A 72,089-nucleotide genomic window follows, 5' to 3' on the forward strand; every position below is an offset into this window, starting at 1 on the left:
GTGTATCAATTTTATTTTTTCAAAAAACCAGCTTTTCATTTCACTGATCTTTTAAAATTTTTTTTTTATTTTTAAGATGTACAATATGAGAGTTTATTTTAGAAAGCTTTATTTAATAAATACAAATTTCATAGGTACAGCTTTAGGAATATAAAAGTTATTCCCCCCATACCTGCCCTCCCACCCCCACTCCTGTCCCACCTCCTTCTCCCTCTCCCATCTCATTCTTCACTAAGGTTCATTTTTAATTTTCTTTTTATAAAGAAGGTCAACTCTATACTAAATAAAGATTTCAATAGTTTGCACCCACAGACACACAAAGTATAAAGTAGTGTTTGAAGACAAGTTTTACCATTATTTCTCATTGTACAACTTATTAAGGACAGAGGTCCTACATGAGAAGTAAGTGTATAGTGACTCCTATTGTTGATTTAACAATTGGCACTCTTATTTATGACATCAATGATGTCAATCTGAAGCCAGGAGCTGGGTGCTTACTCCTGATCTCCCATGCCCAAGCACTTGGGCCATCCTCCACTGCCTTCCTGGGGCCACAGCAGAGAGCTTGACTGGAAGAGGAACAAGCAGGACAGAATCCAGCGCCCCAACTGGGACTAGAACCCGGGGTGCCGGTGCCGCAGGCGGAGGACTAGCCAAGTGAGCTGTGGCACCAGTCTTCTTTGTAGTAATTTCTAATGATTTTTTTTTTTTGTGCTGTGGTGTCTGTTGTTACATTTCCTTTTTGTTGTCTAATTTTATTAATTTGGGTCTTTTATCTCCTTTTTTGGTTAGTTGGGCCAGTGGTGTGTCAATTTTGTTTATTTTTTCTAAAAACTAGCTCTTCATTTTGCTGATCTTTTGTAATTTTTTGATTCAATTTTGTTGATTTCTTCTCTAATTTTAATTATTTTTCTTCTACTAGTTTTGGGTTTGGTTTGCTATAGTTTTTCTAGATCCTAGAGATGCATTTATAGCTCATTTATTTGGTCCCTTTTTGATTTCTTGATGTAGGTACCAATTACTGTAAACTTTCCTCTTAACACTACTTTTGCTATATCCTGTAAGTTTAGACATGTATTGTCATCTTCATTTGTTTCCATAGGTTTTTTGATGTATCTTTTGATTTCTTCTTGACCTACTCTTCTTTCTGAAACATGATGTTCAGTCTCGATGTTTTAGAGGTTCCTGAGGTATTGATTTCCAGCTTCATTCAATTGTCGTCCGAGAAGGTGCATGGTATGATTTTAATTATTTTGAATTTGCTGAGACTTGCTTTATGGCCTAGCATGTGGTCAATGCTAGAGAAAGTTCCATACACTGGTGAGAAGAATATTTATTCTGCAACTGTAGGTTGGAAGGTTCTGTAGATATTTGTTAGGTTCATTTGGTCTATAGTGTCGAATAAGTGTTGTTTTATTGTTCATTTTCTGTCTGGCTGATCTGTCCATTGGTGAAAGTGAGATATTGAAGTGCCCCATTACTATTGTATCGGAGTCTATGTCTCCTTTTAGATCCATTAACATTTCTTTTAAATAGACAGGTGCTCTGTAAAGTCACATCTTTCTGTTGAATTAATCCTTTAATCATTACATAATGCCCTTTTTTGTTTCTTTTTTTATAATTTAAAAAAATTTTTTATTAGGCAGAGTTAGACAGTGAGAGAGAGAGAGACAGAAAAGTCTGCCTTCCGTTGGTTCACCCCCCAAATGGCCGCAATGGCCGGCGCTGTGCTGATCTGAAGCCAGGAGCCAGGTGCTTCTTCTAGGTCTCCCATGCGGGTGCAGGGGCCCAAGCACTTGGGCCATCCTCCCTGCCTTCCCCGGGCCACAGCAGAGAGCTGGACTGGAAGAGGAGCAACCGGGAGTAGAACCCGGCGCCCATATGGGATGCTGGCACCGCAGGCGGAGGATTAACCAAGTGAGCCACAGTGCTGGCCCCCTTTTTTGTTTCATTTAAGAATTTTTGGTTTAAAGTCTATTTTGTCTGATATTAGGATGGCTACAGAACTCTTTTTTTGGTTTCTGTTAGCATGGCATATCTTTTTATTTTTTATAGAAAACTTTTATTTGATAAATATAAATTTCTTAAGTATAACTTTTGGATTGTAGCAGTTCAAATATCTTTTTCCATCCTTTTACTTTCAGTCTGCATGTGTCTTCTTTGTTGTATGAGATGTGTTTCTTGTAGGCAGCAGATAGGTGTTGTTTTTTAATCCATTCAGCCAGTCTATATCTTTTAAGTGGAGAGTTGTAGCCAATTATATTCAGGGTAACTATTAATGAGTAATTACTTTGCCCTGCTATTTTCCCATAAATATTTCTATTGTTTATTTTGGATTTCCTTTGTACATATATTGGAGATTTTCTGCCTTCACCTTCTTTTGTAGTTATGACTGTATTTCTTTGTTTCTGTGTGGGGCATCTTTAAGCATATTTTGTAAAGCTGGATGGGTGGTGACAAATTTTTTCAATAACTGTTTGTTATGGGAGGTCTTTATTTCACCTTCATTCATAAATGAGAGCTTTGCAGGGTACAGTATTTTGAGTTGATAATTTTATTTTTCTTAAATCTTAGACTAGATCTTGTTAATTTCTGCTGGCCAGTAGGGTTTCTGATGAGAAGTCAGCTGTGAGTCTAATTGGCAATCCTCTGAAAGTAATTTAGTTATTTTCTCATGTACATTTTCAAATCTTTTTTGTTTGTTTGTTTTACTGTGGAGTTTGACTATAATGTGTCATGGTAAAGATCTTTTCTGATAATGTCTACTAGGAGTTCTTTTTTTTTTTTTTTTTGACAGGCAGAGTTAGACAGAAAGGTCTTCCTTTTTCTGTTGGTTCACCCCCCGAGTGGCCGCTATGAACAGTGCATTGCAGCTGGCGCACTGCGCAGATCTGAAGCCAGGAGCCAGGTGCTACCTGGTCTCCCATGCAGGTGCAGGACCCAAGCACTTGGGCCATCCTCCACTGCCTGCCCAGGCCACAGCAGAGAGCTGGACTGGAAGAGGAGCAACCAGGATAGAATCTGGCGTCCCAACCAGGACTAGAACCTGGGGTGCCAGCGCCACAGGTGGAAGATTAGCCTAGCGAGTTGCAGCGCCGGCCCTACTAGGAGTTCTATGTGCTTCCTGTACTTGGATGTCCCTTTCTTTCTTAAATTAGGGATCCTTCTGAAATTAGTTCACTAAATAGGACTTCTAATCCATTCTCTCTTTCCAGGCCTTCAGGAATTCCTAAGTTGGGTTGTTTAATGGTATCCCATAGATCCCCAACACTACTTTTTAGTTTTCTAATTTCTTATTTTTTATTGTCTGACTGTAAAATATCCAGCGATTTGTCTTCTAACTCAGCTATTCTTTCTTCTGCTTCACTGAGTCTGTTGTTAAGGCTTCTACCACATTTTATATTTGTTCTTCAGTTCCAAGATTTCATTTTGATTTCTCTTTGAGATCTCAATTTCATTGGAGAAATTTTCTTTCACGTCATCTACAGATTTCATTAGTTTGTTATTATTATTAGCTATTATTAGTTATTATTATTAGTTTGTGTCGCTCCCCCTCTTCGTGGAGGAACGACACTAAACCCTGCCTAGGCTTCATATCCGAGTCACGGCACCATTATGTCGCTCCCCCTCTTCGTGGAGGAACGACACAGGACCCTGCGCTGTTCTTTTGTCTGCTTGGCCCTTCCCGGGTTTGCTGCTGGTTCTTCCCGGGTTGGCTACCGTCCCTTCTACCTCCGTGGAAGGGCGGTTCCCCCTGCCACTTTCCCCACTTCCGCTGGGGAGCGGCACACCGCCGGCCGGCTCTCTCGGGGGCTGCACAGGTGTTCCTTCAGATAGATGTTCCTGGTGCATGTTGTCTCTCTCCTCCTTTATAGTCCTCTTCCACCAATCCCAACTCTGCTACCCACACGCCGAGTATGCTGCTCTCCTCCAATCAGGAGCAGGTCCTGCTGTTTATTGGTTGAACTGGAGGCAGCTGTGTAGAAGCTGTTTCCTCCTCTCCCAGCACCATATTGTGGGAGAGCAGATGCATAGAATAAGTCTTAATTCCAGTAACAGTATAGTCTGAGTTGCTCCCCACAGTTTGTATTTGCTTCTGATTACTTCTAAGTCTTCCTTCAATCAATTTTTTTGAATTCTATTTCTGGTATTTCTTCAACCTCTTTATCTTCACATTCTAGTATTGAAATGTGTTATTTTGGGGGAGTCATGTCATCCTTATTCTTATTTCTTGAATTGCTGCATTTATTATTCAGCATTTGTGGAGATGCTGTTGTTTTGTTTTTTCCCTATGGTGACTTATCTTTTTACTATGCCTCTATAGCTTAGTGGTGTGTATTCTTTTTCAGTGAATCCCAAGAGGCATGTGGTAAGTGTGGCGAAGCAGCTCTATTCAGTGCTCCAGGGTGAAGGGAGTGTCCAAGGTGACACCCAGGTTGGGCATGGCAAATCTTTTTATCTATCTATTTATTTATTTATCTATCTATTTATTTATTTATCAGAGGGGAGGGGAGGTCTGCTCCGCTCTGTTGGCATAGGCCCCCTACTTACCTCCTGTCCTCAAAGAGACCAATGCCTGGGTACTAACCCCAGTGGAAGGCTTGTGTGACAGGATTGTGAAAAATTATGGCTGTTTGGGAGCATGCAAGGTGTGATGGATTTGGGCAGTCACTGTGGGTGGCTCCACACTTGGGACTCCCTGATTCCCTGGTGAAGATCACTGCTGCAGGATCTATGCTTACACCAAGGCCTCCCACAGTCACAAGCACCCAACCTCCCATCAATTCTCCCAACCAGACTCAGACATCTCTGTCTGGCTGGTTGCTGGGCACAACAGCTGCTGAGCTGTTGCAGCTGTTAGGTGTGCCCAAAATGGTGCCTTCCCTCTTCAGCATGTTACAGAATGATGGTGCACAGTGGTCGGGGAGAGAAAAATGTACCCCTTTTTTCTCTTCTAGTTTGGCAGGGACTTGAACTTGTACCCATATGGGCGGCTGGCACTGCTGGCAGCAGCTTTACCTGCTATGCCACAGCACTGGCACCGAGGTCTTTGTCTTGAAGCTTGGCATATCTCCTTTAATATCACAACATTTTCAAGAACAATTTGTGGAAAAAAAAAACTCACTTTTTGACAACATGTTATTCTCACATCAACATTGGAAGAACAGCATTTTTTCTTCATAATGTTAATTATAGTTATTACCCACTACTAGAAAGGTGTAATACAATGTTTTTAAGCAATGTGAGAAAAAAAGTAGAATAAGTGAAATCTCTAAAACAATTATTTTTAGACTGTACTCATTTTTCACATCTGTTGGCAAAGTTAATAGAATTTATTCTCAGAAATGTTGGATTAAATGAGATAGTGTATGAGACATGCTTAACATAGAGCTTGACCCACAGAAATTATTTGACAAATTCTAATTATGATAAATATATTAAGTGGGCAATTTATTATTATATTATTGTTCTGTGATTGTTCTTGAAGTAACTATACCTAGGATCTTAACCAGCTATAACTTTGACATAGCCAGTTTGCCTTGTATCAAAAAAAAAAAATGCTGTTGAACAAAGATTTCAGGAAAACTAATGGTTGAAGCAGCTTCTCTTCGCTTTCTACCCTTGGCCCACCCTTTTGATGCTACTTTAAGCCATGAATGGCAGCAATACAGGGAAGAACCTGAACACATTGGGGACTTCCATATCTTTCTTCTCTGAATAATTTTCCAGGGTCCTTGTTTCCTTCCTACACTCCGAGGCCATCAGTGCATGTGAGAAACCATTGTGGCCATGGGGAGTCATGCTGGGACAGCTCAGTCTTCCTGGAAGCAAGGCATATGCAAACCAAGCTTGAACTGGGAGTCAGGAAAGTGGACCTAGGAGCCGCATTGTGGCATAATGTCATTGCCTGCTATGCCAGCATTGTATCTGGGCCCCAGTTTGAGTCCTGGCTGCTCTACTTCTGATCCAGCTCCCAGCCAATGTGCCTGGGAAAGCAGTGGAGGATGGGCCATGTGCTTGGGTCTCTGCACCCATGTGGGAGACCCAGAAGAAGGTCCTGGCTTTGGCCTGTCCAAGCCCTGACCATTGTGGCCACTTGGGGAGTGAACCAGTGGAGGGAAGATTCTTTCTCTCTCCCCACCACCTGTATCTCCCCACACCCCTCTCTGTAACTCAGACTTTCAAATAAATAAAACTTTAATAAAATAAGTAAATGATCTTATTCAGGCAAGCAGAGTAGTTGAAATGTTTTGCTTTGTTTTGTTTTCACTTCCTGTTTTTCTGATCTGTTGACTATAAGGATCACATGTGATCCGATTAAATGTAGAATACAGAAAAAGTTACTGTTTGAGGAGCCATATTTGTTGGTGATCAGAAGAATGTACAGCAAACCAGGCAGAGGGAAGGAGAAAGACAAGGTGCTTTTTTTTTTTACCCTATTACCTGATAGCAAAGTCAGAAATATTGCTTGCCTTTTTTTTTTTTTTTTTTTTTTTTGGACAGGCAGAGTTAGACAGTGAGAGAAACAGAGAGAAAGGTCTTCCTTTTTCTGTTGGTTCACCCCCCAAGTGGCCGCTATGGCCAGCACGCTGCACCGATCGGAAGCCAGGAGCCAGGTGCTTCCTCCTGGTCTTCCATGCGGGTGCAGGGCCCAAGCACTTGGGCCATCCTCCACTGCCTTCCTGGGCCACAGCAGAGAGCTGGACTGGAAGAGAAGCAACTGTGACAGAATCTGGCACCCCAACTGGGTCTAGAACCTGGGGTGCCGGTGCCACAGGCAGAGGATTAGCCTAGTGAGCCGAGGCCCCAGCCTCTTACTGTGTTATTTCTAACCTCTGACTGCTACTTTGACTTTGTTTACTTATCTTCAGGCTTCCAAATAAACCTTACTATTTTTATTTTAAAAAATTTATTTAGGGGCCGGGGCTGTGGCGTAGCGGGTGGAGCCACTGGCTGCGATGCTGGTTCAAGTCCTGGCTCCTCCACTTCCAATCCAGCTCTCTGCTGTGGCCTGGGAAAGCAGTGGAAGATGGCTCAAGTTCTTGGGCCCCTGCACCTGCATGGGAGACCCGGAAGAGGCTCCTGGCTTCGGATTGGCACAGCTCTGGCCATTGCAACCACTTGCGGAGTGACCAGCAGATGGAAGACCTCTTTCTATCTGCCTCTCTTCCTCTCTCTGTGTAACTTTTAAATAAATAAATAAGGGGCCGGTGCTATGGTGCAGTGGGTTAATGCCCTGGCCTGAAGCACCGGAATCCCATATGGGCACCAGTTTGAGACCCGGCCTGGGAAAGCAGTAGAAGATGGCCCAAGTGCTTGGGCCCCTGCACCTGCATGAGAGACCCAGAAGAGGCTCCTGGCTTCGGATCGGCACAGCTATGGCCATTGTGTCCAACTGAGGAGTGAACCAGCGGATGGAAGACCTCTCTCTCTCTCTGCCTCTCCTCTCTCTGTGTAACTCTAACTTTCAAATAAGTAAATCTTTGAAAAAACCAACCAAATAATAATAATAATAATAATAATAATAATAATAAAAAGGATAGCCAAGGGTAAGCCCCAGGAATGAGTATTTAAAAGAAAATTTGAAGGACAGAGAAATAGAGATCTACCATCCACTGGTTCATTTTCTTCATGTTGTTCAGAGGGTAACAGCAGCTAGTAAATTCTCTAAGCTCCTTTCTCCCAAGCCATTCCAAATTTGTTTAGGCTGACGCCACTGAAACAACAGAAACTGCCAGATTTGCGTGATTAGAGAAGTTGCATATGAAATGTTATCCCCTGCTCCACCAAGCCCCGGGATCATAATGAAGTCTAAATGAGGTAATATACGTGCATAGACTCTGCAGTCTGGAAAGTTCCACAAATGCAGTTACAACAATAACACAGCTTTCCCTATAAGAGTGACAATATTTGATGAAAATAATTTCAGGACTTAATCTGAAAGTCAACATGAAGAAAATGACACTGGTATTTCTTGGAAAACAAGATTTCATACCAAGAATTGTTGTGGAGTCCTGGAATTCCAAAGCAAGTATTTTCCTGTATTTTATCACCCATTTAGAGTCTAAAGGTTCAGAACTGGTTAATGAATCAGTCAAATCTGGGGCCCTTGTCCGTTTGTTCTGATCCAACCATCTCTACGAGGTAGGCTTTGATCCAATTCTACATAGAGCTACACAGCCCAGACAAGGGCTCTCCTTGGTAGCCCTCGAAGGGATGGGAAGCTGATATTCCATCTGCTGAGAGAGAAATTATTCTCTCTCCCTTGTCAGTTTTTACCCTTGTTTCTTAAATGCAAAATGACAAGTGTTTAAAAGACGTGAGAGCTCATAACTCCACTATTAGGACCAATATCCGCAGAGACTGGCTTCATAGGAATTATTCTACTTTGTTACTTAACCATCAGTTATGCTGAATCCAGTGCTAGTGTATCACACCCATTGGGCCAAACTCAGAATTTCTGTGGCTGCTTTGTTTATGACCTGGGCTTTGACTACGACCTGGGCTTTGGGGCCCTTTCATATAACACACTGGAGACTGTCAGCAGCTGGGATAATTACAACAGAATATGAGACACACCCCCACCTCATCCCCACCTCACCACCTCTGGCCAGATGCCTTCTGGAAATGCCCCATTTGCTCAACTTGGAAGGCTTCATTCCATTCTTTGAAGCGTGATAGGTAAGGACTTCCCCTGTGGGACTTTGGAGAAAGGAGGACAGTCACACGTGGCTAGGTGGTTCTGCTGTTACAGACAAGTCTTCCAAAAGCTATGGTCAAATAGTCTATAACAGTAAGTGAATTACGGATATTGTGATGTTCCACCCAAGAGCAACGAGTAAGATACTGTGGAAATAAAGAAGATGGGTGAATGGTTTCTCTGAGGGAATGGAGGGTGGTTTACTTCTGAGAGTGTATCTTGATTCTCTTGGACTTACCACAATGGTTTGCTCTAGGAGGGCAAGCGGCCATGTCTGTTTTGGTTGTCAATACACCTAGCGCCAGAATCCTTCCTATCTCAGGGTGAAACAATAAATATCTGGCCTGGAGCAGGAGCCAGGCATGATGCTATGTACTTTCCTCGCCTTAGGTTATTTAATATTCACAGGGGTCTTATGAGTGTTAGAGATGTTAAGACATTGACTATGGTTTCTAGTTAGAGGAAGGGGTGACACTGAACTTACCTCCCTCTAATTCCAGTCTTGTGTTCTCAGCCATTGGGCCAAACTCCCTGTTAGAGAAAAGCTCTGCTGTGATTATCCCTGTCACATATCACCTATCTTTTGGAGCCCTTTCATAACACACAGGAGACTGTCAACAGCTAGGGTGATACAACTGGTCATGAACACCCTTCCCCCACCCCCGGCCAGATGCCTTCTGGAAATATCTGTCTGTTCAACTCAGATTCATTCCACTCTTGAATTGTATGAGAATTTCCCACTCAACAGGTTACAGCCAATTGAGAACTAAGTAGACCTAGAGCCTAAGTGGGAGCTGAAAAGAGGGGGGCACTTCCTCCCATCACTCAGGACTCCGGATGCTGGCCAAAATGGCATCTCCAATGGTAAGACTAAATTCTAGTATCTGAAAATGTCAGTTGGGAATTGCCTGCTTGTTATAAATGCAGGTTCCTGGATCAAATTTCAGTTGGATGAGCTCTATCATCTGAGAATCCCTGTCTCTGGACGAAGTATTTCTCTCTAGGCTTATGATTTCCAAGTTGTGCTTCTCAGAAGACGTTTCCATTAGGTAAGGAATGCTTATGCAGGAGTGACTACACTGTGCACTAGGAGGCATCACCTAAAGCATGGGTAAGGATCCCCCCTGTGGTCCTTGGGAGAAATGAAGACTTATTCTTTTTTAAATTAACATATTTGACAGAGTTAGAGGGAGAGAGAGATTATCTTCTTCCCATTGGTTCACTCCCCAAATGGCTCCAATGGCAGGCGTTGGGCCAGGCTGAAGCCAGGAGTCCAAAACTCCATTTGCATCTCCCTAATGGGTGGCAGGAACCCAGAATACTTGGATCATCTTCCACTGCTTTTCCCAGGCCTTTAGCAGAGAGCTAGAAGGGAAGTGGAGCAGCCAGAACATGAAACGGGGCCCATATGGGATGCCAGCATTGCAGGTGGTGGCTCTACCTGCTGTGACACATCACCGACATCACCGGCTCTGAGACAATATCATTTTTTTTAAATAAGTGTATCTTTCTATTTATTTGAGAGGAGAGGTACAGAGAGAAAAGTCTTCCATTTGCTGATTTACTCCCCAAATGGCTGCAATGGCCAGTGCTGGGCAAATCCGAAGCCAGGAGCCAGGAGCTTCTTGCAGGTCTCCCACACAGGTACAGGAGTCCCAGCATTTGGGCCATCTTCCATTGCTTTCCCAGGCCATAAGCAGAGAGCCGGATTGGAAGAGCAGCATCCAGAACACAAATCGGCACCCATATGGAATGTCAGTGCCACAGGCAGAGGCTTAGCCTATTACAGCACAGTGCCGGCCCCAAGACACTGTATTCTTACATAGGAAGCAGCCAGCCTGTAGCATCTGAGGCAATGACTGAGACAAGAAGCCAGGCAGCCTTGCTGTGGTGGCACCATAGCACTGCTTTCCTTGCAGTCCTCACAGCTGACTTAATGGAGGCTGCAGACCTGAGTGAGGCTTAAGAGCTGGACCTGTCTGCAGATACATGAGCCTCATGGTGTTGAAAACAATCTGACTTGTATCTCACAATTAAAATTGGACTTCCATACACAAATCACTCAAGAATCTGGATCCCCTAGGGGGTCGGTGCTGGAGCACAGTGGATTATGCCATAGCCAGGGCTGGGCCAGACTGAAGCCAGGAGCCAGAAGCTTCATCCGGGTTTCCCATGTGGGTGCACCATTGCTTTCTCAGGCGCATTAGCAGGGAGCTGGACTCAAACCTGCTGCGCCACAGCGCTGGCCCCAGTTGGGGGAATTTCTCACCCCTTGCCCTTGCATCCAGTTCAGCACTGTCCCTCCCCCACCTTCCGTGCACCTGGCCACTTTCCTCATTTCCTTTGCCTGCCTGGCTCACTCCAGCACATGACTTGCAGCACTGCGAGGCGGCAGCAGGGAGAATATAGAATACAAAAGCAGGTGCTCTCAGGCACTTGTCCCTGTCCTCCCACCTGTTTGAACCAGTTGATTATAATGAAAAAATGCTTAAAGGAAACCAGGTGGAAGCTAGACTACAACAAAGGGAAAAAGAATCAAAAGTGGCTTCTGTCGCTCCCCCTCTTCGCGGAGGAACGGCACAGGACCCTGCGCTGTTCTTTTATCTGTTCGGCCCTTCCCGGGTTTCCTGCTGGTCCTTCCCGGGTTGGCTGCTGACCCCTCCACCTCCGTGGAAGGGCGGTTCCCCCTGCCACTTTCCCCACTTCCGCAGGGGAGCGGCACACCGCCAGCCGGCTCTCTCGGGGGCTGCTCAAGTGTTCCTTCAGATAGATGTTCCTGGTGCATGTTGTCTCTCTCCTCCTTTATAGTCCTCTTCCACCAATCCCAACTCTGCTATCCACACACCGAGTACGCTGCTCTCCTCCAATCAGGAGCAGGTCCTGCTGTTTATTGGTTGAACTGGAGGCAGCTGTGTAGAAGCTGTTTCCTCCTCTCCCAGCGCCATATTGTGGGAGAGCAGATGCATAGAATAAGTCTTAATTCCAGTAACAGTCTAGTCCGAGTTGCTCCCCACAGGCTTCCTGTTTTCACAACTGCTCAATCACTCAGTGACGCCTGGGCTCCATCTCCACTTGACATGGCTGCTTCCCTGCGTATGACCCTTGGCTTCTGGATTTAGAGGGGAGATTTTAAAACCAATTCTTCTTATAGGACATGTAAACACCATTTGCTTGTGTTGGTATTGGGACTTTAATGAAAAAAAGAGAAAATTTAGAGAGATGTAACTATTTCCTTATACTTGTTAAGTACCACTTGTTGGCCTGGGCTGGCTTGATTCCTACCGTTCTCACAGTATTTCAATCTTCACAAACCCCATGAGGCAGGTATTGTTACTCAGCTTTCTGGATGAGAAAACAGAGGTTCAGAGGCTTGCCCAGGACACCTAAGTGATATGGGACTGAGCTGTTTTAAATACAGATGTGCTAGGGGGCTGGCATTGTAGCATAGAGGATAAAGCCACCACCTGGACACTGCCATCCCATATGGGCTGATTTGAGATCTGGTTGCTCCACTTCCAATCCAGCTCTCTGCTAATGTGCTTGGGAAAACAACAGAAGATGACTCAAGAGCTTGGGTCCCTGCACCCACATGGGACCCCGGCCATTTGGAAAGTGAACCAAAAGGCTGATCTCTCTCCCTCTTCTGTAACTTTCAAATCAAATACATACGTCCATAACTACAGATATGCCTGACTGTGAAGTCAGATGTTTCTACCACAAGGTCTAACTTTATATCCTCTAGTTTTTGTACAATATGGTGTCAAAACACCTAATGTTCTAAGTAGAGACATGGATAATGCAGGTTAGACTACTTTAGAAATTTAACAGGTTGTTTTTGATAGTGTGGTTGTTCAACGTGCCTTTGGGCTACCATTTTCACAGGTGACTACTGAGGAATGCCTGTGAGTTGTAAGAACTTGTAGTCATTTTCCATTTATTTAATACTATAAGGTGTAGTCGTTCAAAACAGGATCTTTATTTTTTTAAGATTTTATTTATTTGACTGAGTTACAAACATTGAGACAGAGAGAAGGGTCTTCCTTCCGATGGTTCACTTCCTAAATGGCCGCAAGGGCCGGAGCTGCACTGATCCGAAGCCAGGAGCCAGACACTTCTGGGGCCTGATGAGGTGGAGACCAGTCCTATGTGGCTATTACACTTGAAATTTAGCTAGTCTGAATTGAGGTGAGTTGTAAAATACATACTAGATTTTGAAGAAAAGTAAAATATTTCATAAAGTTTCAAAAATGTTGATTTGGTAAAGTGAATTAAATGCATTATTGATTTGTCACTGTTTTTCTTAATGTGACATGAGAAAATTTAAAATTGCTTGTCACTCATAATGGAGAGGATTAAGCAGTAACTTTTAATATAGAATTTTTATTGCCATGAAACACGAGTTTTTTTATTCAAATCATTGATCTAATTTCAGGTACCCCCTCTTTGCAATAACATGAAAATACCCGGGGCTGGTGCTGTGGCTCACTTGGTTAATCCTCTGCTTGCAGCATCCCATATGGGCGCCAGTTCTAATCCTGGTTGCTCCTCTTCCAATCTAGCTCTCTGCTGTGGCCGGGAGGGCAGTGGAGGATGGCCCGAGCGCTTGGGCCCCTGCAACCGCATGGGAGACGAGGAAGAAGCACCTGGCTCCTGGCTTTAGATGGGCGCAGCGCCGGCCGTAGCGGCCATTTGGGGAGTGAACCAACGGAAGGAAGACCTTTCTCTCTGTAACTGCCAAATAGAACAAATTTCTCACGTTACTTGTCAATGAGTAAAACAGAACTTTGATGTCTACTTGTGGGAGCATTAACATTTTGAGGATTATGTTGATAGTTTCATCATGTTACATTACCATGCTGAGCCATTTTTTAAATTCTTATTTGATGGGAATGAGCTCCCAGGTCACTCCCCAAATACCCAGGAAAGCCAAAAGCTGTGCTGAAGCCAAGAACTCAATCCAGGTCTCCCACCAGAGTGGCAGGTATCCAATTATTTGAGCTATCACAGCAGCCTCCTAGGGTCTGTATTAGCAGGAAGCTGGAGTCAGGCATGAAGTTGAGTTTTAAACCCAGGCACTCCAATATGGGATGTGGGAGTTTTCCATCTAAGCCAAATGCCTCCCCTAAGCCTTTTAAGATTTACTTATTTGAAAGGCAGAGAGGTTTTTTATCTGCTGTTCACACCTGGAATGGCTGCAACAGCTGGATCTGAGCTGACCTGAAGCCAGGAGCCAGAACTTCTTCCAGGTCTCCCATGTGGGTGCAGGGGCCCAAGGACTTGGGTCAACCTCTACTGCTTTCCCAGGTCATAAACAGAGAGCTGGATCAGAAGTGGAGCAGCCGGGACTTGAACTGGTGCCATTATGGGATGCTGGTGTGGCAGGCCAGGGTTTTAACCCTCTGCCATCTTTTCAAAAATTTTTTTAAAGATTTTATTTATTTATTTGAGAGGTGGAGTTACAGACAGTGAGAAGGACAGATCTTCCTTCCGCTGGTTCACTTCCCAAATAGCCGCAACGGCTGGAGCTGCGCTGATCTGAAGCCAGGAGCCAGGTGCTTCCTCCTGGTCTCCCATGCGGGTGCAGGGCCCAAGCACTTGGGCCATCCTCCACTGCCCTCCCAGGCCATAGCAGAGAGCTGGACTGGAAGAGGAGCAACCAGGATAGAAATCTGGCGCCCCAACCAGGACTAGAACCTGGGGTGCTGGTGCTGCAGGCGGAGGATTAGCCAAGTGAGCTGTGGCACCAGCTTCAGATCACATAGTATTTTAGAGTCCTTCATGTTTCAGTCTCAGACTGTTTTAGAATGATTATCCTTGTAAGTTAAATGCTTTTTTTTTTTTAAAATGAGTCTGGCAATGCTAACTTTCCAGTTAGCTTTTTCATGGGAAACATCACCAACTGAATAAACTAATACTGTAATATTTACAGCTTATAACACAACTTTTATTAGAAAAGTTATACATAACATAGCATTAACTATTTTCAAGAACAATATTAAACCCAATAGGCAACAAAAACCAGACTAACAAAATGTGTAACAAGAAACTAATGACCTTTCTATAATCAAACATTCAATTATCTACAATGTCTTTTTACAAAAGGGGAAAATTCCATGGTTTACAGGCACATCATATGGAAATTAAAGCTGCAATAGCAATTTTGTACAATTACCATTCTCAAGAAACTGAATCATTAAAACAGTAATTACGAGTTCACAAATTTAAAACATTTCACATAATTTTAAATTATTGGGTATACACTGAAGTCTGTGTTTCAAAAAGTGATTTTTTTCCACAAAAGTGCCAACACTTAAGCTAGAACTTTCAGTGTAATTTTTCCCTAAAAAGTTAAAACATATTTTGATAATCACAATAGTCACATAATTTCTGGTGCTATCTGGTCTGTTAATAAAAGCTTTATTTAGATGTGTTTTTCACTTAAATTATAGGAAACCAGATACAGGATTTCAGTTGCAAAGCCATTAAAATAAAAGTTCCAAACACCGGAGTGTGCAGCACTGGAAAAAGATCAGTACTAACTTTTATAATAAATATCAGAGAAGCCATTAGTTTTTACAGCATTGTCTGCTAAAAGGTTAAGTCAACCACATGTATAATTTCCCATCCATCTGCCCTTTTGGTAGGCAAATCAATTTCTATTTTCATGATCTGAATATGCAAACAGATAGATCCAAGCGTTTTTTTTTTAAAAACTCTTGATTTATAGCTCCTGGAACATTATAAATGTTTCCTATGGTCGTGTGACTCTGAAAAGTTTTGTCTGCTCACTCTAGAGCATTCCTAAAACTACAAACTCCAGGATACCAAAGTTCATAAAAGACTTAACTGGAATGATTCACAAAATAGAATACTTTAAACCGAGTCAGTCTTATCTTCTTATAGCCGACAGGAAGCAGCCACAGCACAATTTCACATACACCTTATTACGGAATTAGACTTTAAAATGTATCTCAAGATGACCTTTGCTGTTTCAGGTACTATTCCTACGTACAGTGTTTAACAAGACAACTGCCGTTGTTACTGGTGATGGGAAGGCTTTTTTTTGTTCCTGTCAAACAGTCTTCTTAAACTGTCAGGCATTCTTTTTAGATAGTTCTCCATCACTACATTGAAAAGGAAAACCTAAGATAAAAATTATGACTGGTACTCAACATTAGTACATGCACCGATATTGCACACGTGTGTTCTGAACTGTTTGAAATAGTCTTCTGGGGCACTGTTTCCTCCATCAGCACAAACATAACCATATAAAGCAGTTTCCTTTAAAGATGAAATTGATAAATTTAACATAATAGGAAAAAAATGAAGAGAGAAAAAGGCAGAGGCTTTGTACAGACAAAAACCTAAATTTTCTTGAAAGGTTTTGTGTGCCCTACACATGGGGGCGATTTGTATGCACTAGTGAAATAAACACTAGCTATAATGTTTCTACCTCCTCAAATAATATGGAACCTTGGTCCAGGTGTTGCGATGATGTCACTGTATGGTTCCTCCTGTGTCAGCTCAATAGCTTGCTGTTTTTTAAGAACCAAAAAGCTGTAGAACTTTGCTGCAGCTTGCTTTCTGTTCGTGTTTCGACATAACTCAAGCAAACTGATAGATTCAGCTCCAGTTTTAGCAAGAGCACGCTGCAAATAAAACCAAAGAGGTGATACATTAATTTAAAAAGGATGCCAATAAAAGTGAACTATATATTTTGTTGGCACTGTTGATGAACATTTTGAAGATCATACAATGGGGGTACATCAATAATCTAAAGAAGTCTAAGAAACAAGCAAATTGTTTTGATGTATTAAAATAACTCATTCCTTTTTCTATCTAATGGGATATACAATAGTAACATCTTGTTTGTGTTTGGTTCATTAAGGCCCAGGATTAAGTGAGATCTGATGCTGTAGCACGATCCAACAAATTTAATATTTTAATACATTAATTTTGCTCAACCAAAAATATGAATGTAGACTATTCAAGAGAACTATCACCACAGTTCTCAGGATAAACACAGGAAAAATATTCTTCTAGATGCTGGCCTAAAATAGTTTACTTAATTAAAATGTCTTTTTAAAAACTTTGTAGAGGTAGGGTTTCTGGTGATAACACCTTAACTTCTCTTTGAAGGAACAAAGATGACACTGACATACCTGAAGACCATGGAGCATCTGTTGGGTCCTTTTGTTCCACCTTCTTTCTTCCTGATCCTGGTCGCCCCCCAAAGCATCTTCATCCTGAATGAAAATGAGCCCCGCAAAAAGGTCACAAAACTCCTTTGCAGCAAACATTTGCCTAAATGTATGATTCTACATTGGTTTAGAAGGATATATGTAGTCCACAGATTGCTGCCGGTCATTGCAGCTTTTTATTCCTGGCTCATTAGGGAATTTATATGAGAATGGAAACCATGCCACTGAGAGTGCTTTTTTTTTCAATATATGTAAGGTGATTGCTATTCTGGTATAGTGAAAAGGAAATTTGATTCCCAAAGCACAAGCCTTCCCTCAGTCTTTTTTAAGCTAGTCATGTATCACTCAAGTTTAAAATGAAAACAGAAACAAAATCCAAACAGAGAAGAGGTTATGCTAGAGGCAGAGAATCCTCACAGCAGTAAAAGTTAACCATTGATCTCTTGATAAAGCTAGAAATCAGTATAGTTTCTTTACCAGGCCACAGGAATTCAATGAGTTACATAACACAGCAGAAAACTGATGTTTACTGATTAGCTATACTGCTAAAAATTTGGTTAAATCTGGCTTGTATTTAATTTAAACACTTTGATGTTCAATATTTATTAACCTCTAATATGAAATCCTCGCTGAAGACTTGCTGAAGATGTTAGCAAAATCTGAAATGAGATTTTATCTAATCAGTATCTCATTACCTCCTCCTCTTCATCATCTTCTTTCTCTTTTTCTTTCTCCTTCTCCTTCTCGGGCAGAAGTTCTAACTCAGGGATTAGCTGACAGATATTTGGAGGTTCTTCAGGGGGAAGCTCCACAGGTGGTATTTCCATCTGCTCCACCTGCTGAGGCTTCAATAAGAAAAAAGGGCAATGTTTTTTTAAATATGAAAATACAGTTTGCTGAAGTTTGGTAGAAGGAAAGAAATACTGGAGTTACAGTGTCCTTCTGCCCCTAGTACATCTCTTTTATTGTAAAGTTATAATATCAAGGTAATTTACAAAGAAATTAATGATTACCCTAAAAGATACAAAAATGAGACATTAAGTACTGAATAGGTCTATGTGAGAATTCTACAAACACAAAAAGAATTTTCTCTAGTAGCATTTTAAAAAATGGCAAAATTAAAAATGGTCTTTAGCCCAGGACTATAAACTGTTACATCATAAAACTGTCTTATTAGACTGTAAGTTACAATCATAAGCTTTGACTCTTAATAAAAGTCATGGAACTCTTTATTATCAGAATAAGACTCTCTGGGGCTGTCTCCTGAATTTCCTTTCTCTGGCTTAGTATATGTGGTTTAGAACATGAAAAATAAAGAAATGACCAGGAAAGTGGTATTTGAGTCACCTACTGCCTACCTGTTCCCATTCCTGAGCTCACACAGAAAAATGTTCCCACTGACAACTCCTTACCACAAGAGGGCATAGAGAACTAGTTCTTAAAATGTGCAAAAACTATTCTACTGTCATCTCTTGGAGGCACCAAAGGTTACCCAAAGCCTCCCTTTGCTCAAATTTATTCAACTGGAAGCCATAAAACAAACCCAACTACTTCCCTGTACTTCTTTAGTTTTCCTTTCCTAGTTGAACTTAATGTCAGCCAAAGTGAAGTAGCCACATAGTGTTACTTTTTTTCAGCTGATTATTAATAAAATTACCTAAAATTGTCTCATATTAGATATGCAGGAATATTCGCTAAGAATAAAGCAGAACCAAATTTGGACTCAAGGACTATACATTAGCTAAAGTTGCTCACTTTGATCACCAAAGACTATTCAAAGACAAATGGCGGACTCCTAGAATATCTCCCACTTACAGCAACTGTGTTTGTATCCTAAGTTGCCTTTATTCTGGACCCATTTTCTGCCTAAACCACCACACTTCAAAAGGCTCCTTAAAGACTACCTGCTACTGACTGCATGGCTTGATGAATGCACTTGCTTACTTACAGGTACCACAGGCTCTGGGTCTACTTGTCCAGCTTTCCGCTTAACTCCCTGAGGTGGGGGTGGGGGCATGGCTGACTCGTCCACGTTTGTTCTGCTTGTCTCCATTGTTTCCTGGAGGCGGCTTGGCTCTTCCATAATGGGTTCATCTGCAACATGAAGAGGAGACTTCAGTTATAAGATTTTGAACACTATGTTGTAATCATTTACTTTTAGAATACACTAACACATAGGTCCTTTCTCTAATGGAGAAAGCCTCAATTTTAGGTTGACAAAGATGACTCAATTTATACAAAACATAAAGGTAGCAGGGGTCTTAAAAGTACAAGTCGAATGTAGCACGATCCTTTAGCAAATTATCACTCAGTCCTGAACCTCAAATCTTTCCAAAGACAGTAAGCTTTCTTATGAGGGGATTAAAAAAAAAAACCTGGCACAAAAAATTTCTGAAATACACACTTCAGTGTCTTGTTAATACACACTACCCATGAACTTAAAAAGACAAATCAATCGGATCCAATGCATGTCCCTGTCCAAAAATTTTAAGTATACTCTTTCATCTTGACTTCTTTTACTTGAGCAATATAAAGGTAAACTTTAAGTCAAATATTTAAATTTCAACATGGAACTATTCAAACAGAACCAACCTATAACATCACGCTGCTGATGTTGCTGCTGCTGGTCCTCTCTAGGAACCTCTGGATTTTCAAATTCTTTGAGGAACTCATCCAAATTATCCGCCTCTCCTCCTTTCCTCCTTTTCCTAAGGTCTTCTGGTACAAGTGGTGTAAGACAACGTGTAAAGAGCTATATAAATAAGACAAATCAAATATAACATTATCTACATTAAATGAAAACACCATTGACATTGAGCTTTCATTAAGAATTGTAATCATTGTACAGCTTACATAATTTAGTAAGATTTTAACTTTACATCTTATCGTCACACTTAATCCCATCTTAAACTGATTTCTAATACAGGTTTTTAAATTCTAAATGCAGCAATTTTAGAAAAGCTGAAAATAAATTTTTTATTCATTATCTCTACTAAGATTTTTAATTTGTAAGCAGTTTATCTTCATATTACAAACTTAGTATTCAACCAAACTTGGCATCAAACTGGTCTTATACTGTGCTTTTTTTCATTTAATATATGGTAGCCTTAAGTACTATTTAACATATTTTTAATGGCTACATAATATTCTACCAAGAATGTGTTTGTGTATATATCACACATGAAATGTGGCTCGACTTTCTTAGAATTTTAGGGTTCTTATTACTCTATCTGTAGATAAAATATCATCAACATATCTACACAAGTGGTTTCCCCCCATTTTGAATTAATTTCTAACAAAAATTTCTAATGAGTCTACTGAATCAAAGAATAAATATCCTAAGAACTTTCACAGGGCCTATTGGGGGTGGCGGTGTGTGGAGATTCACATCAAGTCAAAACAATTTTCTTTCAGGAAAAGTAGAAAACCTCAAAAAGAATACAGATTTGAAGCACGGTATACATTAAGTTAATATATTAGTTCTTCACTCTCCTATAATTAACTATTAAAAATATAGGTGTCACCACCATATTTTAGATGAGGTTATATACTCAGCATACTGTAAGAAAGGTACTACACAGTTGACAAACGCTTGATCAAAAATGATTCAGGAAATAACCTAAGTGTCCATCATGTGTTGAATGGATTAAAACAAAAAGTACATATACTACTCAGGCATGAAAAATGACAAAATCTTGTGATCTGCAATAATATGGAAGAACCAGAAGTCATTTTAAATAAAATAAGCCAAGCACAGAAAGACAAATACTGCGTAAGCTCATGAAAGTTGAGTATAATGGTGGTTACCAGAGAATGCGGAGAACAAGGGCAAAGGAGAGGTGGGGAATATGCACTAAATTATAGTTTGGTAGGATTAAGAAGTTCTCCCTGATCTGTGGTAACTAACAGTACCTAAACGGTTATCTACAGAAATGAAACTGACACTTTGAGATGTGATGACTTTGAATAGCTCTTGTCTCAACTTTTGAGGAAGTTCATTTTTTTTCCATACTATATGTTGAACTCTTTACTTAGTATAGAGTTAATCTTACGTGTATACAGTAAAAAAGTAAAGAGTGGGAATGGAAGAGGGAGGGCAGGATGGTAAGAAATCACTGTGTTCCTAAATTTGTATATGAAATGCATGAAGTTTGTATACCTTAAATAAAAGGTTTCTGGGTGGGGGGGGAGGGAGAAAAAGTAAATACAAATAAGGATATGTATCATTCATTTTTCTAAATATGAAAACAACACTAGAAGAAAGGATTTTGAATGTTTATCATAAAAGAATGATAAATATTTGAGGAAACAGGAATTTTTACCCTGACTAGATTACACCACCTGTACGTGTATCAAAACATCACACTGTAGTCCATGAATGTGTATAAATTTTGTGTGTAGTTAGAAGTTTGAGATTTTTTTCTAAGCGCTACAATGTATTTGAAATAAAAATAATTCTGCAAACTCTACTACCTTTAGTAGTCTGTTATTCCACAGAGGCTGAGCAGGTAGAGAAAAAAGTTTTTCTACTCCTCCTGTCTCTTTCCACATCATCAACTTCTTGGTGGGTGGTGCCAAGTCCAGCGTCGTAACAATGTCAGAGTAATCACTAAGTTGGGCTCTAATTGTTTTGCTATCCAACTCTTTGACACTGTCAACAATTAGCTTCCTCTTCCTCTTGGCTTTTGTTTCTTTGACTGGAATAAAACAAAGCATAAAGTCATTTTCTTGGGAGGTCAGCATGGAATACTTAGCTACTAGACCTGGCATGACTACCTCCTCTGCTTTGTAAAATACTTAGTTTATCTGGCATATATTAAGCCTTCCATAAATGGATGCTAATACTGTAACTCTTATTAAAAAAGCTGTAACTCAAGTATGGCACTTATATGGGCCCAAGCCCAGTCAGATGGACCTCAAACTCCACCCTAGACACTTTTTCTATGTTCCTTTCTAGTCCTTGTGGCTTTATAAAGTAGACAAGGCATTATCTCAATTTTTTAAGAAGCAGAAATGATGGTAAGTTTTTATATATACAACATTTGTACTTCTTAAAGATTAAAAAACACAAAAGATGTTATACAGTGACAAATCCTCTCTCCGGCTACTGAGTTCCCTCTCCTAAAAGCAGAAGCTGAAGTTCTTACAATGGGCAAAGCCTGGCTATCTCATTTTACTTAATGCAACACCTTATCCAGACCTACACTTTACCTTTTTTACAGTTCTCTGTATTATGTCACTTTTCAAAGTCAAATAGTTTACTTAATAACCTGTGCTTCTGTAATTATTTGAGTTCCATAAGGATACAGATTCTTTTAGTTCCTAAAAAGAACCAGGCTTTGACCCGGCATTGTAGCAGAGTGGGTTAAGCTGCCACCACCTGTAATGAAAGCATCCCATATAAGCACCAGTTCAAGTTTAGCTGCTTCAGTACCAATCTAGCTCCCCGTTAATGTGCATGATATTGAAAGCAACAGAAGATGGCCCAACTGCTTGGGCCCCTGCCACCCAGGTGGAAGACCCAGATGAAGGCCCAGTCCAGGCAGCTGCAGTCATTTGGGGAGTTAAACAGTAGATGAAGCTCTTTCTCTCTGTGTATAACCACTATTCAAGTAAAATAAATAAATCTTAGAGGTAGGGGTGGTGGTATGGGGTGTAGGTGGTGGTGGGGAACCAAACCCAGGCTCAAAATAAGCATTTTTTAGAGACCAGAGGCTGAGGTCACAATTTTTGGTGACAGGTTATTCTAAGTAGGAAACCCAAAAAGTTAGTCAGTCTTGTTCTAAAGTAAAAACCATGACTTAAATTATTTTGTAGCTGGTTTCACACGTTCTACTCCCTGTTTCCTTAAATCATCTAGAAATTTTTTTTTTTTTTTTTTTTTTTTTAATTTTTGACAGGCAGAGTGGACAGTGAGAGAGAGAGACAGAGAGAGAAAGGTCTTCCTTTGCCGTTGGTTCACCCTCCAATGGCCGCCGCTGCAGCCGGTGCACCGCGCTGATCCGATGGCAGGAGCCAGGATCCAGGTGCTTTTCCTGGTCTCCCATGGGGTGCAGGGCCCAAGCACCTGGGCCATCCTCCACTGCACTCCCTGGCCATAGCAGAGAGCTGGCCTGGAAGAGGGGCAACCGGGACAGAATCCGGCGCCCCAACCGGGACTAGAACCTGGTGTGCCGGTGCCGCAAGGTGGAGGATTAGCCTATTGAGCCACGGCGCCGGCCCAAATCATCTAGAAATTTTAAAATACACATCCTAATTTTCTGTACAGATCTTAAATTGCCTCTTACTAAGAGCAATCACCCAATTAAACTAGTTTTGCAATGCTTTTAAATAAGCACTAAAATAAATAAATTACCAATTTCTATTTTGGTATTTCAAAGGTTTTATATAAAGCATTTTGAGGTTTTCCCAGACTGTAGCACATTATATCGAATCCAGAAATTTGGAAGGTAACAGATCAGCCATTGTTAAACTTTATTTTCAAATGCCCTGCAATGTTTTGCAACTGTTACACACGTGAGCCACTAACATCTTGGAACTCTGAAAGACCAATATACACACTAGCAGAAAGCTTGTTTTGTACCTTTATATTTCACAGCAAATTGTATATTCTACAAAATACTCAAATTGTAAACTCTGAGATGACAAAGCAGCTTAGTTACCTCCAATATCAGCAATCTTGTGGATAGGCAAGAGCCAGGACTAGGACCTTATGTTTTATGGCTTATAAATAAAGGTTTGTTTGCTCACCAGTGATATCAATAGGTTCCAGAGCAAATGCTTCTTCTTCATTTGGAACAAGTGTTGTTTGATCAGTCATAGTTGGCATTGGTTCAACGGGATCCACTGAATCAGGACTGTCAGGCCCACCCACTATTAAAAAAAAACAATGGTCACAAAAGTTTGGGTATACAACATATATTCTACAAATGGGAGAAAAAGTTTCTCCATGAAACTGAAAGAAACCCCATGGGTATTAAAAATAAAATAAAAAAAAAAATTCTACTTCTGAGAAAGTTCCTCCATAGTCAAACTCAAATGACAAAAAAGGGATAAGGACACAGGGTTAAACACAGAAGAAGGTGACACCTAATCAGTCATGGGCACTGTAGTCAAGGTAGGACTTGCAGTTTGAGACTTCAATGGTAAGTATCTTTTTGGATGCCATATAACCATCCCCAGAATGCTAATATGAAATGCTTACTTGATACATTATCATCCTCATCCATATCATCATGTGCAGGCTGTTCCGGCAACATCACTCCTGTCTCAGAGAGGGCAGGAGGATCGTCAAAGATACCACCATCATTATTACTAATGAGCTTGTCATCTGAAATAGGGAATGTAATATTTAGGTATAATTTGAAAATGCAAAAAATTTTTAAAAAGCAGCCAATTACTTAAACAATAATTTAAATCTGTATTCAATTTACATGTTTCTCTTCAACACAGTGTAGATAAGAACCATCTACAAAAAAATTTTTCATTTATTTGTATATTTTAGCTCATATAAAATATTTCAGATACCGGACATAGCACCTTCAAAACAATTAGGTATTGCACCAACATTTTTAGCTAGTTTTACAGAAAACTTTCATTGAACCAAATGATCACAAATCATACAAATGTACATAAATTCAAGACCCAGAATTAGCAACTTCTCCAAAACATCACCACTCAATAAAGAAATGTTGTAATTACCACTTTGTCATGACCTACCCAATATTCCACCATCATTTCCTTCTCCAAAATTATCATCCTTATATTGGTCTTCATATTCTAAATGGTTAATTTTCTCATTCAAATTGCTGGTGCTCTGTTCAGGTTCTAATAGGAGGTTGGAAGCATTATTGCTTCCCAACATGTCATCATCCTCAAAAGCACTGCCTTCTCTCATTATCTCACGATCATCCACTCCAAAGTCACCTAAACAAATTTTAGTAAGCCATGAAAAAGGTTAAAAATATCACTGTTACAAAAGACATTGGCAAATAATGTATTACAATTATGATGCTACATTTGCTTCCTAAAGTCTTACTTATCTTCAAATATTGAAACATCTAGTACCTAAATCTTATGAACTAATTCTTAAATTATACATGGCTATTAACTCTGGGGCATGACTAGCAAATTCAGACTTCACTCCAAATTGAGGTTATCCTATGTTAGATAAACCTAAATATTTGTTATATTAATAGCCAGACTTAAAACTTCTTAGGTATTTTCATCAAGAGAAGAATCTGACTTACTACCAGTTTTAAATAACTGCAGTTTCTGAGTAGCAGATTAGTTTATAAGTGAGCATTACTGGGGCCAGTGTGGTGGCATACTAGGTTAAGCCACTAGGTGCAATACTGGCATCCCATGTGAGTGCTGGTTCATGTCTTGGCTGCTCCATATCTGATCCAGCTCCCTGCTAATGTTCCTGGGAAAGCAGTACAGGACGATTAAAGTGATTGGGCCACCCATGTGGGAAACCAGGATGAAGTTCCTGGCTTCCACCCTGCCCAACCCTGGACTCTGGCCATTTGGGGAGTGAACCAGCAGATGAAGATCTCCCTCTACATAAATTTCAAGTAAATAAATAAACCTTTAAAAAATTGAGCACTGTTTTTACTAGTGAGACTTCTCACACAAATCAAAATACAGTTGTATTACCCTATGCAGAGCAGGAGCAGACAAAGAATGAGTTGTTAAGTTTGGTGCACAAATGGAAACAATGCTTAATACACTGATAGCAAGGCAAACTGTTTTCTTGATGAAAATTAACTAGACTTACAAGTCCATTAATATGAATACAACATATGTCTGGTTTTCTTTTTAAAATGCTAGCAGTGTCAAAAAATAACTACAGTATTATGACTAGAATTTGTTTCTTTTACCAAAGTCATTTTCTTGAAGGATACTGATGTTTCCAACTTCTTCCCTCATGGTTATCTCTTCCACTCTACTCTGGTTCAGGCTGAATTGTTGGGCCACATCGATGTCACTTTAAAAGAAGTTCAAATACACTTTAGTTTGAAATTTCACTAGCACATTCTGAAAATATATTAATTCTCTCTTTAAGGAAATGACATAATACAACTCACAAATTATTAATTTCATACACAAATTCCAAAACAATGCAAGAATGTGAATAATGTCAAAGTTGATTTGTATTTACATTTTGAAAACCACCAGTGATCAACAAGCAAAATATAGTAGGCTTGGGGCCTGCACTGTGGTATAGTGGTTAAAGTCACTGCCTACAGTGCCGGCATCCCATGTGGGCGCCAGTTCAAGTCCCAGCTGCTCCACTTCTGATCCAGCTCTCTGCTAGCACCTGGGAAAGCAGTGGAAGATGGCCTAAGTCCTTGGGCCCCTGCACCCATGTGGAGAACCGGAAGAAGTTCCTGGCTCCTGGCTTCGGATCAGCACAGCTCCAGCCGTTGCGGCCAACTAAGGAGCAAACCAGCGGATGGAAGACCTCTCTCTCTCTCTCTGCCTCTCCTCTGTGAAACTCTTTCAAATACATAAATATTTTAAACAAATTTATAATAGGCCAAAAATTACCAGGCAAAAAGATATATTACAAAGAAAAAAATATGAAATGATGGGCTAGGGAAGCACAGGTTTTCATCAGGTTGCTGCAACTGACAGGCTATGTGAACTCTGAAGTTCCTTGGCTTTTCTAAGACTCAGTTTCTCCAACAAGAATAACCTCATATAGTTTTAAAATATGAAGTAACAACATGAAATGTTGAATGCCAATCTGGAATACTATTTGCCAAATCCTGAAGGTAAATAATTCAAAACAAATTACTAACTTTGTTCAGTAAATAAACTGCAAGGAAAACACACAAGGACTACCATAGTCTGAGGAGACTTATGAGAGACAGCAATCAAATGCAATCTGCAGACTCCTGTAGCCCCAACTCAAAAGCGGTTAGGGAGAAGCCTATGTGACAAATGGGGGCAATAAAACATGGATAGGAAATTACAGTAAGGAATTACTAGTAAATTTTAAATGATGTACTGTATTATGCTTTAAAAAAATTCCTCAATTCTAGAGACAAATATTGATGCATCATAGATGAAATAAAACCATTTGTAGGCCGGCGCCGTGGCAACAGGCTAATCCTCCACCTTGTGGCACCGGCACACCGGGTTCTAGTCCCGGTCGGGGCGCCGGATTCTGTCCCGGTTGCCCCTCTTCCAGGCCAGCTCTCTGCTGCGGCCTGGGAAGGCAGTGGAGGATAGCCCAAGTGCTTGGGCCCTGCACCCCATGGAAGACCAGGAGAAGCACCTGGCTCCTGCCTTCGGATCAGCACAGTGCGCCGGCCGCAGCACGCCAGCCGCAGCACGCCAGCCATGGCGGCCATTGGAGGGTGAACCAATGGCAAAAGGAAGACCTTTCTGTCTCTCTCACTACCCACTCTGCCTCTCAAAAAAAAAAAAAAAAAAAAAGACCATTTGTTATTTAATCTAAAAATAATCCAGTAGAGTTCAGAGGTAAATTGGAGATCTATAAATGAAATAAAATGGTTAACGGCCAGTGCTGTGGTACGGTGGGTTAAAGCCCCAGTCTGTAGCCAGCATCCCATATGGGCGCTGGTTTGAGTCCTGGCTGCTTCACTTCTGATCCAGCTCTCTGCTTATGGCCTGGGAAAACAGTGGAAGATGGCCCAAGTCCTTGGGGCCCTGCACCCATCTGGGAGACCCAGAAGAAGCTCCTGGCTTCTGAGTGGCTTAGCTCCAGCCGTTGCGGCCATCTGGGGAACAAACCGGTGGACGGAAGACCTCTCTCTACCTCTGTAACTCTTTCAAATAAATAAAATAAAATCTTTAAAAAAAAACCCAGATTGGCTAAATAATAAATAAGGTAAATAACTGGGGGCTGACACTGTGCTGCAGCGGGTAAAGCCACTGCCTGCAGTGCTGGCATCCCATGTGGGTGCTAGTTTGAGTCCCAGCACTCCACTTCTGATCCAGTTCTCTGCTATGGCATGAAGGAGTAGAAGATGGCCCAAGTCTGTGGGCCCCTGCACCTGCACCTGCGTGGGAGACCCAGAAGCTCCTGGCTTTGGATTAGCGCAGCTCTGGCTGTTGTGGCCAGTTGAGTCAAACAGTTGATGGAAGACATCTCTCTCTCTCCCTCCCTCCCTCCCTCTCTCTCTCTCCCTCTCCCTCTGTGTATCTCTTTCAAATAAAAAAAAGTTAAATAGTTATATGCAGTTTATAATACTAATCTCTTTACTATTCAATGTGTTTAACAATTTCTATGATTAGGGCTGGTGTGGTATAGTGGGTTAAACTGCCAACTACAACACCAGCATCCCACACAGGTACTGGTTACACTCTTGACTGCTCCACTTCTGATCCAGCTCCCTGTTAATGACCAGGGAAAAGCAGTGAAGATGGCTCAAGTACTCGGGCACCGGCACCCACTGAGAGACCAGGATGAAGTTCCTGACTTAGGCCTGGCCCAGCCCTGGACATAGCAGCAATTTGAGTGAACCAGTGGATGGAAGATTTGTTTCTAACCCCTTCTCTAACTCTGCCTATCAAAATACATATATACATCTTAAACAATTTTTCTAAGGTGTAGCAGGTTAATCTTCCACCCGTGGCACCGGCATCCCTTATGGGCGCCGGTTCTAGTCCTGGCTGCTCCTCTTTCCATCCAGCTCTCTGCTATGGCCTGGGAAAGCTGTAGAAGATGGCCCAAGTGCTGGGGCTCCTGCACCCGCGTGGGAGACCCAGAGGAAGCTCCTGGCTTCGGATCAGCACAGCTCCAGCCATTGTGGCCATTTGGGGAGTGAACCAGCGGTTGGAAGACCTTTTTCTCTGTCTCTCCCTCTCACTATATGTAACTCTACCTCTCAAATAAATAAATAAATCTTTAAAAAAAAATCTTTTTAAACAAAATGAAGGAAGTATAAGGAGGGAGCAGACATTTGGTTGGCAGTTAAGCCACTGCAGTCTCACATCAGAGTGCCTACGTTTGATTCTCAGTTCTGGTTCTTAATTGAATTCCTACCAGTGTAGACCCTGGGAGCCAAAATTACTCATGTAATTGCCTCCCTACCAACCATGTGGGAGACCTGGTTATACTCCTGGCTTTTGGCTCAGCCTAGCTCTGACTATTGTGGGCATTTGAAGAGTGAACACCAGGGGCTGGTGCTGTGGCGCAGCAGGTTAAAGCCCTGGCCTGAAGCGCCGGCATCCCATATGGGCGCCGGTTCTAGTCCCGGCTCTCCTCTTCCCATCCAGCTCTCTGCTATGGGCTGGGAAACCAGTAGAAGATGGCCCAAGTCCTTGGGCCCCTGCACCTGCATGGAGACTGGGAAGAGGCACCTGGCCCCTGGCTTCGGATCAGCGCAGCTCCAGCCATTGCGGCCATCTGGAGAGTGAACCATCAGATGGAAGACCTCTCTCTGTCTCTACCTCTCTAACTCTTTCAAATAAATAAAATAATAATAAAGTAAAAGAGTGAGCACCAGCAGATGTGAGTTTGGTCCTGCTTGTTCTCTCTAGCAATTAAACAATCAAACAAAAAAATCAAACAAAAAACTAGCCCAATAGTGTCTAGCACTAATTACCATACACACATATGGGGCCGGTTTTGTGGCATAGCAGGTTAAGCTGCTGCTTGCGATGTTGGCATCCCATATAGCAGTTATGGTTTGAATTCTGGCTGCTCCATTTCTAATCCAGCTGCTTGCTAACATGCCTGTAAACAAGGAAGATGGGCCAAATACTTGGGTTCAAGAAACCCATGTGGGAGTCCAGGATGGAGTTCCTGGCTTCTGGCTTTGGGTTGGCATAGCCCTGGCCACTGTTGCTTTTCAAATAAATGAAAATAAATCTTTGGGCAAAAAACCATACAATATCAAAATAGGTCACAAATTTACACTAAACAGGTGCCACAGATCATCCCAAAAGGCAGAGAAATTTGTATTAAGGTAAATGGGGTGTGGTGTAGAAAGTTTTTTGGTTGTCAAATAGGCTACTCCATCTCTTGAAAAGTTTTAGTCACAGTCCCAATTGTGGGTGATTCTGGAGCCCAACGTGGGACCTGAACGCATAAGGTGAACAAGGGTGTGTGTGGGGGGTGGCAACCCCCTCTGCTAGGTGAAGAGTACCTTTGTCTCACTGTAGGGACTCCCACTGTGCACTGGGCCCAATCCCTCTCTGCAAGTGAAGAGGGTATCTCTGTCTCATTTCTAGGGACCTCTGACATGGTTGTGGGTTCCCCATGTAGACATGGTGAAAAACGGCTCTCCACATTTTCTAACTTTGCTTATCTTTCTGCATTCCACTCTGTCCCTTATGTAAGTAACCAGCCAGGCCGCGGGCTGGAGAAAAAGAACCCTGGGTTTGGGTGTGCTCACCCTGCAGAGTGTGCACATGTGGACCTGCACTGGCTTCCTGCCAACACGCAAAACCCTGTAGAGGAGGGGCTTTCGTGCACGGTGGTGGCAGCGGACACTCCAGTGGCTTCAACCTGGACTACAATCAATGCCATGGCATCCTGTGCTTCGCACTCCGCACCCTAGCCTGGGACCTGCACTTTTGCCATGGGCCACTGTGCAGGAGGGGGCAGTGTCCACTCTAGCATGTCCAGCCCTGGCTCTGCCAGCACCCACATGGACCTGCTGCTGCGAAATCTGGACAGAGATGAGAAAGATTTTCACAGAGGGCTAGCTTCTAAGTATTCTAAATTCATTGTAATGTGTTTTAAAGACAATTTATGTGTTTTCTGAGATTAAAGCTCTAAAAGAAGATTGAGAATTTTGGCTACATTCCTGGGCCTTGCATTTTCAAATCAAGTATGCTTTCAATTGTTAATTCTGGGACTGGAGTACTGATTTGGTTGCCTGGAAACATGTTAGCATCAGGGAGGTGGAGTGTCAAACATGGCGGATGCTCCATTTTCCACCATGAGGATGGGCAACAGAATCAGCCTCAAGATGGCAGCCCCCATGGTCTGCAGGTTCAGCACACCTGATTAATAGAGTGATATATATAAATATATACATATTATATGTATTACAGAACAAAAATCGCTTGGTCAAATGTTAAAGGAATTATAACTAATGTAATGTATCCATGTCAAATGCTTAAGGATAATCATGCTTGCAAAGAGCTGCTTCTGTTTTCATCTTCTCAGGTCCTACAAAGAAACTGTAAAGTTGTATAGCTCGGCATGTAGGATACAGACTCACTTCTAAGGGTACAGTTTAAAACCTTGCCAGGGGATCCCAAATCCCCTTGGGCTAGATGGTAAAAATTAACATCTGAAGTTTTAAAGTGATCATATTAAGTAGGATTAATCATATGGATAGGATTAAGTTTTAAAGTGGTCATATAGACAGGATTAAGATTTAAAATGTTCATATAGATGGGACTGTTAACGTGATCATATTAATAGAATTAAATGTTTACTGCTAATAATAAACAGAATTAAAGAGGAGTAAATGCTCCAACACGGGAAGCAGTCCATAGAGCAGACTCATAGAATGGCAACTGCTCTAAGCAGCACTCAGTAACCTCAGAGTCAGCCCTTAAAGGCATCCTGGTCTGGCTAAAAAGGCCCACAAGAGCATTTCAGGCGTGAAATGCCAGGACACTTGTGTAAAAAGTGTCCCTACATGGAGAACCTCTGGGTGAAACTCCAGTGGAAAGAATTAGTCATGTACTTTTCTCTGAAGAGAGGAGAGAACATCCACTTTGCTTATGGCTTTGTCTGATTCAAAAGGTTTTCACAGCCTAGGCAGCTCATGTCAAGAGTCTTGGGTGATCACTGACGCCATGCATAAATGTTAATTGTTAATTAACAACAGGAGTCACTGTGTACTACCTTTCCATACAGGACCTCTGTCCTCAAAGAGTTACAGTATTAACATTAACGGTAAAACTGGTTACCAAAGATTTACCTTTAGTGTGAAGTATTCTTATGTGTCATAAGCTCTAGTTATGTTTAAGTGTTAAATTCCATTGCCTGCATTCTTAGGCATTTTTTTTAAAGTTTATTAAGTGCCTCAAATGTGAACTCTTGGACCCAAGTCTCTCTGTGAGATTCCTAACTTGTATGTTTTAACATAAGGTCAAATACAGAGTACAGATTGGTTAAAGGCCTCAGGACTACTAATCAGACAATTATTTCACTGCCCCTTATGTGCTAAACCTTTGCCTAAGGGACAAGTTCTTCTGTATCACACTAAACCCAGAATCTGGGAAAACAAGGATACAGAATTTCCCCAAACAAAACTCAGGTTCCTAAACTAGAGGTAGATTTCCTAGGATATGTTCTAACTCCAGAAAAGTGTGCTCTTTCAATCAAAAGAAGGGAAGCTATTTTTTATATTTATGGTCTTCATTGACTAAAAAGGCATCTAAAGATATTTCTGGAAACAGCAGGATTCAGTGGAGTATGGATTCCAAGCTTTAGTATACAGCTTTAAAAAGCACTGATGAAGACAATGCTGGAAAGGGTAGCTACAGTTGTTCCAAATTAAGGGGCTTCTAACAGAAACTCCAACATTGGGAATTACTGATGGCAGGATTCTTTGGAATATGGATTCTAAGCCTTTGTATTTGTTTTAAAAGGCCCTGACACAGACACACTGTGCTGGACAGGGGAGCTACAGAACGTGTTCCAAGGAATTAAGGAGCTTTTAACAAAAGCTCCAACATTAGGGAATTCCTGAGTAAGCCATTCATATAAAGATCCTCTTCAGATCAGTTGCAGCTTAAATGAAAGGGACTTTACCAGATGCTACAGACAAGTGAAATTAGGATTAAACATCTACCTCTTAAGTCTTCACAGGTGAACTAAAAAGACATGTCTGGTTGTTCCTGTTAGCCAATCAGAGATCTTAAGCAAAAGGTAAGTAAAGCCTTTGCTTTCCTCACATCAAGACTTGTGCTTGCCTCCTCTTTTGATTCTCTCTGGGAACTTTTACTGACAATGAAACTCCTAATGTGTTCTTCTATTATAATGCTCTATGCTTAAGCTAAATGGGTTTATAATCTATCACCACCCACTATCTGGGAGTCTGTAAGATATGTTCTTTTCATCTTAAAGGGGCACTCCAGTTGCAATTGATCTGGTTCCAGTTTTGCTTGTGCCAATAAACTAACTTACATGGTTCAGAACTTCTGGGAATAACTGACCATAGAGGGTACACACACATTGGCGATGACCGAGACTGCTCCAGCTCACAAAGCAAATTCATTTGATGAGCAAGAGAATTCTAGACCCAAGAGAGGCAGGGCCTGTACTATGCCCCTCATAAGCAGGAAGCAGCTACAGAAGATGTGATGATTCTATGCCCTTCAACATCTTTTAGGATTAAGGGAATGGAGTCTCTGAAGGGGGAATGATGTAGGCAAGTATATAGGATTAGGTTTGTGAGCTGAAAGACCATACCTTCACCATGCCCCCTGTGTGATCCCATGCCCCTCCCTGACCACACTTGTGCACCCACCTGCCAATCAGAACACAGTGGGCTCAGCCCCTTTTCCCTTCTTTTTCCTCCCTGTCTTTAACCCTCACACTAGGCACTCTTCAAGTTAACCCAAAGCTTACTGTGGGTTTTGGCTTGTTGCGTGCCACACTAAGTAGGGTCATATCCACCCTAAAACACAGCGGGGAGATGTGGGTGATCTTGTACCTGCCTGCCTAGCTCATGCAGGTTAGCCTGACTGCTGGCAGGCTGCAGATGCTCTAGGCACATTCCCCGCCCCCCACTTCTGCCAATCAGGTAAACTCCTCCCAGGTGTAGCCCGGGTCCATCAGGAGAGCTACTAGCCTACGTGACCTTCTAGCTGACTGGAGAAGCACCAATATCAGCTTCACCCTATAGAATTAGTATTGCCCTGAATTAGTTAGTTACACTCCTTCTGCCTGCCCTTTAAAAGGTGTGCTTGGTCGTTAATAAGGCAGACATGTTCACCGCAACTTGTCTCCAGTGCCTCTTGTTAAAGAACGTTAAGTCCCACCACCACGACAGTGTGTGGGCCCTCGCCTGCACCCAATCATGGTATGATAGCTGGGACTTTAAGGACATGAGAAGAGGGAAATATATTACAGTAGTCTGCTATAATAGTCATTTCTATGCTCTGTCCTCTTAAATATGTGTTGTGACAATGACCCTTTTCTGTACTTCATAGTTATTTTATCTTTATTAAACAAAAAATGCACAAAATTCTGGCTCTGAGTATACCTAGACCAGGAAGAGAACCAGTAGTTGACTTTTATACCTCTTAAAAATATCATCAAATGTTAGTCTACTGATGTCATCAAGTAAAGCACACACATGGAAAACTACACGCTTTGGTCCTAAGAACATCAGAATTCTCATATCTTAGATGTGTTAAAAAGTTGACATTCATGTGATTTTCTTCTAGAAGAAACACTTTCTAGGTTTTATATACATATATGTGTACACACACACATGCACACAATTATCCTAAATGAAAGCATGTACATTTCAGTTACATATTAACTCAATTTCAAAACATTCAAATGAAAACTATAGATTTGGAAACCAGTAGTATGTTTTTGGTCTAATAAGTAAATAACTAAAAAGGAAAAAGACAAACATACTCTAAGTCAGGCAGTGGCTGATCAAAATCATGAAATTCTTCTGGTAAAGTAATGGCATTGTAAGCTGCTTCACGGTTTTCTTCAGGAAGGTCAACAACACCTGGAAAAGAAAAAAAGCTTGAAGGACTGACTACACCACAGATTATCTAGGGACCAGAGGGAGACAGAGTGGTTACAATTTCCTATGATTATAAGAAGAATGGTAACAGATACAAAGTACCTTGAAGCACAGTACTTCTGTTTTTCCATCATAAACCATTATACTTGTTTTATTAAAACAAATTAAAGCAGTAATTTATACACTAAGTTGATGAATCTTTAAAAAGACACATTAACAAGTAAGTACTAATGACAGTTTTCTACTTAAGCATGAAATTTGACGGAAAATGACTATAAAGGAATACTGTAAATGTTAAAAGAAATTGGTTATTTTAGGGAGAGTGGGATAACACAATTTTACTGTTTTTTATATTTTACTCTACATTATCAGCTATCTGTAAAATGTATTACTTTAAAAAAGATAAAAAAGTGCTATGGTGTAGTGGGTGAAGCCACTGCCTGCAGTGCCGACATCCCATGTGGGCACTGGTTTGAGTCTCGGCTGCTCTACTTTTAATCCGGCTCTCTGCTGTGGTCTGGGAAAGCAGAAGATGGCCCAAGTTCTTGGGCTCCTGCACCTGCACCCAGAGGAAGCTCCTGGCTTCAGAATGGCGCGGCTCTGGCCTTTGTGGCCAACTAGGGAATGAACCAGCAGATGGAGGACTTTCTCTCTCTCTCCTCTTCTCTCTCTGTGTAGCTCTTTTAAATAAATGAATAAATCCTTAAAAAAAAAAAAGAAAAATAGGGGCTGGTGTGGTGGTGCAGTGGCATCCCATATGGGCACAGCTTCACAACCCAGTTTCTCCACTTCCAATCCAGCTCCCTGCTAATGGGCCTGAGAAAGCAGCAGGTGATATAGCCCAAGTGCTTGGTGGGTCCTTGCACCTGTGTGGGAGACCTAGAACAAGTACCTGAATCCTGGCTTCAGCCTGGCCTAGTTCTGGCTGTTGTAGTCACTTGGGGAGTTAACCAGCAGAGGGAAGACCTCTGTCTCCCTCTCTCCGACTCTGCTTTTCAAAAAAATAAAATATTAAAAAAGAAAAAATTGGCAAAAGTAAACAAAGAGCATGTTATTTTAAACAAAATGCACTTAGTGATCATGTATGGTAAAAATCATTCAAGATATCACAGCTTTTTCCTAAAATATTTTCCTTTTAGATAAAATGTTAGATCTCAAATTCATTAGAATCAAATTCAACGATACCTGGCCGAAAAGCCATCTTTATCTTAATGAATGCTTCATTACAGTCTGCAAGAAGATATTTGGCTTTCCTGTGATAGATTCGAACTACTCCCAGTAAAAGATGTCCCGATGTTCGCAATGCCATCTTCACCTACAAAGAAAATATTCATATTATGTACTTTCCAGTTAATTGTACAGTTTTAAAGGTAATCATTAGAGGGAATTTTTACTTTCCTTGTATACCCTTTATTTTTAAAATTTGCCTTCTAATCAACTATACTTTCTTATTGTCTATCTGAATTCCCCAAGTATCCTGAAAAGATAGATTGCACAGTAATTCATGAATTAACATAGACATGGGGGCTGGCACTGTGGCCTGGCCTGAAGTGCTGGCATCCCATATGGGCGCCAGTTCAAGACCCGACTGCTCCACTTCCAATCCAGTTCTCTGCTATGGCCTGGGAAAGCAGTGGAAGATGGCCCAAGTCCTTGGGCCCCTGCACTTGTGAGGGAGACCCAGAAGAGGCTCCTGGCTCCGGATCAGCATTGCTCCGGCTGTTGTAGCCAACTGGGGAGTGAACCATTGGATGGAAGACCTTGCTCTTTCTCTCTCTGCCTCTCCTCTGTGTAACTCTTTCGAATAAATAAATAAATCTTTAAAAAAAAAATAACATAGACATGAAGGTAGTTACCAAACTACTCTGTTCACAGATATGAAGCAGAAACTCAACTATTCCATCCAATAAGTCCTCTGTACCCTAAGGAGCCTGTGATACTGTGGGTTACCAATCCACAGCCACTGCTCATTGCTGGCAAACTGAAGGCTGATTGTTTCAGAAGCAAATGTCTCCAGGCTTGAAGGATTACCTCATTCTTCTCTGCTAATATTTGTTATTGAGTAGGCATGTATCACAGTTCAGCCAAGAAGTATAAAGTATGACAGATTTTCTGAGATTTTCCCAACAAGAATGTATCTCTTTCTTCTTTCCCTCTCTTCTGCATTTTAACTAGGTAGGGCTTAGAGCTGCTTGCAGTCAACAACCAGAATTTGTTCAGCCCAAACTACTGAACCAATCCTAGATCTTTCTCATTCCAAATTTCTAGTTAAGTAAAAAGCCACTCATTGTTTAAACCACTTTTCATTGAGTATTTTTACTTGATTGAGGGAAACAGAAAGAAAAACAGTACTCATCTTTTTTCACTAGAAAATACACCCCTCCATACTGCCCACCCCCCTCCAGCCTATTTTCTTTCAAGGCAGATCTTGATCAATGCTAATGTGAAATCCAGTGTGGGGTGAGAATCAGCTGGGAAAAGAATGACAAGTAAACATACAATCTAAAGTATTCAACATTCCTGTGGCTATAGTCAGGAAAATTTACTTTGAGAACAAGATAATCTGAATGCAAACTCTGCCAGATCATCTCCCAAATCATAATGCATAAAGTTGGGAAACATTTGCCCAAAATTTAAATTATGATTAACATGTTACTTATAAAATAAAGTGTATTTTTGTATTATACATAAATGCTCCACAATATTCTAAGACTTATGACTCTGACTCTGTATTTATGGCCATTTCATATAGTTTACAGCAAGTATGAAGTTTACTGCTAAAATTTTTAGGTATCCCAAATTATAACAAATTTGTGATAAAATCTAAGACTTGCCAGATGATAAATCCGTGATACAAAATTAACTTCCAATTAAAATTGCTAACAGAAAAACACAATCTCCTTTTATGTGGTTTTAGTAAATTTAAAATTTATATTTTCATCTAAGTTAGAGAAAAAAATCTCTTTCATCATTTCCTTGTCTATATTATTTGAATTATATAATTCAAAAAGGTGTTTGCAAAAGCTTTTTTTCTGGATTAGTTTCATTCAGAGTTTAGCCTATGAAAATGTAAAAGGAAATATGACACTTTTACAGTCAGTGCAATGAAGACCACAAGCTATATATATTCAGTGACAGTTCTGCAAAGGATGATGGTGACTCTTTCAATGGGTGAAAAAGAGAACAAGCACACTAACTTGCAGTTGCAATGGAACCACATACCTGACACATGTTCTAAACAATGAAACCAACACTTCCCCACAAAAAACACACAATAAAGCAAACAAATTTTCAGGTCAGTTGATTCTGTAGGAATATCTTAAAAATAAAAACCAACTTAGAAATTATTTTTTAAAATTAAATTATTCATTCGCTCTTACAAAACACACTGCAAGCTTTTACATTATTCCTATACTGTATGCTGTGCTTTATGGCTGTTAATGTGTACCTTCAGATGTCAGACTATCTCATACCTAATGCAGATGCAAAGTACTCTGCACATACTACAAAAAATCTATTATCCTTTTAATTCGAAACTCTCTTGATACTAGTTTATAGATAATAAACGATTAGCCACAAATATCAATTTCAAGTACAGAGTACAATCATTTACTTATCTCAGTAAGCATAAACTCTAAGAAAATAGAAAACACATTCTCATATAATTTGACTAGCAGTGCAAACTCATGTTATGTCACTAGAGAGTACACTGTTAATGCACATCAAAAATCTTAAAAGATCAGTTTATCACTGGGCCCATCTATTATATTCCTAAAAATCTTTAAGGAAAGACTGAGAATGTGATGCGAAATGTAATAAGAAATTCTACTAAATGGGTAAACAAAACCTCTATAATCCTACCACTTACTGAAAATGTTAATACTTTGTTAGGCCTTCTAGGCTTTTCTGTAAGTATGTACAGAATATATTTTATTTGTGCCAAGTGTGCACATGCACGTGCACAAGCTGTTTTGTGTGTAAAAACAGCATTAAAGTACACTGTTACATGACTGGATTCAGGTCAGCTCTGTTCACATCTCTGTCAGTTTTCTTTTCAAAAATGACTTTTTAAAAACAGTTTAGGTTTAGAGCAGAACTGGGAATGAAGTACAGTGATTTCCCATGTACCCCTGTGCCTCTACATACAGTTTCCTGTATTATCAACATCAGCATCAAAGTTATAACTTATAAATTTGACCAGCACATCATCACCACCATGAGTTCACAGTTTGTTAAGATTCATTCTTGATATAGTACATTCTTTAAGTTTAGATAAATGTATAATGAGATGTTTCATCAGTATAGTGTCAGGCAGAATAGTTTAACTGTTCTTAAAAAAATCCTCGGGGCTAGTGTTGAGATGTAGCAGGTAAAGCTGACGCCAGCATTCCATATGAGTGCCAGTTCCAGTCCCGGCTACTCCACTTCTGATCCAACTCCTTGTCACAGCATCAGAAAGGCAGCGGAGGATGGCTCAACTGCCTGATCCCTTGCTACCCACGTGGGAGATTCAGATGGAGCTCTTGGCTTCCAACTGGCCCAGGACTGGCCATTGTGGCCATCTGGAGAGTGAACCAGCAGATGGAAGAGCTCGGTCTCTCCCTCTCTATAGCTCTTTCAAATAAATAAATCTTCAAAACAAAACAACAACAACAAAAAACCTTTGGGTTTTACCTATTCGTCTCTCCTTTTCTTCTCTAATCCCCTCCATCTTTTCATGTTTCCAGAGTTTTGCCTTTTCCAGAGTATCTTACAGCTGGGATCATAAAGTAGCCTTTTTAAATTGAATTACCTGAATGCATTTGAAGTCCCTTCATATCTTTTCATGGCTTCGTATCCCATTTCTTTTTAGCACTGAATAATATATCACAGTCTAGATGTACCACCTAGTGAAGGATACGCAAGCTGCTTCCAAGTTCTGGCAATTATGAATAAAGCTGCCATAAACATCAGTGTGCATGTTTTTATACAAAACTAAGTTTCAGCTACACTGAATAAATACCATGGAGTAAGACTCCTGGGCCGCACAGCAACAGTAGTTTGTCTTCTACAGTTGTTGAATCATTTTGTATTACCACTGCAATGAATGAACATATCTTGTTTTGCCAGATTTTCATCAGCATTTGGGGTGGTGTATGTTTTGGATTTTGGCCATTCTAATAGGTAGGTAGTAGTATCTTGATTTAATCTGCATTTTCCAGACAATGGTGTGGTGATGTTAATATTGGCCTGTTTTTAAATCAAGTTACTTGTTTTCTTACTACTGAGTTCCAGGAGTTCTTTGTATATTTTGTCTAACAGTCCTTGATCACTTAAGTGTTTTACAACATTGTCTCCCAGCCTGTTATTTGTGTTTTCATTCTCTGGACAATGTCTTGCAGAATAGAGATCTTATTTTAATGAAGTCCAACTTATGAATTCTTCCTTTCATGGAGCATGGCTTTGGAGCTATATGTAAAAAGTCACTCCCAAACCCAAAGTCATCTGGATTTTTCTCCTGGTAGCTTTATATTGCTTATATTGTTTTGTGTTTTACAGTTAGGTCTATAATTCATTTTGATTGATTTTTTTAAGGATGTAAGGTCTAAATCTATATTCAGAGACCCCTAAAAATAATGACAGAGCCACCAACAAAGTGCAGTCCTGCTACAAAACAACTTAACATGGGGCCAGCATTGTGGTATAGCAGATAAAGCTGCCGCCTTGATTGCAGCATCCAATACGGGTGCTAGTTTGAATGCCTGCTGCTCCACTTCTGATCCAGCTCCCTGCTAACGCGCCTGGGAAAGCAGCAGAGGACAGCCCAAGTGCTTGAGCTCCTGCACCCACATGGGAGACCCAGAAGAGGCTTTTGGCTCCAGGCTGGCCCAGCCCTGGCCGTTGCGGCCATTTGGGGAGTGAACCAGTGGATGGAATCTCTCTCTCTGTGGCTTTGCCTTTCAAATAAAAATAAATCTTAAAAAAACAATGGAAAGTGGTTTCTGTGTACAGGCATTAAAAACTGTGCAAGGCCCGTGTTGCAGTTTAGTGGGTTAAAGCCACGGCCTGTAGTGCCAGCATACCATATGGGCGCCAGCTTGTCCATTTCTGATTCAACTTCCTGCTAATGTTGCCTGGGAAAGCAGCGGAGGATGGCCCAAATGCTTGGATGCCTGGACCACATGGGAGACCCAGAAGAAGCTCCTGGCTTTGGCCTAGCGTAGCCCTGCTATTATAGCCATCTGGGGAGTGAATCAGCAGATGGAAGGTCTCTGTTTCTCCTCTCTCTCTGTAACTGTCTTTCAAATAAACAAGTCTTTAAAAACAAAAAACTATTTGAATACATAAATTTCCAAAAGCCCAATAATCATACCAAAATATTAAAGTTTTCGCTAAGTACAGAACTATACATCGTTTATTTTCCTTTTTTAGAGTAAGATGTTTGTTTTTCTTTTATTAAAATTTTCAAATTAGAATTGTCTTAGATATGCAGGAAAGCAATGACTTCAACACTATGTCAATAAATTGCATCAGCTGTAACTCTAAAACCAGGAAAAAGTCCACAGACAAGTGAAAATTTGCTCTAAGCACAAACTTTTACTTTCCCAACCTAAAACATAAACTTTACCATGTAACTTTTCTGACCAACTCTGTGCTACATCCCCAGTTTTATTCCTTTGAGATTTCCCCCTCTTAAGAATTCCTCTTATTTAACACATTATGCCGATACTTGGCCAAACTGGAGATTCTGAGAGTACTTCCTCATGCTGCCAGTCCATGCATGTGTAATCTGGAACATCTCCACTATGGGATAACTGGTGTTTGCATGTGGTGTATGCAAGGTATAGGAAAGGACCTTTAAAACACAGATGTGCAGATGTGAACATACATGTAAATTTGTATTTCAGAATTTTTCCTTTGAAATTAGTTCTTCATGAATTTTAAGTCAACTTGTCTGTTCTTCAACGAAATCCCAATTTTAATAGTAAATGGTAGCTGCATCTGTGTGTTTTAAGATCCTTTTTGTTAAAGCAAAAACCTCGTATTGCTTTAAACTATACTATCTGAGAAATATCAACATGGAAATTACTGCTTCAGACCACTTTCAGAGAAAGTTATTAAAAGTTCCTCTACATACAGATCAGTATACAAAGCAAGGTAAAAGAAACTCATGAAGCTTCCATCCCAACGGGAGACAGACAGTAATTAAGGGAACAAATATCTATAGGAAGATGCTCCTTGGAAAATGCAAAGCTGGTGCAAAACTTCTAAGCTAGGGAAAAAGCTTGGTATCTTCAAGAAACCACAAGTACGTTTGAAAGGTTACGTAGGTAAATGAGGTAGTATGGGCAGTATTTACTAGGTGGACAGGTTATAGCTGGCCCCTAAACATGAGTACCTTATTTTGCATATTCTGTCAATTCATATATCATATACCTATAAACTAAGTATAAATGCACCCAGAAATAGGAATGTAAAGTATCTGCATATTGCCCCAACCTCATGCTTATTTGCTATTCAAACATAAAAACATCTCTAAGGAATTTTTAAAGAGAATATCAAATTGTGATCACATCAAATCACATCTAGAGGTGATAAACACATAATCTAATACAGAAAACTGTGGGCAATCTATGGATTTTCTTTGCCTCCAATATACAGATTCCTGCCTAAAAAGCTGTTTTTTTAAGTTCCATTTCACACATCAGTAAACAAAGTGAATACGAATACTAATAGCAAACATACCTTTGGTGAGATGATACTCTCCACACTGCTCTCCAAATTACACTCGAATACATGGGCTTTGGTTAGCTTCTTATCCCAATGGGCCGCTAGCCAAATTTTGGCCAGAGGCCCTCTTTTACTGAGGACAAAATGTGCGTAGAACATTGTGCTGGTTGACTATCAAACAGGAAGAAACCTGAGAGAGAGAGAGAAACTTAATATAAGCACCATATGAGAACTGAAATATTTACTTAGACATGAGAAATCTTAAAGATGTGAATGCAAGTGTAATATTCATTTTACCAGAGCTCATTGTTTAAATTTTGAGAGGGTAAAGAAAAAGATCCTTACACATTAAAGGCTGAAGGAAAAAGGAACAAGAGTCAAACTGCTTTCATGTCTTATTGTCAGCTTAAAAGTGTTAGTTCAAGTGTAAAAGCTGTCATTGTAAAACTCTTGGAAGTTCCATCAAGTATTAATTTCATTCCTATCCTGATTACTGACAATGGAAATAGTCTGTGTAAAGGCCGAATCCTCGAGAACATATCTTTCATGGCAAGAAAAAAGAGCTATCAATTAAGGTGGAAATTACCATTTTCAGAATCTCAAATTTAAAAATTGAGATTCTCAGCTACAGCCTTTAAACAATAATTACTTAGTGACAAGCACCACACTAAGCATTTCATATTCCACCAAGCAAAGCCAGGCAGACAGTTTTTAGAAAAACTGAGGCTCAAAAACGTATTACATAGATACATAACTCAAGAATTTGAAAAGCACTTGTCTATTCATAATTTAAATATTAAATCTAGGACAACAGTCTTAGAATTACAAATATATTGCTGTTACTGTTCTTTCAGCAAGCTAATATATTAATTCATAAAAAAGACAGGCTGCCTGAAAACTCCAGTTCAGAAGAGAACATTAAGTAAGCAAAGTGTTATTTCTCTTTTCCAAAAGACTTAAATCGAATTAGCCAAAAGATTTCCTACCTATATTTTCCCACAATGTTTGTGACTAAAGTAAGATATGAAAGTGCGCTTATATAGAAGTCATTATAAATGTAATCATACAATGTGGCATTTTGGGAATTAGCATAATGCTGAGATCCATTTAACTTGCTACATTTACCAACAGTATGTTCCTTTTCATTGCCAAGAACATGGGGTTGTTTCCACACTTTAGCTTTTACAAATAAAGTTGTTAGAAATATTCTTGTGACTTCTGGTGAACTTTTCTTTGGGACAAATGTCCTAAAGTATAATTGCTGGGTAGTGTGACAAGTGTATGCTTAGATTTTTGTTTTGTTTACGAAACACTAACAACCATCAAAATCCTAATGAGACTTATTTACAACAATAGACAGGATTATCCTAAAATTTGTATGTAAGGGCAAAGAAACTAGAAAAGCTAAAACCATTTTGAAAAAGAATAAAAAACTGGGAAGAACTAGTCTACTGATTTTAAGACTTATAAAAACAGCTGCCAATACTCAATATATTACTGGCAACAGATTTCACATATGTCCAAGAAGTATGGGAGGGTAGGGGAATGGTAGGAAAACAACAACACAGGTATGCCTCATATCCATCTTCTACCACTTAATAGCAAAAGGTCCTGAAATTCTCATTTTCTGAACCTGAAGCTCTTTGGAGATCATCAATCACCACATTATAATCTTCTTCTTCCAAACCTGCAGTTAAGAACTAAGGAATACTATACTAGGAAGAACTCCGATTAAAACACTCAGTTGAAAGCATTAAAAAGGAACAGCTCAGAGGTTCCTGATTCACTACACAGCATTTGGTAGATCAAAATACGCTTTCCATAATCAAAGGCAGCCTCCAGTAAGTGCTTATACTTTAAGCCTTAAAAAGTTTGCTAAAGAAAACTTAAGCTGTCCCAACAGTGCTATAAATAAAACCTAGAGAATTTTACAGAAATTCAATATGGCAGTGAGTTCTTAGAAATAGCTACTGTCACACATGACAAACCCCCTTTTTCACTATGGAAGCAAACAATTGTGTTACAAATAAACAGACAGCTCCTAAGAAACTTTGCCAAATGACAATTACTGAGTATGTGCTTTATGAGTAAGTAAATGAGGTACACCAAGTGATCTCATAGTTGACAGATGGAAAAAAGTCCAGAGGTTTTAAAAGTTAAAACTACTGGCACTTCAACAGGTGTCAGAAGCTCATGGCCAGCACTTCAGCTGCTGGTCAGAGCCCCATGCCTAAAATATCCCAGCAATGCAGAGGCAGAGATTCCTAAATAGATGCCTTCTCAGCATGGGAATGGAGGCAGGAGGGAGGGAGGAGATAAGCTAAAATTAATCTGGGAAACAATTAGCAAGAGGAAATCACCCTAATAACTAAAGGAAAGAGTACTGGATCAGCTATTGGCTTATATATGAAAAAGAAGAAAATGCAATCACTGTTGTTCTGTAAGCCAATTTTTTCTTCGGTAATACTAACCTGTACCCAATTTTTTAAAAAAGGGTGATTAGTCTCTGTATATTTTGAAGATAAGAAATTCTGATAAATCTTTTCAAAAAGACCTCAGAAGGCTTGCAATTTCATGATTTTTTTCAGTAAGCAACATTTTCTCAATTGATCATAAATAATTTAACTCTGATGTCAAATGATATTTTAGAAATATTCAATAATACAAAAGAGTAATTTCAGTTATCCTGAAGAATCCATGCTAAATTGAGGCTGATATTTGTACTGTACAATATTCCCAGTCCTTATCAATTCTTCACCCATCTTTAGCTTATCAGTTGCATAAAATGGCAAGATCTCTTTGAAGGATCATCTGGCAACATCTTATAAAAATTTGATACTTTTCAATAAGAAATTGCAGTTACAGTAATTAATATGAAAGATATACTTGGTTTCATAAAGGAAGACATACAAATAGGCAACAAATAAATGAACAAGTGCTCAGAATCATTAGTCGTCAGGGACATGCAGATCAAACCACAAATGAGATATCATCTCACTATAGTCACTGCTGAGAAAAGGGAACCCTCAAGCCCTGCTGGAAGGAATGCAAATTAGTACAGCCATTATGAAGAACAGTAAGGAGGTGCCTCAGTAAACTAAAAATAGATCTACCATATGCTCCAGCTATCACATTTCTTGGGTATATATCTGAAGGAAATGAAATCAGCCTGTTAACGAGATCATTCACATGCCCATGTTCACTGCAATGCCACTCACGATGGCCAAGATACGGATTCAACCTAGATATCCACCAACTGATAACTAGGATGAAGAAAATGTGGCATACATGCACAACGGAGTATTATTCAGCCATGAAAAAATGAGATCATTTGCAGTGAAATGAATGACACTGGAGATCATTACATTATAAGAAATAAGCCAGACAGAGAAAGAAAAATACTGCAAGTTCTCCATGTGGAAATTAAAACAGTCAAATTCAGAATAGTGATCACTAGAGGCTAGAAAAGGGCAGGGCAGTAGAGAGAGGAAAGGTTGGATAATGGGCACTAAAACAGAGAGAAAGTAATAGGTTCTAGAGTTCCACAGTGTGGTGGGGCAGCTATAGTTCACAACAGTGTGCAAAAAACTGGAAGAGAGCAGCTGGTAGGCGCCAAACAAAGGATAGAGATGGAAATGCTAACTGCTTGATTTGATTGTTTTACACTGATATGCATACTGAAATGCTGTTTAGTATCCCCTAAAATGGACAAATATTAGGCAAATTTTTTTTAAATTATATTTGGATATTTAATGCTATAACTAGTACTCAAACAGTATTTTTCTGTGTGGGAGCAAACTGTTGAAATCTTTACTTAATGTATGCTAAACTGATCTTCTGTATATAAAGAGAATAGAAAATGAATCTTGATATGAATGGAAGGGGAGAGGGAGTGGATAAGGGGAGGGTTGCGGGTTGGAGGGACGTTATGGGGGGGAAGCCATTGTAATCCATATTCTGTACTTTGGAAATTTATATTAAATAAAAGTTAAAAAAAAGAATATGATTTAATAAAATGTAATTTTTTCTAAAAAAATTATATTTGGATATAAACAGTATTAACAGAAACAGACCCCATCTTACCAAGTATCAACTATTTTACGAATCCAAACTCCATCATGATTATTCTACATTGCAAATACTAGCCCATTTTAAACACAGTAAAACAAAGCAGAGGTAGGCAACTGTCACCTATATTTAACAGAGGTAGAGGTTGAACTTCAGAGCTCACACTTCCAAGTGTAACACTATGTTATCTTGTTATGGTAACTTAATAACAAAACATTAGAAATAACATAGCTGGCCAATAACACACTTGAAAAATAAATACACCTACACAAAAGAATACAAAGTAGGCCTAAACAATGACATAAAATTTGGTAGTAAAATGGAAAAATCTCCAGGATAAATTCAACATTAGATTGAGGAGAGGTTAGAATGCGCTATATAGAGTTGTCCCCACTTATCTAAAGATGCAGCGCCAGTGGATTCAACCACACACAGATCAAGAAATAGGTTCACAGATGGAGCATCTGTACCCAGAATGTTCAAGATACAGAGGGCTGACTATATTTACATACACCTGCATAAACATAAAATATCTGGAAAACACATGAAACTGGTAACAGTGGCTACCTCTGGAGAGTCTCCAGGGGAAACAAGGCTTGCCCTTTTGTACTATTTGAAATTCATACACTGTGTGTGTGTGTGTGTGTGTGTCTAAGAAAAGCATCTATGCAAAGTAAAAACCACTACACTTACTGTCCAAACAATTTTGTTTTGCCATTAAGTAGCAAGTTAAGCTGATTAATCACTATGTAATTCAGTTTTCCTACTATTAAAAAAAAATCTAAGTTTGATATTTGGTGATTTACTAACCTTGGCAAACATTAGTACATAATTCAGGAACAGAGCTAGTCCTTCCAGGAGTGGAGAGTGAGCCACTCAGGGAAAGAAGGTATGTGGCCACAGCTCCCCACCTTTTTGGTTCTTTTTGGTTTTTGACCAAGGGGTTCTACAGACAGTCCTAGATTCCAATTCAGCACCCTCCTCACTTAGTTGTTTAGCAGAGTAAGTTATTTGACATCTGAGTTCTAGCTTTCTCAGCTTTAAGATGGTGTAATATTCATCAAGAGCTATGAAAATTAAAACTGAATAGCATACTTAACACAGTGCCACAATAGATACAAACAATAACTTCCAAGAAAAACCTTGCAGCATAACATTAACTAGTCAGCATGATCTTGCTGAACTCTGATATAAAAATTTAACAAAAACACAATCATTTCTCAAGTGTCCCAGACTGCAAAAGTAGAAGACTGTTCAAATGTTCTACGTTTTGTTAAACAAGAATTCATCAAAAGAAAACTCTTAATTTTAAGTATACTTAAATCATATGCCACTTCAAGTGGGAAGCATAATTCTACAGCATACTAATAAAGGCATAAACACAAAAACGTGAAGTCTAGGTAGTTTTGATGTGTGTATAGAAAGCACTATGTTCATTAGGTATGCACTGCTGTCACTTCAACCATGCAAACTGTTAAATAATTTCATCATCGGATATGGCGTATGTCCTCATCCGTGCCTTTCCAAAAATAATTAGTTTCCTCCCACACTAAACACAGATATTTAATAACTCTACAACTTAGGAAAGCGTCTCCAGACTCTGAAGACTCACACAGCACGCTGTCAGTCACCCTCATTTTAAGATTTCTTTTTTCCAGAAAAATCAATGGTTATTACAAACAGTACGATGAGAGCAAACAGAAACTCGACAAGACAAGCAGACAGGCACAAAGCATTCACCAGAAACCCGTCACATAAACGAGTTTCTGAACGCTGAGGACACACAGATCAGAGAGAACAAATCCCGCGGCGTGTCCTTTCTCCAGAGTTGAAGAAAGCCGCTAAACCTGGCGGCACGACCCCACGGTGTCACCCACTTTTCAGACTGTTTGCAAGCCTTTCTCCGCAACCGAGCAGGCAGCAAGCATGTCAGACACACACCTCCCCCGGAGTGTCTCCACAACACCTGACTGCCTAAGCATTTAAAGAAACCATTAGAGAAGTGGAGGGGAAAACCAAGGATGCTCATTTCCTAAGAATCAGAAGCAGCCCCCCCCCCCCAACCCCCGCGTCACGTTTTCTACCGTTCTGTCCAACATTGCATATTCCCAACGTAAAAGCTGTCTTTTTTAGAAACATGGGGGGAGCAGCAGCAAGCAGCCCGCGCGGCCGGGGGCCCCTGCGCCCTCCAGCCCCATCCCGACCGAAGCGGCGGGGCCCGCACAGCCCCGGCGCCCGCCCCCACCCCCGGGCGCAGCCGCCGCTTGCGGCCCCTCCGGGCTGGCACCGCGGCTGCCGGGCCCGCCAACACCGCCTCCCGCCCCGAAGCCCGCGTCTTCCCAGCCAGCCATTTTTTACCCGAGGAGGCGGCCCGGCGCCCAGAGCGCGCTCGTTCAAACCTCTTCTCCTCCCTCCGCGGCCCAAGCCGCCCTCTGCCTTCTCCGGGCGACAAGGGGAGCTGACCGCCCGAGTAACGGCTTTTGTTGGTCTCAGAAGGGACCAGAACCATTTGTGACCGAATCAGCGATGATGCGGGCCCAGCCTGCGCGCGGGTCCCAGACGAGGGCGGGCCCAGGGCGAAGCGGCCTGGGCCGACAGCGCCGTCGCTCCGGGGCACGGAGGTGCAGCACGCGGGGGCGCGGCGAGCGCTGCCCTCGCCCTCCCACCCCCGAGTCCGGCACCCCGACGGCGGCGAAGGGGTGGGGGAGGGAGCCGGAGGGAAAGACGGGGTCGGCCGAGTTTTCTTACCTAGCTCTCCGCTGGGAGTTGGGCGCGCTGGGTGGCCCGGGGAGGGGAAAAGGGTCGGGGGAGGGGGCGGGGAAAGGGGGAGCCTTGGCGAGGTGTAGCTTCGGAGCGGCTCCCGCCGGCGCCACAGCCGCCGCCTCCTTTCCAATTCACTCAAACAAACAAGATGGCTGCCGTTACGCCGCGGCTCTTCCTGCCGCCCAAATCCACGGTTCAAATCGGCAGGATGTTTACGGTCAAAATGGTACCTGTGCGCCTGCGCAGCCGGCCTAAGACCCAGAAGGAGCGACGCAGGCGCAGCGACCATTTCCTTTTCTTTGGAACCCGCCCACTGAGCGGGAGCTCGTCACTGAGCATGCGCAAAGGTGATTCTCTTGCGGGAGGGGCTTTCCGTGTACGGCATTAGCGAATAGCGCACGCGCGGTGCTTGTAGGTCCCGCGACTTATGGGGTCTCCTGTTATTCTTGCACTTGTTTTAAAGAAAATAGATTGTAGATGTGGAATTTTTGTGCCTTTGAGACAAAAATTCACTTGAATGCTCTTTAGCGAGGAAGGTAACACAAAACCTTTAACAGTGAAATCTAGGGGTTCATTCATTCAGTCAACGAATAGAGGGCCTTGTGCCCCATGTGCTGACTAGGCTGGGGAGGTAGTGATGAAAACAATGGCGGTCATTCCTCCCTTCATGAAGCTTGCGGTTTAGTTAGGGAGGAATAGTACCAGGAAGAACAGATGCAGATGGAAGACTAGCTTACTATTGTGTCCAGTTCCTGGCTGTAGATAACGTTACTTAACCCCGAGTCCACTTTTTCATTTATGGATCTCTGTACAGTTTATTGCTGAACAGTGTAACTGGGTCTTCTAAGTCAGCTGGATTTGATTCTTTTGATAAGGTGCATTTTCTGTTCTGGTTCAGAGTCCCACCGGATCAACATATTCACCTGCTTCACTGAAGTGTCGGGTTTCCCGAAGGACTTACTGCTGTCAGCATTTTCTCTACCTGGGCATACCTGATAAATGCGCATTTGTCAAATTTTGCAGTTTATTGGGCTAATACCTTGACAGGACAGATTTCAATTACAGATTTAATCTTCCTTCAGTTAAAAGTGGTTTGCTTTCCTTTTGAGAAACTGGATGTTGCCACTGGTTTGAGTACCCATCTAAAAGCAGCTGTGTTATATGTCTTATTGTTTCATGATTTCTCTCTCTCTCTCTCTCACACACACACACACACAGAGCCCTGAGACCTTTTTTTGTGAGATAAAAGCGTTACAGAACCATATATTATAACACATAGTAGCAGGCTTGTTTAAATATAGACAAATTTTTTGCAAACTGTTTCCTTGAGCTAGGAAACATTTTGAATTATTGCGTATAATTTTTAAAATCTACAATGTTAAAATAATTATTTAAGTAGGATTGGTAAGAATGAGAGAAACAAGGCAGGAAGATAGATTTTCAGGAGATATTTAATGTTAGAAGTGGATGGATGTTGAGTATATTGCACCAATATTTTAAAAAATTAAAATAAAATCTATCTTGTTTCTAAAGCTGATCAAAGAAAAAAGTTCATAAAGAGTAAATAGCCTCTTTGAGATTTTGAGTTAAGCTGAGAAAATGGACTGAAAGTGACTGAAAAACATTGCAGATTCTGGTTGTCCTTCTAATGTCAACCAGGTATTGTCCATGCCTAAAAATGGACCATAATAGTTTGATCAAAAAGTGAATACCTTTAAAGACAGAATTTACAGTAAAAGTGTCATAATCAAATGCAGAATTTTTGAGAAGCAGAAGAGAAAAGGATGAAATGTCATTATTTAGAATAGCAATTCTTCCCAGTCTCCCGTGTGGGTGCAGGGGACCAAAATTGGACCATCTTTCCACTGCTTTCCTGGGCCATTTTCAGGGAGCTGGATCAGAAGTGGAGTGCCCAGGACTTGAAACAATGCCTATGTGGGATGTCAGCAGAAATACCAATTCTTAATACACTTGATACTAATTACAGTAAGTGAATGAGAACAGTGTGGTTGGGAGTGTTGAAAGTTTTACAAGTGGTGGATTTCATTCATAGTCACATCCTCATCTTCAGGCAGCAACTATGGGGTTCAAGCCAGGAGGCTAGGGGCCTGCAGCAAACATCCCTGTCAAGGCTAGGTTAAGGTTTGCTCAGATAGGTACTTAGCAGAGAAAACTCAGCCGGGGGTGGGGGTGGGGTCTGGGGTGGGGGTGGCGCTGTGGCTCACTTGGTTAATCCTCCGCCTGTGGCACTGGCATCCCATATGGGTGCAGGTTCTAGTCCCGGTTGTTCTTCCTCCAGTCCAGCTCTCTGCTGTGGCCCAGAAGGGCAATGGAGGATGGCCAAAGTGCTTGGGCCCCTGCATCCACATGGGAGACCAGGAGGAAGCACCTGACTCCTAGCTTCGGATTGGCACAGCACCAGCTGTAGCGGCCATTTGGGGGGTGAACCAGTGGAAGGAAGACCTTTCTCTCTGTCTCTCTCTCTCTCTCTCTTTCTCTCACTGTCTAATTCTGCCTGTCAAATAAAAAAAAAAAAAAAGAAAGAAAAGAAAAGAAAACTCACCAGGGTCTAAGAGCGAGTTTGTCTGTAGGCCAGAGGTTATGTAAATGTGTCAAGGACTAAGGTAGAGCAGCCTCAAGAACAGAAGCCAGGTCAGGGTCTATGTTAACCAGTTGAATTTCAATCAGAAAATTTCAACATTTCAGTACCATGAGCATTTTTAAATCTAGGTGAGAATTTGAGTGAGTATTTTGATATATTTACTCTATTTTCATCCCTGCTATCTTTTTCTATAATAGTGCTGTATCTTTGACAATAAAGGTACTTAGTGAAAGCTGGTGGATAGTGTTTCCCCACTCCAGCCATTCCAGAATGCAGACATTTTTTGTTTTAATGTGCTATACATTGTTCCATTCATTCTGCAAAATTACTTCAAAAATTATTGGAAAAAATTGGAGAAAAAAGGGGTTGAGATAGATTTCTTAAAAACCAGTGAAGCTGGTTAACAATGTTAACAATTCTAGTAAAAATCATTGCAAACTTTAAAGGACATGTTACATTACTATGAATCAGTGTTACTACAAAGAAGGCACAGGTGCTTGATGGAAAGTGTGTGAGAAGCTGCTGAGCTGTAAGAAATGAAAATGTAGGGATTAGAGAAACTCCTACAGTAAGCACTTCAAAGACACAGCATGGGGCCAGACTGAACCAAGAGCCAACTGGAAGTGAACGGGCATTGTGTATAGTACCTGCTTCTCAGGGCTGGCTGTTCAGCTGGGTTAATATGTGCATTAACATGATGAGAACAAGAATTTAACTTTTTTTGGGAAATAATGTCTCACCTGAGTTGGTGTACCTTCTATGTTGTTTAGAAACAATTGCCCTACTTGCTAAACATGTATGAAGATTAGCATTATTCTACGAACACTATATGACTTAAGTTACTTCCCTAAGACTAACATTAGGGCTTTCTTCAGTGGGGTCTGATATATTCATGACAGGTAGCAGAGAATGATACTTGCCTACTTTTAATGGGGTTACTACTTACCTCAGGGTATTGTTTAAATCAAGTTTTAATTCAGTAGTTTGGGGGAAGGCCTGAGAGTCTGCTTTTAACTTTTTCCAGATAAGTCCAAGGCTGTTGGATTGTGGGCCACACTGAAGAACAAGGAGTTGATGAAAATAGATTGCACCATGGTTCTTCCATTCAGTAACCCTGTGACCTTTGGAAGTTGTTCAACCTCTCCAAGGTTGTTTTATCATTTGTAAAGTCAAACTAATCATATCCAACCTCTTAATATTTTGGTGTTCATTCCATGCAATGATGCATGTAAAGCATGGTGTTTGACAAATGTATGAGCCCAGTAAATAATAGTTATTATTCTAATTTTATTGTGTTATTATTTCTTGTATTTGGACACCTAGTCACATAGAATACTTACTTTCCTCAGCATATTTACCATTCTGATGTCATCTAGTGTTTCTGCCCTTTATTTTATATTGAATCTTTATTTTAGATGGATCTTTATTGTATATTGAATATTATGAAGAAAGCTGAGAATTGCTTCCCGACATTTTTGCCATTTTATTTAGTTTGCCACATGGAGGTCAGCTAAAAGATTACTTATACCTCTTATATGTAGATGTAATTGACTAAACATTCTTTTGAGCAAGAGTTATGTGGACATTTCTAGAAGATTTCCAACCAAGGATTGGCCCACCCTACTTTTGTTTCTTGTATTGTTGATTGGATTATGGATATGATAGCTAGTACTGCAGCAACTATCCTGGACAATGAGAACCAAAGTTAAATTAAGGCCAGTGGAACCTTAAAATTGGATAATCCTGAGTCCCTAACATTATAGACTCATCATGTAAGCCATAACTGCCTACTTCCAGATTTCTTTGATGTAGTAAGAAAGTCTGGTCTTGATATTTTTGTTTGCAATGTATCTGTTAGTGATAGAAACATTGATTTGGTTCAAGTAGTTTAGAAGATACAGGGGACACAAAAATGAACGTCTGCTCTCTAACTCAAGTAGATGAATCTTCTATATCATGGCAGTTGTCTTTAGTAGCATACTGTTTTATAATTTCATTGGCAGAATTTTCTCTCATATAAACTTCATTATGAAACACTTTTCCACCCTTGGTATTTTTTTGAACATACTCCTAAGTCTCCCACCGAATGTGCAAATTTTTCTTGCATATTCCATTCTTTTTTTTAAAAAAATTTTGAACCATAGGATGAAAATCAAGACTTGTAAATCCATCCTCTCATAGTCAGCATATCCAGTTTCTTGTATTTTCAGAGTGACTGCAATCAGCAAAGAAGTGAAGTTACATGTTTAATCTCAAAACTTGCAGATAATGCTGTTGTAGTCTTTGGGCTCTCTGACAACACTTGACAGGTTTCCTTTGAAGGAAGAATTTCATAAGGGATTTGATGAGTCATAGAAAGTTCTCTATTACCTCTCTCTAAGGTGCTGCCTTTAAAATCAAATAGCATCTCTCTTTACAAGAAAGTTTCTGCACTACCTGCACAGTCGTATGATCAGGATGCGGAGCCTGGATTACCCCTAGTTAGCACCTTTACATTTTTAGCACTCTGTTGTGTATAGACAGCTATAGCTGCTTCTCTGGATGGCCCACACCAAGTCATTCTACATGGGTTAAGTTGCTTCTGATACAAAACTCTCTTATTTTGCTCTATGTATTTCTCACCTGGAATTGACTGGATTCAATTTTTGTTAAAGTGTTACTTCAACCAGGGATGGGATTTTAAACTTCAGAATAAAAGTCTTTGCACTGGCCAACCTCTTTTGGTACACTGGAGTTGCTTTAAAATAATCCTGAAGAAATAGCAAGAGAAGGGGATGGAGAGGCTGGCGCTGTGGCACAATAGGTTAAATCCCTGGCTTGAAGCACTGGCATCTCATATGCTGCCGATTTGAGTCCTGACTGGTCCACTTCTGATCCAGCTCCCTGCTAGTGCTCATGGAAAAGCAATGGAAGATGGCCCAAGTCCCTGGGCCCTTGCACCTACATGAGATACCTGGAAGGAGCTCCTGGCTCCTGGCTTCAAATCCACTCAGCTCTGGCTGTTGTGGCCATTTGGGGAATGAACCAGCAGATAGAATACCTCTCTGTCTCTGTCTCTCTCGCTCTCTTTATCTCTCTCTGTGACTCTTTCAAATAAATAAAATAAATCTTTTTTTTTTTTTAAAAGAGAAGGGGGTGGAGATATAAATAATACAGGTTTATCTATGAGTTGATGGTTATTGAAGTTGGGTAATGGGTAGTCAGGGAATCATTTTTCTCTCTACTTTTTTACATGTTATTAAAATTCTCCATAATAAAAAGTTTTTTTTTTAAAAAAGATTTTATTTATTTATTTGAAAGAGAGTTACAAAGAGAGGATGAGACAGAGAGACAGAGATCTTCCATCCTCTGATTCAATCCTCAGGTGGCTGCAATAGCCAGCACTGGGCCAGGCCAAGGCTAGGAGCCAGGAGCTTCATCTGGATCTCCCTTGTGGGTTCAGGAACACAAGCACTTGGGCCATTCTTCACTGCCTTCCAATTCACACATTAGCAGGGAGCTGGATTGGAAGTGGAGTAGCTAGAACTTGAACCAGTGCTCATATGGGGTGCCAGTGTCACTGGTGCCAGCTTACCCTGCTGTGCCACAACACCAGCCCCAATAAAGGTTTTCAGAAATAAAAAAAATTGAGATCAAGCATGAAGAATAATTTTATCCTTCAATAAGCAGATTTGCAAGGTTCACAGAATGGTTTCAACAAGCATTTACTCTACATCATTTGAAATATATTGAAGTGATCAATTCAATGAGTTTATTCATCTGTTATAATCACCACCAGTATGTTAGCATTTTCGATAGGATTTCTCATTTATACATCTTGCTATTAGAACAAATTAATGTACTTTATTCACTATGTCACCAGGGAAGAAAAGTTGGTGTGAAATGTAATTGCTATTTTAAGCAATGCATCTGTTAGCTTCTCTGGTCTTCCATAGTTTATGTTGTTCCTTTACTGCCACCATTCATCTCTTTAGCCAAGTGAAACCATGAGAGTCAGTGGAAAGGGTAGATCATGACATCATCTGTTATAGATGGACCAGATTCAAACAATCTTCATCTATTCATCTTGAGATGAACTTGGGTGCTCTCCCTGCAACTGGTAACCATACATCTCCTCCTCCAGTGTCTTGTTAGTAATTGTAATTTAATACCAATGTATTCAAGATTTTAAGAACATTCCCTTCACTCCACATCCACAAAACCATTTCTCAGCACTACTTTACAGCAAAGCTTCTTGGAAGAACTTTAGACATTTCCTCCCTCCAATCCCTCCCCTCCTGTTATTTTTTATTTTAGTAGAACATACATAATATAAAGCTCACCACTGTAACCATTTTAACTTGTACAATTCAGTGGCATTTAGTACACGCAATGTTGTACAGCAATCACCCCTGCTAATTCTAGAATAACTTCATTGCCCTTAAAGGGAGTCCTCTACCCATTAAGGAGTCTCTCCCTATCAGCCCCTCCTTGCAGCCCCTGGCAATCACTCATTTGCTTACTATGCCTATTTCATGTAAACAGAATCTTACAAAATGTAGCTTTTTGTGTCCACATTCTTTCACTAGACATAATGTTTTCTAGGTTAACTCATGTTGTAACATATCCTTCACTGCTTTTTATGACTGACTAATACTCCATTGAATGTATCTACCACATTTTGCTCATCCATTCCTTAGTTAACATGCAACTGTGTGGGGAGCAATTGGGAGCAACTCAGACTAGACTAAGTTACTGGAATTAAGACTTATTCTATGCATCTGCTCTCCCACAATATGGCGCTGAGAAGGGAGAAACAGCTTCTACACAGCTGCCTCCAGTTCAACCAATAAACTGTAGGACCTGCTCCTGATTGGAGGAGAGCAGCGTACTCGGCGTGTGGGTAGCAGAGTTGGGATTGGTGGAAGAGGACTATAAAGGAGGAGAGAGACAACATGCACGAGGAACATCTATCTGAAGGAACACCTGTGCAGCCCCCGAGAGAGCCGGCCGGCGGTGTGCCGCTCCCCTGCGGAAGTGGGGAAAGTGGCAGGGGGCCCGCCCCTCCACGGAGGTGGAAGGGTCGGTAGCCAACCTGGGAAGAACCAGCAGCAAACCCGGGGAGGGCCGAGCAGACAAAAGAACAGCGCAGGGTCCTGTGTCGTTCCTCCATGAAGAGAGGGAGCGACACAACTGGTTTGTTTCCATCTTTTGTCTATTTAAATTTTTTAATGCATTTTACGTATTTGAAAGGGAGAGAGAGAGCCCAAGGGTGACAGTGAGAGAGATCTCCCACATGCTGGTTCCCTTCCCAAATGCTCACAACAGCTGGGGCTGGGCCACGTGGAAGCTAGGAACTCAATCAGGTCTCCCACCTGGGTGGCAGGGACCCAAATATTTGAGCCATCATGTACTGTCTCCAAAGATGTGTATTAACAGAAAGTTGGTCAACTCCTGAGATATTTGCATAAGATAGATTCCCCATGCAGAATTCCTGTGGAACAGCTGCAGGTGATGTGCCAGTTAGGGTAACATTTCAATATAGTTTTCACCATAAACTAATTATCCAAATACAGAATTAGCTACTAAGGAATAAATAACTAATTATTCACTAGTAACAGGCGCTTAATCACTAAGTGACCAAGAGAATTCTACAGAATACAAGATTAGTAAATAGATGGAATAACGAATACCTTTACGGTATCCACAGAAGGAAAAGACTCCGAGACAGGCCAGCCTTGAATTTCAAATCCCCTTTGAGAGGGTGGATGTGGCTCACTTAATGGCAGAGAAATTTGCAGGGCACATAGACCAGGGCTACCTGGACATCATGTGTTGGGGGTACCTACTAACCAACTGGGAATCAATTCTCTGAGATGTAGGCAAAACTCATGGGCAAGCTGCCCTCCAAGACACTGCCGAGATTGCTAAAGGACTAGCAAACCTTGCCGGAGCACGAATGTCGCAATGTCCCACATGCTGCAAGCCCCTTCCTCCCACAATGTTGCCCTCTGCCCCCTGCTGACAAAGCCTGACATTGCACCCAACGACAAGGTTAAATTTTTATGTGGTCTAGTTCCTGCATCACAAAACAAGACAAAGGTAGATTTGGAACTGAGTTGCAATAATTAATAACTGGCACAGTTGGTGATTTGCAGTTATTTGAGGGAATAATCCAGAAAAAAGATGCTTTTGTGAGGAAAATTTTCAGAATTGGCTATTTATGCATTACATGCTAACTGAAAAAACTGAAAACAAACACTTAGTAATGATTGCACCAAGAAACCTGTAATAAATTAAAAAACAGACATGTTGAGGATCATCTGAATCTGTGAGCCAAAAATATTCTGAAACAGGGATGCCAAATTCCCAAACAAAGGAATGCCAAAAGTAGGTGTTGTACAAGCAAGAAAGAGCCAATACGAAATGTTCTGGAAAAAGTGTCTTGCTAAATAAAGAACTGCAGCAATCAGTAAGTAGATGATTTTGTTGTTTGTGTTTTGCTTGTTTTGTCTGTGGATAATGTGGTGAAGGAGTAGACTGGGCTTAATTTTTGAGGATTTTGAAAAAATATAAAAATTTTTTAGGGTTATATAAATTAGGAATGCTCTTTGCCACAAGTATAAAGTGACCATTTTAGACATAAAGAATAAAGACATTTAGTGATCTCATATAGCAAAACATCTTGAGGAAGCAACTCTTGATAACTTCAAAGAGCCCCATCTTCTGCATCTTTCTGCTTTATTGTCCTTAGTATATTGGCTTTGTGGATGGAATTTGGTGCCTGTTGTTCTAGGCATCATTTCACCATTTAGACAAAAGTAGCAAATAATTACCCTGAGCAGCAAACATCATTGGTATTAAACTGTTTAACAAATATGTATTAAACCTTTATTTGTGTGGTGGTGTATCAGGTGAGGATTTTATTTTAAATGTTTACTTAATTTCACTTACTTAAAAGGCAGACAGAGAGATAGAAGGCGGTGGAGTGGAGAGGAGATGTTCCACCCACTAGTTCAATTCCCAAATGGCTGTCACAACCAGGGCCCGGCCAGGCTGAAGTCAGGAGCCAGGAACCCCATTTGGGTCTCACAATGGGTGGCAGGCAGGGGACCAAACACTTGAACTTCCCAGGAAACATTAATGAGAAGCTGGATCAGGAGCAGAGTAGCCATTATTCAACCAACACTGATATGAGATGTGGGTGTCCCAAGCAACTGCTTAATCCACTGTGCCATAATGCCCTCCCCCAGGTTGTAGAATTTAATAGCAACTCAACAAATGTATATTTTTTTAAAAAAGAAAATCCTACAGATCTACATATGAGATTTTCTCCTAGAGTTTCCCTTTTTACCTTATATACATAAAGAAGAGCCATTTTCTAATACCCACACACTCACTGCAATTCTTCTGCCCCAATCTTTCTTATACATTCTGGGAGTTAGCCATTCTATTTATCTGTACTTCCCATATAACATATTTAAGATAACATTTTATGTAACAGTGTTTTAGGCTAGAATTCTTTTGTATAAGATTTTTTTAAAAAATAAAATTTCTATTGATGGTAGCAAAGATTTTAGTCTCTTTTCTCCTCTCTTTTAAACCACACAAACTATCATGTTAAATATGAAACTGCCATTTTTAAGGGGAATTATGTTTGTTATTAGACTATAATTTCCATTTGAGTAGTTGGCAATTTAACGTCTACTTTGATTACTAAGAAAGAATTTATTTCTCCTAAAGTAATTTTTAGACATTTTCTCATGATCTAACTTAGAACTTTGGACTCTATACCTTTCGGAGCACTTCTTAAAAACTTGTAGAATAATAAGTAGGACAAACTATGATAAAAATGCAGTGTAATTAACTCATATGTTACTTGATCATTTGCTATTACTGAGTTTCAAATACCTCGAAAAACATCCTATAATCTTGTGATCATTCCAACTCCATTTTCTTTCTATATTGTGGAATTTTCTGTTACCAGATTATTGTGGAATTTTCTGTTACCAGATTTAGTTTTTCCGAGGAAGAGCCTGGCTTTGATTTGTCTGTATAATGTTTTATGAATAATGGACAGGATTTTCTCCCTATGCTGTTTTTCTGAGATGGCATTCTCTCCAAAAATTTTCAGTGCCAAAAGCACAAGTACACAAAAAGTCATTAAACATGGAAAAGGTTTAGCTGTCTCAACAAAATGTGCAAAAGACAGGAAGCAGCAGCCAGAGTCACAGACTCTAAGTGTCCCAAATCACACAAGTCATCAACTGAATAACCAGAAAAGGAAAACAAGCCATGTGTAATTTAAAGATTTGAATCTATTATGTGCTAAACCCACACAACAGGTTAAAGAGCCACACAGCCAATTTTTGGGATTTAATTTGTTTTCTATTGCAACATTTTTTTGTAAATTCTTTAAATATTGTGCACGATACATTATGGAAAACACTCAAGTATTGAGTTGCAATATTTTCTTGCCTTTGGGAGCACCTTTAATGGACATGAATAGCAGGTGCAAGGTATTCCAGAAAGAGGACTGGCCTGAAAACAACTTTTATTTATTGTTGCAGAAAACCACAGCTTAAAAAAATTCTTAAATGCTACCTAAAATTATACTTATTTATATGATATCATATAATGCTTTGATATGTGTATACATTGTGTAACGTTCAAATCAGGGTTAGTATATTTACTTCCTCAAACATTTAGTATTTCATTATGGTGAAAACATTCATAATCCTTTCTTCTAGCTTTTATTAAAAATACAGTATTTATCAGTATCTATAGACACTCTACTGTGCAACAGAACACCAGGGCTTCTTTTCCTGCATAATTGTAACTCAGTACCTGTTAATCAAACTCCTTATCCCCCCAGTCTCTGGTAAACACCATTCTGCTCTCAACTTCCATGAGATCAACTTTTTGAGATGCCACAGATGAGTGAAATCATGATGTGCTTGTCTTTCTGTGCCTAGCTTGTTCCATTTAACATTATGACCTCTAGTTCCTGCCATGTTGTTGCAAATGACAGGACAAAACCCGGTTTCTGAGGGATTAGGAGGAGAATTGTTTGGACAGAGTAGGTTTTAACTATTCTAAACCATTGGAAGAAGAATCTAGAATTGATTGCTCTGTGACAGCATGAAATACATATTTGTACTTCCTGACACATGGTTTCTAAAGTCTTTGGGAACTCCTGAGTGATGTTATGCTGATGAAATAGCTTCTGAATGGGAGCTGGATGTCTGAAAAAAAAAAACAAGACATGATTAGAAGGTTGAGACTTTCATCCCCAACCCAGTATCTCCAGGAAGGGAAGGGGCTGAAGGTCAAGCAGTTTACTAATGGCCAATGAGGTAATCAATCATGCATCCTCAATAAACATCCCAAAGAATGGGGGTTTGGAAGGGCTTCTGTGTCACTGAATGTGTAGAGGTTCCTGGAGGGTGGTGCACCCTGAGAGAGCATGGTGGCCCCGTACCCTTTCCCCCATCCCTTGCTCTATGCATCTCTTCCATCTGGCTGTTCACCTGTATCCTTTGTAATATCTGTAATCTATACTATTTATGGAATCACATGAACTAAGGCCTGACTTGCTATTATCATTTAATGTTTCTGATATCAGCTTTTAGTATTATAAAATGAGGATATAATATCGTGCTAATCAAGGCTCAGCTGTGGAGAATAGCAAACATCTGGATAATCTAAGAAGAAAGAATTGACTGAGAAGAAGAGCTGGTGCTAGGCTTGGGTCTCCAGGATCAATTTCCAGAATACCAGCTGAGAACCAGCCCATGAGAGAAAAGCCCACTTCTGCAAACTACAGAAAGCTGAAGAGTCAGGAAGATGCTGTTCCAAACACTTGACTCCAGAGTCACAAAACCATAGCTATGAACTGGAGCCATCAGAATTATGGACTGAATGCCATACCATGCCTGCTAACGCTATTCTAGCAAAATGGGTGTTACTGAATACTTACTGCTAAAATAAGTCAAATATACAGTATATTAGAAGGAGATCAGTGTGGTGGAGAAAAACAGTTTGGGGAATCAGAGTAGAGAGTATGGGGGGGTTTAATGAAGGCTTTGGTGAAAATAGATCTCAGTAAAAAATAAGAGTGGGAATAAAATAGGGAGGAGAAAGAGGGTGGAAGTATGGGTGGGAGGGTGGGAACAGTGGAAAGAATTATCATATTCCTAAAGTTGTAATTATGAAGTGTTTGAAGTTTGTAACTGTACAGCTATGTAGTTCTGCATACATTGCTACGAACTTACTTCTAAGGGTACAATTTAAAAACTTCCCATGGGATCCTAAATCCCCTTAAGCTGGGTGGTAAAAATACCATCTTAAGTGTTAAAGTGATCATATGGATAGGACTAAGTGTCTGGTAATAATAATAGAATTAAAAAGGAGTGAATTCTCCAACATGGGAATCAGATCACACAGCAGACTCAGAATGACAATTGCTTTAAGTAGCACTATGACCTCAGAATCAGCCCTTAAGGCTTTCTGGTCTGGCTGAAATGCCCATGCAAGCATTTCAGGCATTGAAAGCCAAGTCACTGTTGTTAGTGACCCATTCATGGAGAAAGTAACTGGGCTATAGTGCAGTTTGGAGGAGGAAACGGCCTAACCGCAAAACCGTTATAATGGCCTAGCTGCAAACTGCAAATCAACCGTCATAACCATCGTTGCTATGACTACGGGACCCTGGGAGGTTGGTGCGAGGGCAGGGCTGACCTCTAGAAACTGTATATAAGGGGACCCTCAGACACTGTAAAGCAGAGGTTGCTCAGCCTCTCTCCCCGGTCCGTAGCGCCTTGTGCCCACAGGAGTAGGCTTGAGCGATCTCTCCTCTTAGTCCCCTAGAGTACCAATAAAATGTGTTTAGCTTGACTCTCCTCAGTTTCCTCGACTCTTCCTTCGTGGCAACCTGGCCAGTTTCTGGAGGGGGAGATCCTGACTACTGTGGCAAAAATGTCCTACATGAAGGACCTCAGTGGGTGAGCTCCAGTGGAAAGAAGTGGTCATCAAAGAAGTGTGGGGAGCAACTCGGACTAGACTAAGTTACTGGAATTAAGACTTATTCTATGCATCTGCTCTCCCACAATATGGCGCTGAGAAGGGAGAAACAGCTTCTACACAGCTGCCTCCAGTTCAACCAATAAACTGTAGGACTTACTCCTGATTGGAGGAGAGCAGCGTACTCGGCGTGTGGGTAACAGAGTTGGGACTGGTGGAAGAGGACTATAAAGGAGGAGAGAGACAACATGCACCAGGAACATCTAAGGGGAACATCTATCTGAAGGAACACCTGTGCAGCCCCCGAGAGAGCCGGCCAGCGGTGTGCCGCTCCCCCGCGGAAGTGGGGAAAGTGGCTAGGGGGAACCGCCCTTCCACGTAGGTGGAAGGGTCGGTAGCCAACCCGGGAAGAACCAGCAGCAAAGCCGGGGAGGGCCGAGCAGACAAGAGAACAACGCAGGGTCCTGTGTCGTTCCTCCACGAAGACGGGGAGCGACAAAGAAGGAGGTACTTTTCTTTGAAGGGAGGAGAGGACTTTCACTCTGCTTATGGGCTTGTCTAAATACTGACAGAATTTGTGGATTCAAAAGGCTTCCATAGCCTAGGCAGCTCATGTCAAGAGCTCTGGGTAATCATTGAAGTCATACATAAGAGTGTTAATTTTTGAATTAACAACAGGAGTCACTGTACACTAACTTCCCATATAGGATCTCTCTCGTCAAAGAATTGTATTATAATTATGGCTAAGTGCTCACAAATGATGTATCATTCCTGGGTGCTTCTTTAAAGTTTATTAAGTTTCTAAAAAAAGAGAAAGAAGTGAAATTAACTTCAAGATGCAATGATTTTGCCCTTGTCTCAACAGTTGAGGAACAGTTTTTTTTTTCTCATGCAAATTGTTGATCTCTTTATTTAGTATAGAGTTGGTCTTCTGTGTATAAAGTTAATCAAAAATGGATCTTAGTGGAGAATGGGACTGGGAATGGGAGAAGGAGTAGGAGGAGGTGTGGGAGTATGGGTGGGAGGGCAGGTATGGTGGGAAGAATTACTATATTCTTAAAATTGTACTTATGAAATACATGTAGTTTGTGTTCCTTAAATAAAAGTTTTCCTTGGAAAAAAAGGTGACATTTATGTGAAGATTTGAAGGAGGCCAGAGGATATCATATGGGTCTTTAGGGAGGCGTGTACAGGAAAAGGCAGAGGAAGTGCCAGGGCTGTAAGATAGAAGATTCCCCAGAAGGAGTAATTAACAGCATGGCTGGAGTGGAGTGACAGTGGGTATGAGCCCTCTGTGAGAAACTCATACTTATTCCAGATAGAAATTTCTTAAGTATCCATCACTGGGTTTTTCATGTAGGTAATGCATATGTATTTTGAACTAAGATACTCAAAGATTTTGATCTAACCTAATATATACTCCTTGAAATAAAAGTACAGATCTTTTAATACCACTATATTTGAAGCTAATATACTTTGGAATAATATTCTATGCTATTAAGAATGTCATTATTTGATGCATTTTTTCTTTTTCTTTTTAAGGATTTTATTATAAAAATTAAAAAAGTATGTCTTTGACGTGACATTGTTGCATTGAATGAATGAGAATTACATGATTGAATTCTTGCCTTTAGGAGGATTCATACAACAAGCCTTATTTTAAAACAGCACAGTTATGACAGCTGAAGAAAATCTCAGTGTAAGTTGTCAGATTCATCACTGAAACATGTCTTAAGTGTGGAGAATAATAAATAGGCTGGCTTTGACACACTGCCTGTTTTCAATGGAAGGCGAAAAGGGAGAAAATAAACTCATAGCAACTTGCATTTATTTTCCTATGACAAAGTACCCCACCCTCACAAATAATACACATGCTTTAAAAATACGAGTTTTTGCCTAAGACAATAGTAATCTTATTGCAAAAACCACTACCTTGTATTTACAATCATATATGAGTCTAAGAATTTAGACTTGGAGCTGGACTGAGGAGAAAACTATATGACAGACATGGGTCCGTCATGAAATTCTCTAAGCTTGTCCAGCATGACAATAATCCAGAGCAACAGAAAAGTCTTCTCTTATTCCATGTGAGTCACCTCGGTCTCCTTGCTCCCTTTCTAGAGTTCCTAGAACACACTTCTCAACATCTTTGCACCTGCTGTTACATTTTCTTGAGATATTTTTCCTCCCAATATCTAGAAGACTCACTGACTCACTTTCCTCAAGTCTTGCTCAAATGGTAGCCTATCACAAAGGTCTTTCCTAACCATTCCATTTAAAACACTGACAATATTTCTTCCTGATCATTCCTTATTCTCCTTACTTTGGTTAAGAAGCTGAGGACAGGCACACTCTGTGTTTCCTTGTTCATATGTTTATTGTCTGATCCTACTCTCCCCATGCACATAGTAGCAAAGGATCTCTATGATGGTGGAAATCTTTTATCTTAGATTTGCTGCTGTATCCCAGGAGCTAGAATAAATACGGAATGAATGGATGAAAAGATCCTATCTTTATAATACACATACAGTTAAGAGAGTTGGCTTTGAAGTAATGTTTAAATCCTGATTATATTATTGGCTCTAGCTGTGTGGAAGGTTAATTTTGTTTTCCTCTCCTCTAAAAAGGGTTATAATAAAAGCATCATATTATTGTTGAGAGAAAAAAATGGATTCATGCATATAAAGAGCATAGGATAGTGCCTGATATAGAGTTGTTGCTCTGTTAATATTAGCTGTCATTATTAGTGTGGTTCTATAATTAATGTGGAAATCTGAATGTAGAAATATGTGACATCAGGAAGTCAGAAGGGAAGAAACTGGCAGGCCAGAGAAGCAATGAGGAGCTTTGGTAGTTTGTAAGAATTGCCATTATTAATTCCTATCCAACCCCTCCTTTCCTTTGTAATTAAAACTTGTTTATTTTATTTTAATGTACTTGAAAAGCAGAGAGGGAGAGAGAGAGAGCAAGTGATCTTCCTACTGGTTCATAGCCCAGTCACCTGTAAGAGCCAGGGTTGTGTCAAGCCACAGCCAGGAGGCCAAACTCCATCTAGGTTTCCCACTTCGGGACCTAAATACTTGAGCCCTCATCTGCTGCCTCCCAAGATCAGAATAGCAGCAAGCTGGATTGGAAGAAGAGTAGCCTGGACTCAAATTGGACTCCACTATGGGATGTGGGTCTCTGAAGCAGTGGCATAACTTGCTGTAACATCATGTCGTCCCCTACCCCATGGTTCACATGCCATTACACTAGTAAGAGTTGGACTCTATTTCATCCTTTGCCTTGAATCTGGGCTGCCAAAGAGGGCAGTGGAAATGATGTCCTGGGGCTTTCAAGGCAGAGGAAAACAAGCTTTTCAGCAACCTACTGGGCCTCTTGGAATGCTCTGGGCAAAGCTAGCCACTATCTAAAAAATTCAAGACTGCCATTACATAAGGAAGCTCAAGCTGCCTATGTAGTAAGACCATATGGACTGAGTGATACAGACCAGCCCCTATTAATACTAGCTATTCCAGTCAAAGAAGCAAGAATGTGAGTGAAGTTGTAATAGGAATGCTTGCCTCAGCAGATGCCATTTGAAGGAGAATCAAGATCACTTATGTGTGGCTCCGGTTTAGTCTCCTCATCCTGTTCAGCTGCTTGTACCACCCTGGATAGGGTCCCAGTCATTTTGGAGCACATAGGTGTCATTTTCACTTTTCCCTGACTGAATTTCTCTTAGAAAGAAGTATAAGGGATCTTCAAGAAGTTCATGAAAGTGACATATGAAAAAACTGCATGGGTTTCCAATTTTTTGGTGCTAAAATAAATGTTTTAATTCTATTTCCACAAATTTTTTTGAAATACCATTGTGTGAGCACAGCAGACTGATTTTTTATTGAATGCAGCCATGTTTCAGAGTGGTTTGTTACCCAGCAATGGCTAATGGGAACTGGATTCATTGTGCTTGCACATATTAGGAAAACTTTAAATACTCCTTTTTCTTCTGAAAACAATAATAAAGGTGGTTATAATGATGACATTATTGGTAGGGATATTTCACTAAAAGTAGAGTATCCCTCCAGTACTTTTATTTGGAAATTCACTTCTTATAAGTTTGAGGAAAGTATGTTAATGCAATTAGAGACATTTGCATGCTTGTATATGGTGTGGCACACATGCAACCAGAACTTGGTGTAGACTTTTCTCCCACTCTCCCTAAAGGTGAAGGGTCTCCTGATGCATTTCAAGAATTATAGACTTTATCTTAAAGGTAATGAGAAAACACTGAAGGAATTTAGGTATACTCTAATGAACCATATTAGAGTGTTTATAAATTATCTTAACTATGGTGAGAGAAATACTGTGGCAGTGGCTTATAGTCTCCAAATGATGGATTTGGTACTGGGGTGGAGACAATTGAGATGGAAAAAGGAAAGAGCTGTTCAAATTGACAAAGTTGGAGCATATTGAAGATTTTACTTGCTGGATTTGGGGTGATTATACAAGTTTTTTTATATATTCCTAGAAAAATATCAGTAGTTATTCCATCTGGTCTTGCTAACCTGGTCAATTACAAATAATTTAATTTCCTTTATTATTATCCTTTGATGGTAACATAACTTCAATTTGTTGGGAGAGAGGAAATGAAACTACCTTGACTTTCCTATACATGCGACAACAGAGCTATAACAGTTGTGGAAGAGGATGGGAGAAAGGTCTTTGTCCAAAGATTCATGTCCTATTTCCCATGCTAATAGCTCAGCTCCTAGATGAAGTCAGGATAGATGAGGGGGAAGCTTGTTGAAGCTTTGGATTTACTGGAGGGAGCAGTGACTATGAAATTGGGGTAACGTGAAGGAAAGCTCTCCTCTTCAACCCATCACACTTCATGAATCACTTTAAATCCATGACTTCTCCAGAGAAAGGAACATGAATGGCATTTATTTCTTAGAAACATGTAAGTTAATTTGTATCTGATTTCGATTTTTTTCTAACTCAACACCACTACTGATAACAGTTGTCATTTATATACTGCTGTCTTTGTGCCAGGCACTGTTCTAGGCAATTTACAAGTATTAATGTGTTATAAAACCTTATGAGTGGCCGGTGCCATGGCTCAATAGGCTAATCCTCCACCTGCGACGCCGGCACACCAGGTTCTAGTCCCGGTCGGGGCGCTGGGTTCTGTCCCGGTTGCTCCTCTTCCAGTCCAACTCTTTGCTGTGGCCCAGGAGTGCAGAGGAGGATGGCCCAAGTCTGTGGGCCCTGCCCCCGCATGGGAGACCAGGAGAAGCACCTGCCTCCTGGCTAAGGATCAGCGCGGTGCGTTGGCTGCAGCAGACATTGGGGGAGTGAACCAATGGAAAAAGGAAGACCTGTCTCTCTGTCTCTCTCTCTCACTGTCCACTCTGCCTGTCAAAAACAAACAAACAAACAAAAAAAAAAACAAAAAAAAAACCATTATGACACACATATCATTACCACCCTTATTTTGACACGAGGATTTTGTAATTTATCCAAGATCACTAGGAACTGGAGAGATTTGCATATAAATCTTTAAATTCTAGTGTCCTAGATTGTGCTTTTAATCAATAGGTTAATGTTGGTAATTCTAATAATAATAATATTAATGGTTTTCACAATCAGTTACAAATAGTGAGCATTTGCTACATTATATTTTATGAGTAATAAATGAAAGTAGATGTTGTCACTGTTTAGTTTTTAGAAAAAAATAAAAATATACATAAAATATTCTGATTTAGGCACTTTTTTCATTTTATAAATGAGGAAATAGACTTAGGGAGGTCTAAGCACTTGCTGATTAAGTGAGGAACTCACTCTTTGAATTGATGTCTACAAACCAGTGGGTTCAACTTTCAGTCAATATCTACCTAGCTTTTGGGAATTTGGCTTTGCCGGTGGTCTCTGCAGTGTCCTGTAGGTCTTTCTTAATACTAGCAAGATTTGTTTGGAATAAAATAACTCTTTACTCAAAACCCAAAGATGAGATAAAAAGGACAATACCGCCTTTAAACTGTGCAGCCCCAGCACATGCAGAGTGGTTTTACAATTGAACACAGATTGCTTTTATTACTCTGATGGCTTCTTTAAATATAGGCTGTATGGACTAAGTACTTTGCTTCACGAAATACGGATAGCATGAGGGGTCTTTTGGTTTTATAAAGTGGAGTCAGAAATGCCAGCAATAACTTCCTATGTTTGCATTAAGATATATTCTTGATGCTTGCAGTCATATTGTTGAATCTATAATTTATAGGAAATTATAGTAATTTTCTTCATTCCAGAAGTCAAAATTTTCCAAGTAGGAAGGCAAACTGACTTTCACATAATTTCTTAGTTTATTTATGCTGAGGAGACTTTGATAACATGAGGTTTGTTGAGTGTAGCTCAGAGGCAAGCAAATCTTTCACTTTAAATAGCCTGAAACATCTGGGAGTTTGTTCCTATCTATTAAATTAATAGATCATAGATCTTTAGCTTTGCTGAGTTTGTCCTAAATTCAGGGTGGAATGAAAGTCCCTTTCCCTGATGGAAAAACCTTTGCAGTTATACCCAGATTGGTTTTGACAAAGAGAGTGTTTCAGTTGTTGATTTAGTTAGGTGATTCCCATTCTATTTTCCTTTAAGAAGCTGTCTTTAAGAGACTCAGTGAGTGTTTTTTAAGAGAGATATGATACAGACAAGAATTAGTAATGAACTAATATCAGAGAGCTGATTCAGACCACCTGGATGAAGTGACCTGAGTGAGACAAGGAGACACTTTTCAAGAGCACTCTTTAGATGGTAAAAATCTCACAACGTTCCATGCACATCTGCCCTGAATAACAACAACTTCACCTGTTACAACTCAGAAGTTGGCATTCTCCATTAAACACTATCTAGAATACATACTCTGTTCCACATTTTCCATGGAGAATTTATTTCCCTAAAAGCTTGCCAGCCCAAGCATGAACTCCCAAGATACAAAACTGTTTCTTGTGTTAAATGTATGGAAACAATAAGTGTATGGAAACAATAACAAGAATTAGAAAGGAGAGAAGGCTCCAACATGGGAAGCAGTTCATACAGCAGATTTGTAGAAGGACAACTGCTTTAGGTTGCACTCCAACCTCAGAATCAGCCCTTAAGGCATTCTGATCAGGCTGGAAAGCCCAAGAAAAGCGTATCAGGCATGGGAAGCCAAGATTTTTTTTTAAACTTTTATTTAATGAATATAAATTTCCAAAGTACAGCTTATGGATTACAATGGCTTCCCCCCCCCCCGATAACTTCCCTCCTACCTGCAACCCTCCCCTTTCCCTCTCCCTCCCCCCTTCCATTCACATTGAGATTCGTTTTCAATTCTCTTTATATACAGAAGATCAGTTTAGCATATATTAAGTAAAGATTTCAACAGTTTGCACCCACATAGCAACACAAAGTGAAAAATACTGTTTCAGTACTAGTTATAGCATTAAACCACAATGTACAGCACATTAAGGACAGAGATCCTACATGAGGAGCAAGTGCACAGTGACTCCTGTTGTTGATTTAACAAATTGACACTCTTATTTATGGCCTCAGTAATCACCCTAGGCTCTTGTCATGAGTTGCCAAGGCTATAGAAGCCTTTTGAGTTCACCGACTCTGATCATGTTTAGACAAGGTTGTAGTCAAAGTGGAAGTTCTCTCCTCCCTTCAGAGAAAGGTATCTCCTTCTTTGATGACCTGTTCTTTCCACTGGGATCTCACTCATGGAGACCTTTCATTTAGGTCTTTTTCTTTCTTTCTTTTTTTTTTTTTTTTTTTTTTTTTTGCCAGCGTGTTTTGGCTTTCCATGCCTGTAATACTCTCATGGGCTTTTCATCCAGATCCATGTGCCTTAAGGGCTGATTCTGAGACCAGAGTGCTGTTAGGACATCTGCCATTCTATGAGTCTGCTGTGTATCTCAGGGAAGCCAAGATTTTATGGTGAAAGATGTCCTACATAAAGACCCCAATGGGCAAGACCCCAGAGGAAAGAAGGGGTCACTAAAGAAGGATGCACTTTTCTCTGAATGGAGGAGAGAACTTCCACTTTGCTTATGGCTCTGTTGAGCTAGTGGATCCAAAAGGCTTCCATAGCTGAGGCAGATCATGTCAAGAGCCTTGGGCAATTACTGATGTCATACAAAAGAATGTTATTTGTTAAGTAAACAGTTAAGAGTCACTGTGCATTGGGCTGGCACCATGGCTTACTAGGTTAATCCTCCGCCTGTGGCGCCGGCATCCCATATGGGTGCCGGATTCTGTTCCAGTTGCTCCTCTTTCAGTCCAGCTCTCTGCTGTGGTCCGGGAAGGCAGTGGAGGATGACCCAAATGCTTAGGCCCCTGCACCCACATGGGAGACCAGGAAGAAGCACCTGGCTCCTGGCTTCGGATTGGCGCAGCGCCAGCCGTGGCAGGGAGTGAACCAACGGAAGGGAGACCTTTCTCTCTGTCTCTCTCTCTCTCTCTCACTGTCTGGGTCTGTCAAATAAATAAAAAAAAAGAATCACTTCCTTTTAGTACATTAAAAGGAGGATGTTATGTCTCATAAATTATAGTTATAGCTAAGAGCTCACAAAAGAAGTAACATCCTTGGGTTATTTTTTAAAGACAATTAAGTCTCTAAAAGGAAAGAAGGGGGAGGAAGGAAGGGAAAAGAGGAAGGAGGGGGGAAGCGAAATCACCTTCAAGAAGCAATAACATAGATCAGCCCTTGTAGACAGTTGAGAAATACTTCTTAGTTTTTTTTTTTAACTTCATTTTTTCTTTTTTTCTTTTTCTTTCTCTTTCTCAGATAAAACAAGGGAGAGCAGGAAGGGAGGGGAGAATGGGTGGGAGAGCGGACACAGTGGGAAGGATTACTAAGTACATAATGTTGTATTTATGAGACACATACAAATTAAAAATAAATAATAAAAAACTGTTTCCTTTTGTTCTAAACACAGCACTACTTTGCAGATGGGATCTGAGTTTTGCAGAATAAAACAGATTGATCCTGTCTCTCATTATAAACCTTTACTGATGACATGGAAGCCCCAAACACAGCACAAAATAAGCACATATTTAATTTTAATTGCATTTGATGGTAGGCTGAATTCATATTAATTTTACCAGTTTTTTTTCTGTTGAAGGCTACTTTTAACTCAAACCAAGTTTGCTATCTATCAAAAGTCATCTAATTATTTAAAAATCATTATTCCTGGTGGTGCTAAACTATATCTTCTTATATTTCATCCTATATTTGTGTAATTATTTCTTATATTTATCCTTATATAGCTTCTCTGATATGGGATGCAGGTGTCTCAACCACTGCACCAAAT

The 72,089-nt window shown here is 40.4% G+C and overlaps 1 protein-coding gene across 2 annotated transcripts; it reads right to left on the bottom strand.

Annotated features, from left to right (window-relative positions):
- Positions 1-14,623: 14,623 nt before the first annotated feature.
- On the bottom strand, positions 14,624-49,420 carry RAD21 (RAD21 cohesin complex component). 2 transcript variants are annotated; one of them, XM_051843999.2, is made up of 14 exons: positions 49,140-49,420; positions 42,339-42,513; positions 35,799-35,928; positions 34,496-34,595; positions 25,785-25,891; positions 24,622-24,828; positions 24,107-24,232; positions 23,653-23,775; positions 21,376-21,599; positions 19,495-19,654; positions 18,851-18,996; positions 17,598-17,747; positions 16,864-16,947; positions 14,624-16,350 (listed from the first exon to the last, which is right to left on the bottom strand). In XM_051843999.2, exons 2-14 carry the CDS (start codon positions 42,480-42,482, stop codon positions 16,159-16,161), a joined length of 1,893 nt encoding a protein of 630 aa, XP_051699959.1. In that variant the 5' UTR covers positions 42,483-42,513; positions 49,140-49,420; the 3' UTR covers positions 14,624-16,158. The 2 variants fall into 2 exon arrangements, with proteins under 2 accessions (XP_051699959.1, XP_051699961.1); XM_051844001.2 differs by lacking the exon at positions 49,140-49,420 and adding an exon at positions 48,750-49,134.
- Positions 49,421-72,089: the final 22,669 nt, after the last annotated feature.

Source organism: Oryctolagus cuniculus, chromosome 6 (genome assembly GCF_964237555.1).
Source record: "Oryctolagus cuniculus chromosome 6, mOryCun1.1, whole genome shotgun sequence".
Taxonomy (NCBI): Eukaryota; Metazoa; Chordata; class Mammalia; order Lagomorpha; family Leporidae; genus Oryctolagus; species Oryctolagus cuniculus.

Excerpts from the sequence above, each read along its gene's own strand:
- RAD21 (XM_051843999.2), bottom strand. The coding sequence starts at position 42,482 with ATGTTCTACGCACATTTTGTCCTCAGTAAAAGAGGGCCTCTGGCCAAA. Across the intron at positions 34,596-35,798 it reads AAAGATGGCTTTTCGGCCAG|GTGTTGTTGACCTTCCTGAA; the intron begins GTATCGTTGAAT and ends TTTCTTTTCCAG. Across the intron at positions 23,776-24,106 it reads TGAGGATGATAATGTATCAA|TGGGTGGGCCTGACAGTCCT; the intron begins GTAAGCATTTCA and ends TTTTTTTAATAG.